We start from the raw sequence: 71,812 nt of genomic DNA, 5'->3' as shown, positions 1-71,812 counted from the left end.
CAAGTGATGAGTTGTTGTGGCTCAATGCAGAAGCACCATGGGATGCTGGTTGTCCTGCTATTGCCCATGTGTTACATCAGGATTTGCCATGTCAGAGGAAAACACACAAAGCCACGGCTCACCTCCACACTCAGCATAGCTGGAACCATGTTCAGTGCTCCTTGGATCTGGACTCTTGCAATTTTGAGAGTAATCCAGGCTCTTCTGGAACCTTTCTGGCACAGAGAAGCACACTTTGCTCTTCTAACTCCTGTATACTAATAGTATAATCATACACATACTATGAAAGCATATGAAAATATATGATTGCAAATATAGCTTGTCATGTCAGCTTTGAGGAACACCCTCAAAGCCCCATAGTTTCTCAAAAGTTTCCTGGGTGAATTAAGTTGGTGCTAGATATGAAGGTGAGCATCTCCTAATAAATATATCTGGATGGCTGTGAATTTGCATGCAAGTTCTCCATTAAAATAATTGTAGATCAGGTTGCTGATATTGCTGCCTTAGTTGCACTGTCATTGGTACTTTCTCAATGTTAGACACTGCACAAAACCACAAAAAGCCTCTGCAGCGAGTTTGACAGTTCTCAGAAGCAAAATACCGTGTTTGCTGGAGGCTATGGGTGAATCTTTCCACAGGTTTCTGTCAATAATGTATTCCAAAATGGTTTTGATTGGCTTGCATTTAATGTCTAGGTCCCTAGACCAGTATATATGGTTTCACAAGAATTTCTGGTTAAGGATTATCCTCGTGAACCTATGGGGTCCTTATATTTGAGCATCGTTCCATCCGTTGATGAAACGGTGATACTTTGCACTGCAGAGATGTGATTTGTGGGGAGATGAGGTCTCATTTGGTATCCACTGGGGCACAGAGGCTCTTGCTGGAGTGGGCCTAATTGCTGAAAAGATCACCAGGGTTTACATTTGGAGCAGCGCCTTGGGAACCGATGGAGATCGGCAGAGCCTTACAGGAAAATCTGCCCAGTGCCTGTTCACATTTGTCTGCCTTTAGCAAAAGCTATCAAGTTAATGCTAATTTAAATTCTCACTTAGGCATCTGTAGGTATAATTGCATAAAGCACTGTGCATTAAATTGATTCCCAATCCATATGTGGATGTAGTCTTCAGAAAGACTACATATGTTAGCCTATTTCAAAAATACTTTGGCCACTGAAGATCCAAAGCTATTGTGCACCCCCTTTTTTGCTTGAAAACATAACAACCTAAATTTACGCTGGGTTAGTTGTACCCTGGTACCAGTTCAGTTCCCACAGCTGTCCCACCAACAGCATTGGGAAGTGGAGCCCTTAATATTTTTATGAACCATTTTGCTGATAGTTCCCAAGCATGTGGATTATACAAGTTGATCACGCTGAGTAAATAAAAGCTCAAAAATTCAACAGAAGCTACTTAAATCTCAGTTGCAATGTGCTGTAATTAATCACTGCTGCTGTGTAATGCCTGGAAGCAGGCAGGAGCCTGAAGGCAAAGCAGGTCAGCCAAAGTCAGCCTGAAAGCTGTATGGAAAACAAAGCCAGAGGGCAATTCTCACCTGTATATACCTTATTCTTATGGCACCGGAGTTGTGTGTAGGGGGGGTTATTTTATTATTTATCTTGACAGTGCTCTTTTAAGGAGAAAATTCCTGTCACTTGGAGCTCCCATGGAAGACCCAGTGTTAGCGTATCCCTTGATGGCACTGGCAGCTCTTCAGTCAGGGAGTGAGGAACCCCATCCTACAACACAGTTGTGTCGCAGCGGGACACCACCTGTCCCCACTGGGCCAGTTTGCAAGGTGGAGATTGTAGTTGTCGTTGGAAACAGCACAACTTCACCCTTGAAATATTATTAATACCTAGTTTTGAGTGTCTCCATAACTTCAGTGGCTTTCTTGGAATTTTATGTTTTCCATTTAAAAGCTTTTTTCCCAGGGTGGGTTCCCCCCTCCCCCCCCCCCCCCAGCAATAGCTGTCTCTGGGTTGTTACTCTGCTGTCGCTCCCTGAGCAGCAACCACAGCAGAACTGGAGCAGCTCAGCCTGTGCACGCAGCTCTCTGTGCTAAGCTATCTTAACACTGTATTAATTTTTTTCTCCTTTGTGTGCACAGGTATAATTGAAACATCTCCTGGGGAAGAAGCTTATTACAAATAAGTTCCTAAATGATGAACTGAAGAAATGCCTGAAATATTCTTTTACTTGATCTAATAATCCCTGCAAATGCATACGAATGCCAGGGTTTTAGCTTGGTATTGGAGCTGAGTCTTGAAGAAGGATCTGTCTACCCACACCTCCTGCTTCAGTTTTGGAACCCAGTGCTGATTTCAAGCAAGTCCACCTAGAGAGCACTAATCATAAATACACCAATTTTCTGTGTGGTTCATGCAAAATTAAGGGCAGGTTTGGCCCAAGACAGGTGCTGAGGTCCCAGTCAGATCCTGCCTGCTGGCCCCAGGGGCATGTCTTTTTGGATTCTCTGGGGACCCCCTCAGCTGGGGCAGGAGATCATGTCACCAGCATCTCCTGCTGGGCTTCACTCCTGTCCCCTCTGTTAACTGATTTGGAGGCTTATCTGGCTTCACTGGCCAAAGATCCTCTGCTGAGACACCTGCTCCTTCAATTTCTTCCAGGTCCTATCAGCTTTCACGGCCTTATGTAATTTTAAATCCCTCCTTTGATATTTGAAACTGTTCCCCTGTGAGGTCTCCTCCTGAACCTTCAGCTCTTCAGAAAGCCCCAAGGGGCCAGTGTTTGCCAAGGGTGAAGCTGTTCTGGGTTTGCAGGTGATGGCTTCTAGCAAATAGCATGGTCAGAGACACACTCTGGTTCTGCCTAACACTTTTGCAGGTGAGGAGTGAATCAGGATATGATAAATCACTAAATCTTCACTTACAAATGCTGTTTGGGATGTAAACATTGTGTGTAAATCCCCCTAAAGAGTATTAGCTTTGTCCATCTATATTTCTTCCCTCTCATCATACCACTCCTGCTCCATAGTATGATCTCTCTCCTGGAGAGCTCAGTCTTGCTTTATTGGACATTTATGCTCACTTCTCCCATATCTTTGGGGATTCTTTTTTAAATTTTGATAGTGAATTATTTCTCCTGTGTGTAAATTATTATTTTTTTTAAATGCAGATGGCAACACGTGGCTCAGCCCTGCGTGGTACAGGCAGAGCAATGCCTGGTGCATGGTGCTGGAGAAGGCCCTCTGCAAGGCTGAAAGGAGTATCCAGTTGCCACAGATGTTTTTTTGATGGGTTTTGGTATTGTGAGGAACTGGAGAGAGAGCAAGTTCCTCATCACAGGCTGGATGTCTTGTTCTTATTAAAAATGTGCTCTTTCAACTCTTTGGTGTATAGTTTTAGATTTATCCTCATGTTCTTTGCTGTTTTCTAATGAAATGTCCCATTTTCCCTCTTTTTCCCCAGTCTTCCCCTGCTGAAATTGTCCCACTGGCATGACAGCTGATAGCTGCAGGTGATGTGATGCAGGTGCTCTTCACCAAGATGCAACTCTGACGTAAGGGTGTTAAAATCAGCAATGTCTTTTTTTCCCTTCTCTGATAACGATGCAAAGCAACACACGGGTGAAGCACATGGCAGAGAGAGGATTTTATCTGCTCACCTAGTTTGATATTTAATACATGAGGCAGAACCTCAAGCACTTGATCACAATGGCAGGGTAAGCCGCAACGGAGCATGTTGACAGCAACACAGTGGCTACATGACAACCAGAATCAATCTGATATATGGAACGGTTTAATACCTCTAACAGTGACACCGCATCTGAGCTGAGCCCCAGCCTGGGCCTCACTTAATCCCCGATCTGTGTGTAAAATGTTTATGTATGGTTTATGGAGGCTTGGGCAGCCGGCGAGGTCACTTTCAATGAGTGTGGGATGGCAGCGGTGCGTTAAAACTTGCTGAGGTGCCTCCCCAGTAATCGATGGGTTGATGAGGGATTCAAAAGAAAAACCATTGCAATGTCTTTGTTAGCCTTAAATACATCAGAAGAGAGGATTGCCTAAGCTGCCTGTTGGTGATCTTTATTCTCTTTTAATAAAAGCAAAATGTTTTCCCTAAATAAATACATGTGCCATAAAGAGGGCTTCAAAGGAAAGGTAAATAACTAGTTAATATTTGACTTTATGTTGCAAATTCATAGATGGAAGGTTCATATACTGCCTTGTTTAATGTCACTCATACCTGATACAGAGCATTAACAAGCCATTTGGTAATCCTTTATCTGCCACCTGCATTAGGAGTGTATTTGATCAAACACCACCCCCAAAAGCAGGAAAGAGAGCAAACGGTTAAACTGTAGGCAGGAAGGGGAAGGCAAAAACTAAGCAGCAAACAATTGGCACCTGGGCTCCATTGAAGACTAAAAGTGGAAAAAAATGGCTTAATTGAAAAATCTGCCTATTGTGTGTGACTGCTAGCCTCCCAGGGAAACAAACCAACCTATTCAAAGGGGAGGGGAAAAAACCAACCAAACCACAAACCAACCAGCAAAGAATTGGAAAATCCTGTGCTGTTGTGCAGACTTGAGGTGTTTAACTCTTCCCAGCCCAGGGCTACATTTTTCATAGCCAAACCACCATCTCCCTTTGTTAAAACGTTCAGTTGGATGAGTAATTTCTTCATTCTTGCTGGCAGCTTCTATCACCAGCTGGAGCTGCTGGGGGCTCCCAGGGCAGCACTGGATGTATGGAAGACCCTGGTGACAGCAGGATGAGCAGAGGGATGGTTACTGATTATTTTTTTTCTGTCTCACAGGAGTCATAAAAATACGGATCTCGGTTTTCCCACTCACTTCGGTGTTGTTTGAGAGGCCTCCACAAGTTGCCTAGAGGTGTTGTAATATATTTCTACTTTAATAATTATTTTCTTTAGAGTTTGCAGACTCCATACAGCAGGTTTCCGCAGCAGAGCAGGCAATGGGAGCTTGGTTTGCTTCCCTGCCGTCAAGCCCAACCTTCATCAGCGATGAATTTCCAAGGACACCCTGAAGACAGTCTGGGAACCCTCATATGTTATTCCTGGACCTAATCCATAGCGAGGATGGCTCACTGCAACATGCCTGGTGCTCTCTGATATGTGGTACATTTCAGGTTTTTAGATTATCAGCTAGGAATGATGCCTTATTTACATGGGGCTTGCCAGAATTGCAGCTTTCATAAGTACTGGATAAGCCAGGCCAGTCCCAGCTGCTTTGGGCAGGCAGCTTCTGTGCAAGAGCTCCTAACAGTGCTGGGTGAGTGCAAGGTGTAACCTCATCAAATTATCATATCTGATTGCATTTTGCAGAGCACATAGATGCTTCGACCCAGTTGTCTGCTGTGTGAAATGCCGTGGTACTGGCATTTCCTCCAGCATTACCTCCAGCTCTAAAGGCTCTGGGCGTCAGCACGCAGAATGCGATTTGCAACAAGATACAAGCCCCGAGTCCCCAAAGAGGTCAGTTCTTCTCATAACACTACAGATGTGCCTTGTGCTGTTTATTCTGTCTCTTAACTTTTCATTTATGCAAGCAGCAGCTCAGCAATCAGATATTTTTATAAAGTTATGCTTGACTATGACTGATTTGCAGGCATTTTAAATGTGATTCTTTGGGGTGTCTCTTTATGCTTAACCTTGCTGTTGAAAAAAGTCTAATGCAGTTGGTGTCAAAGGCTAAGGATGGAGTTAATTTTAGACTACTCATAGTTGAAAACAGGCATTGCCTTACAAATTAAGCACAATGAACATGAGGCAATTGGGTTTGTGTGCTGTAAGGTATCTGTAGCAATGACTTCATTAGGCAGTGAATTTCACTGTCCTTTATTTTCTATAATTCTTTTGAGGTCACAGTATTTTAAAAAATATTTTAATATGCATTTGGGTAGCATGACTTACTGTTTCAGACACTTTTTATGATACAAACTAGAAGAGATTCTTTTGTTTTGCTTTTTTCTCTTTGATTTGTCCTTGGCGCTGCTAAAGCAGTTGTGCTGATTCTGAGGCTTTAGCGCATGAAATGGTGGTGGTGGAAGGTTCCTATTGCACCAGATTTCTCTAGATTTCATCATCTTTGTGATGTTTAGGTATTTGTCTTAATTCTGTTCTGTTAAGCTTGCAAGCAGTGGCGTAATTTCAGAGGATCAGAAATCTCTGTTTGTTCATATGCCCCAAAGGGCTGCTGCCCTCGAGGCACTGAGAAGGGTCCATCCCATGTCGGAGCCCCAACAATATCTCCGCATTTCCAGGGTGCTACTGCTACACCCTTTTTCAACTTGAGATCTCCCATGGTTTCAGCCCGCCCCAGAAACTCGGGAGCTCTTGCTCACAGGCTTGCTCTGTGGAAAACACCTTCATTTTACATTGTATCATTATATTTTAGAGCTTGCTCTGGTACTGCAAAGCTGCAGGATCTCGTGCGTGTTTTACCTACCTTTCTGCTCTAACCAACCCTAAATTATGCTATAAAGGGTAGCAAAGCTCTAACAGCTTCTCCTTTCTCTTCTCCTACTCCAAATGTTCTGCAGCTTGGGGTAACGGATGCAGGTGCCCTGGGGAGTTTCTCCTGCTCTGGTTGATGCCCTGGTGCTTGCCTGGGCTGCTGGAGCTTTCTGTCCTCTGAACAGGCTTCTAAAGGTATCCTGCTTATTAAGATCCCTTTGCCTGGAAATCTCCATGCTCTTGAGGTGCAGGCGTGGGAGCAGGGAATGAGCACAAAGGAAGTGTCTAGACAGAAAAAAGGCTTTTCCATGGAGAGGAGCTTGGCTCACTAGACGGCTGCCCATTTGGACAGCTAGTTACTGGCAGTCCTCTGAAGGACCTTTTTCTCATCTATCTTTAATAGAAAGCCCATACACCAGAAGTTTGACTCACCACATTACAGAGATAAGTCACCTGCAAGTGATTGTAGTGATCTTTGCAGACTAGCCCCAGGCCCTGCTCTAACATTACCATCTTTCATGTTTTTAACAAAAATAATAGTGCCAGTGTGTCAGGAGTTCAACTGGCTGGCTAAAAGCAGCCCGCAGAGCCGTGGTGTATGCCTGCCTTTCTACTGTAAGCTAAGACTTTGAGCAGTGTTGAATTGTGAAAGCACTGCTGGCACAGGCAGCAACACAAGGCGGCCACGGAGCCGAAAGCCCTGCTCTTCTTTCCAGAATGATGGATTTAATGCCTGTGTCACACATCAAGTGGGTTCAAAATCAGGTCTGTAAATCTTTATGCCCGTCACAGAGTTGCTCTGTGGCTGGGAAAGCATGGAAGAAGCCCGGGCGTGGAAGAGCAGGAGCGGTGCGGGCTGCGGTGCTTGGGCGCAGCTGGGAAAGGGCGAGGGCTTCACTGCTTCGCCGTCGCATCTGCCCGCCCTTCGCTTTGCTCTGGCTTGTACCATCAGCCCCTTACCAGCCAAAGTTTTACCTTGACTTTCCAGAAAGGCACCCCATCAGGAGGATGATGTTATTAGAAAGGCTTTTAACTAATTATATTTGAGATTTAAGATTCCACAAGAAAAAAAGGCCATAACTTCACATCTGCTTCGGTGTCAGACACAGCTCGCCCCTGGCACCACTTTATGAAATTGCTCTGTTGATGCTTGCAGGGCACTGCCACCTCCTCGAGGAGGAGTTCGGGGCACGACTGAGCTTGGTGTGGAGACAGTGACAGCGCTGCCAGCACAGCAGCTGATAAATATTTCAGAGGAAACGAGTAGCGGTGACTTTGTGGCAGATTAAACCAGCCAGCGTCCCATGTGCTCCCGTGAATGTTCCTGCATCTGCTTCCTTCACGTGCTGAAAAGGCAGCTCTAATCCGTATTCCTCTCCAAACCAAAACAAATGGGAAAATATATCAATTTGTTATTGGACTTATTTGCATTAAAAGGAACAGATTCTCAGTGAGGATGCGACGGCAGCACACAGCGTGCAGCCTGAACATGTATTATTAATGTCATCTATTTGGCTACAGCTCTAGAAAACAACAAGAGGGGGGAATTAGGTTTGAGTTTACGGGTAAAGCACACCATGGGGATGCTCCAGCCCCAAGAAAATGCACACTCAGGAATTTAAGTTCAAATCTAAATTTAAGTTACTAACATTTTAAAGAGAAGCACGAAGATGTTAGGACATAGAAATGCAAAAATAAGCACCCAAGCCACCTTAACTGCTCTGAAGTAATGTTATGAATGGAAACCTTAATTTGGGATTATTCTCTTTCATTATTTAGTCTCCAACTAAATTGACTTAGTCATGGTTATTTGTCTAATTTGTAACGAAGGAAGAATTAAGGCTGTTGACTTCAGACACGAAACTAAAAGAAAAATTGTTTCCAGCCTCAAATACCTGAAAACAAGCTCACTTTCCAGATTGTGGGCTTACTTGCTATTGCTTATTCCTCTCCCCAACAATGTATTATCCCTTGTGCTCTCTTTCACTTTTACGATACTCTGATGTGCCAGTACTTATTAAAGAAAAAAATGAAAAATTCATATACATAGGATTTGGAGACATAAAATGTTACGGATAATGGTGCAATAGTTGTCTTTTCTTTTTTTCTGCTTTTGGCATTTTTATAACATTTAAAGTTTTAGGGAGCTATTTTGTCTGTAGAGCATACAGTAGATGGTCAGAAGACTTATATTCCCTGCATTGCTTTGCAGAGCCTTTCAGTTTGCTCTTTTGTTCTCTTGGTGTGAAGCAAAGGTCTGTTTGCTCTGCAAGGCCACTGTCTGAAGTATGTCACAGCAAGGTGACCAGCCATAACCCTCTGCAGGCACTGCCAGGTGGCTGCTGCCACGGGCTTTGCAGCAGAATCAGAGCTGAGGGCAAAAGATATTCATTTGGTGGGGCTTAGGAAGCAGACAAGAGTCTGCTGTTGCTCCTCACCTGCTGGCATGGTCCTGGAGCGAGGCAATCAAGCTTCAAAAGCCTTTTTCTTCCCAGTTTCACATTTATAATTCAAGCTGTTTAAGTAGAAAAGCCCCTTGATAGGCAGGGAGAAGATGCAACTGGCTTTTGGACCAATAAGCATCAATAACAGAAGGTGGGTGTTCAAAATTTGCTTGGCACAAAAACATAGGAGCTTCTCCCCACCCTGCAGTTCATCCTGACACTGGAGCCTGTAGGCAGGAATGGAGCTCTCTTCCCCCAGCCCCTAAGAGGTTCATAGCCTGACGTGTTTTGCCTCTCCATTAACCCTAATGGGATTTCCAAGTGCTGCTCCTGAGTCTAAGCGAGCACCTGCATCTCAGTGTCCATGGGCAGGGAAGCTCCAGATCTTCTCCCCATCATGTGAAGAGACATCTCTTCTTCCCTCTTTCTGAATTTGGCTCTTACCAGTGTGACTCAAAGGCACCTCTTCTTCTGTTGGAAGAAAGAATGAACAACTGATGTCTCTTCGCCTGCTCTGTGCCACTCGGGATTGTGCTTTCGTATTGAAGTTGATGAAGTTTGGAGAAAGACTTAGACCTTGGTGTAGGAAAATGGGCTGCCACTGCCTTTGACCTTTCATTGTTCTCCTTGAGGAGCTACAGCTGTGGGAATGAAGAACAAGTACAGCTATAGCATTTCAACAGCTGCTGTTGACAGGGCTAATAAACATGATTTTTAACCGCTTCCTGGGAAAAGTAAAAATGTGTTTCATGCAGGATGTGATGCACAAAATGTGGTTTCCCTGAAAAATCCATGACCATAATATAGAAGTGAAACTTAACAGTGTAATTGTGAGATGGAAGAGTTTTACTCATAGTTTAAGTGACAAACTTCAAAAAAGAATTAAGCAGGGCACTATTACAGTACCTCTCAGCAACTGATCACTAGAATAAAGACCTACAAGAGCAAATTATGATTTCTTTTTTCCTTAGGTATTTAATAACTTCTCAGCAAGAGTATAGCATTTTAATTCTGAAATAAGGAGTCTAGTGTCAGTTCACATCTTCCTCAAGGTACAATCTGCTGGAACTACAGGTTTCATGAGATGCAGCTTTCCTTTTATTTTTTTCTTTTTCTTTTTCTTTTTTTTTTTTTTTTTTTTTTTTTTTAAACCACAAAGTTTCAGGACTTGTGGAAAACAGGCTGAAATTGTGACCCAAATGTTTGCTTGGAAGGCTGAAGCATGTCAGAACAAATAAAAGGCAACTTTGTTATTTCTGTTTAAGTTGCAGCACTTTTGGAGGCTTGTTTTGGCACGATCAATTAGCTTCACTGCGCTTTTTCGCCTTCCGCAGAAGCAGTGGGAGCTTTACAAGTACCATTTTATAATCCTCAGACAACCTACTAATGCTTTCGTTTCCCATCAATTTGTTGCCAGGCACAAAGGAGTTTAATAACAAAATGATTGATAACTCTATTTAAACAGAACATTAGCCTAATGACGTATGAAACTGTAGCAGAGTTGTTAGCTTATGTACAAATGTATTCCTTACAGAGCGACTGAAGTCGCCTTGTCTGGTGTCTGAATCGGTTCGCTAATCTCTCTGCAGATTTCTCCTTTGCATTAATCTTCTGCTGATGAACACTCATTGGGCACATTGCAAGCATTCACTCGATGCCCATGGCTGTTCCCAGTGTCTTGGGAGAGAGTCAGCACTGCGAGAAGACACCTGGATGGCAGGTGACAATGGGATGTCCATGTTAAAGGCTAGGATGAAACAAGCACAGCCCACACCATCAACATAGCCCATGTTGCTTAGTGCTTTCTCTCTCTCAGATGCTCCATCTCAGAGGTCATGAGGCTGCATCTTGTACTCTTCCTGAACACTGCTATTATCTGGATTATTTTGTGATTTTTAGTTTTTTTTTTCCCAGAAAAGGTGAATCTTTAAGCTACCTTATCCAGCAGTTTTCTTCAAATCATCAGCAATTAAAAGCTGAAGGCACAGCACAAACATTTAGAAATCTGGCCAGCAGTGTGCATCCCTGTGACCGCCGTGCATCCCCTGTATGACCCCAGTGTTTCCAGTCAGCTCAGCTCCTGGGGACTGGGATAAACTGGCTTGCTGCACCTGGGTTCTGCTTAAGCCATGCATAGCATATCCATTACACCTAGGATTCAAGTCCTAGGTGTGGGTTTTTTTCCTTCCAAAGGCTCAATCTGCCAAAACCATGGAGGACGAGCAATACATGAAAATAATGATGAGACACTGAATACCAGCACTACAATGATCATGATCTTTTGCAGTATGATGTCTTCAACTTAAGAGCATGACTTAATTAGTGTTGTAGTTGTGTTTTGCATACCTGGGACTAGGTGATACAATGGATAGCTGGCTCTCATAGCTATTACCAGTCAGCAGTTATTGGCATATGTCTTGATCCTCCATGAAGCCTTGGGCTTTTTTCTAGCAGTCCCAGATATGCAGCTATTGCCTGGAAAGCAGCAGAATCTTGGTGCCACCTTTTATCCTTCCCAGAACTTCCACAGCAGCAAGTTTTTTAACAAAGGACTTGGCCAACAGGAGTATGCAATTGCTGCAGATGTTTTAAGGGTTGTCTAAAGGGAACCAGGCTTCGCATTGCATGCATGGGCTCACGTTTGAAGCAACTGGGATGGCAAAGCTTTTGCTGAGCCCTGTGACTGCCATATTTAATGGGAGATGTTTCATGAAAGGCTCCCAGCTGGAATGGAGTTAATGTTTGCATTAACTAGAACTCACCTGACCTCCATTTGAAACCTCTGGTGCTTTTCCATTATTACCCACTTAGAGGAGATCAGGGGTTTTTAGCCAGTGCATTTATAAAGATTAGGCAGGCTACATCACCATTTTAGAAAGGCTTTTCACTGCACATTTATTTTTCTTCATTCCTTCTAATTAGTATTTGGCCAAGGAATGCTCCAGCTCCATTTCTAATGCTGCTTGTCCCTGGGTGACCAGCTAAGAAATACTTCACATGTCATTACGTGGTTATCCTCCGTGTTCGCCCTAAATGTCTCACTTATGGATGAAACAGTCCCTCCTGGTAACTGAACCCCACACATCCTGACAAGTCTGTCAGTCCTGCTCTGCAGAGCATGTGTCCACCCCAGATACCTGATGACAAACGAACTATGATTGATATTCCCTTCATACCCTGCAACAGCAGCCATTAACCCTGCTGGAGTTGTCCTGTTACATAGAAGGATAGAAGGCTACCGGGAGGATGGTTTGCAAGTTTTTTGTACCTAAACCACAGCTATTTATATCCTGAATACTGTAGAGGAATGATGGGAAGTGAATCATCAAAGATGTTTTGATTACATCTATAAGAGGCACTGGAACAGGTCGCACAGAGAAGCTGTGGCTGCCCCATCCCTGGAAGCGTTCAAAACCAGGCTGGATGGGGCTTGAAGCAACCTGGTCTAGTGGCAGGTGTCCCTGCCCATGGCAGGGAGGTTCGAACTAAATGATATTTAAAGTCCCTTCCAACCCAAACCATTCTATGAGTCTATGTTTCAGTCTGGAGCTGATGGCTGCAGGCATGGTTCCTGTGCAGCAGATGCTAGTTGATGACATTCATTACTATTATTTATTACACCCTTTGCAATAAATTACTAAGACCCCACTGTCAGAAGAGATCAATAAAGGCAACTTCAACACATGGTAGGATGCATACGTGTGGAGAAATCTTGAGGAAAGTGAAAGAGATGCACAAAATCGCTAGAGGAGCTTATCCTTCCCCCACCATCTATAAATAGGATCATGCAGGGAGCTTGAGGGTCTTTAATTAAACAGAATGGTTTATAATATCAAAAACATAAGGCTAGAGATGCTGATGCCCTCATCTGGTATTTCCTGCCATTGTCCTGGATCTTGGTTATCTTTAAGCATTAAAATATTTAAGGTACTTCTGACAGAAACAAGGAATGGCAGGTAACTCCTTTCCCATGTGTTCCCAGGTGGGGCATGCCTGTAGCATGCAGATACAGTGGGGAAACTAGCCTGAAATACAGCCTTTTTCAACAAAAAAAAATGCAAGCAAAACACCTGTTTCAGTGGCATTTCTATGTATAAGGAAACATTTCCATTGAATGTGCAGTTTTTTTACTCACAGATTTGCTCCTTTTGTCAGCACACTTACCCATAGCAAATGCTTAATTTGTTTCTTATAAACAGCCACCATTGTTTTCAAGAGGAATGGATGGTTCCTACAGCACAGCCACATGCTGCTTGTTGGAGGCTGGTAGTGACCCGCTGTTTTTAAACAGCTACAGCTATGAGTACTTAACACCTGAAAGTGCACTGACAAGAAACCCAGCTCTCTTCCTTCTCATTTTCTCTAGCAATTTTTGACATACTTATGTGGGTCACCCCAAAACCATGTGGTTGTCCCTTCCCCCCCATCAGTTTTTCTAATGTATGTCTCCGTAGATTAAGAAGCATTGTCTTGAAATCTGTGGTGTGCTCGCGTGGAGGTCACCTGGCAGCAAGCAGAGATGCACATGGGATGATGGGGGGCCAAAACCAAGAGCCCCCTGACTTGGGATGAGAGTTTCCAAACTGCTATCGGTGTTTTTATACCTATTTAGGACATTCCTTGCCCTTTGTTGGATGTTTTCCTGGTTTGTCTCTCTCCAACTATAAAGTTCTGATTACAAATAATAATTTATTGAAGAACCATATATTTTTTATTATTATTTTATTAAAAACAAAGCAAAACAAATACTCATTTCCATGAATGCACATTCTTTACCATGCAGGCTGTTGCAGGTTGATTAGCCCAGTTTCACGCTAAGAAAAGCTGTGCTGGTGGTAACATTCTTCCACCTGCCTGCAGAAAAAAAAAAAAAATCAATTCTCTTTTTTACTTGGAGAATTGAAAATCAATGTTGGTTTTACTGGCTGGAGCTCAGCTATAGCAAAACTTGGGCCAAAACCTCCACAGGTGTAAAGCAGTACAGCTGCTCTGGCTGGAGGGTGCTTGTGCCAGCTGAGCCAGCCAGGTTTTATTGCTTATTTGATCAAATTAAATGATATTTGCATCTCACATTAATTCTGACGAAGAGATTTGCAAGCAGGAGCATTAAGGATTGCAAAGACTCCTGCATACAACCTTTTATTATTAAAAAATAAATCAGGCTTACGTTATCAGTACAGCATCCCCAAGCTATCTAACCCTGCCCCTAACCCTACCCCTAACCCTAAGACCTGTACTGCTCCCCATGAGGTCAAACAGGGCTGAGTGTGTGTGTGGTGTGAGCAGTCATCACCCTAAAAACCAAGAGAGACCCCACTGTTTGCACCAGCGAAGAGCCTACCCCATCGTCTCCAGCAGTTACCAGTCCCGTACAATCTTGGGGGCATATGGCTTACAGGGACCGGGTAGGGTAAGTGATGGGAGACCATCCTTACCAAGGAGGGATGTTGGGAGGCCTGTCCCCTGTGGGTATCAGTCCAGCCAGAGGGGATCCTTATTTATACAGTTTCTCATGCCCCTGCAGAAAACCAGCTCAATTTCTTCCACTAAACCCGGATGAGCAAACTAGATGTTTCATCATATCCTTGAAAAACAAAATTGCAATATATCTGCCTGCAGGTGATGAGTACAATTATATCTACCACCACCACCCCCTTTTTCCCCCCTAAAGAAAAAAGCATCTTTCACTGCAGAAAAATCCGTCCTTCATTTAGTGAAGCCGGCAGCTGTCAGGAGGAGAAAGCCACAGACTGACAGAGGAAAGAAACAGCAAAAGAGCTCCCAGAACATAGTACACAAAAAAAAAAAAAAAAAAAAAAGATGTTGACCTTGCATGGAAGTGTGTATAATCAAAGAATAACCAGCAATATAATGCCCTGGTTATTTCCTAAATGTGAGTACTGTATACACTGCAAGATATCCCATCCTAAGAGCCTGCAGTTATATTTTTCTTGTGATTTTTCTTCCAGAACAGAAAATCTGGTATGTTTAAATGTTGGTCCCCTTACTGCTGAAACGCCTGCTCTTCTGTTTTTTTACCTATCTCCTTGATCACATTATAGTCTGATTTTATCAAATTACTTCAGGGTTGGTAATTTGCAGGGGTACTGGCACAGTTGTGTTAAATTTGTGACCTACGTGAGAAATCACACACTGTATCATTAAAACCTAAATAATTTTTAAAAATATAAAATAATTTCTTCCATTTCCTCTCCTTGAGTTCATGTAGTCTTTGAATTTTTCTTCCACTTTAATATTCCTTCTGTCTATAATCCAGTTCACTTCCAGACCCTGCTGTTCAGCTGTTACTGAAACATCGTCTTCAAAAACACCAAGTGGGGAAATGTTGATTTGTTTTGATCTCAGGGGAAATAATGTAACTTGGTGACAAGCCCACCAACTGCAACTCTTAATACACAGCCAGACAACTTGCAAAGAAATCACCTTGCTGTTAGGCTGCATACACATATTTAATTGCATTTAATTCTTGAATGCTTATACAACTCATTTCAGCTTTATGAATAATGGGGTTTTTTTGGTTCACTGGCTGAACCAAAGGGGACCAGAGGGAAAAAAAAAATCCCTAAGCTGTTTGGTTTCATTTTCAGGTTCTTTAATCCTCTTTGCTATGTGGCCTTTTAAAACTCTTTCTGTAGTTTTTGTTATGAAATCAACAGAAAAAATGTAGTTTCAAAATGAAAAGCTGAAACAAAATGAAAAAAAAAAAGTTTCATGCAGGTATTTCCTAAAGATAATTTGAAGAGGGGGAAAAAAAGGTTAAAATACAGCATGTGGGCACACCTCCAGTTAGGCTTTTGGGTAACTACTGCCCAAACCTGCACTGTTTCAGCCATGAATACGCATTTTGCCAGGCAGAACAGGGGCAGGCACAAATCCCAGCCAATGCACACTGAAACAACGGGGGGTTTTGCCTCATAATCTCATTGTGCTTGTCACACTGGTATTCTTACAAATGCTGAATTTTTGGACTCTGTCACTTCTCAGGGTACTAATGTGACCCTGCTGGGAGAAGCTTTCCTATGAGCAATTATTTATTCACAGAACAAGACTATTCTTCCCAGTCGTGACTCCTACAAACACATAGGGTTTGACTGGGACTGATGTGCACTTCACCAGTTTACTAGGTTACCTGCTGGCCAGCCAGCTTTCCTCACGCACAGTATTAATTTAGAACAAAAGCATTTCAGAGAAAGAAACCTATTAGAACAGCAATGCTATGCCCACCTCACACTGGGGTGGTTACCCCTCTTCCCACCGAGACCCAGCAGGCTGGTGGCACCATCATCCGCCATGCACTGGATGGTGCTATGATGGGACCATCACATCCAAAGCATTTGCCATCCAGTGGCTTCCCGAATCAGGTCAACGCATCCTCTGCCATCAGGGAATAAATCATGGATGGATTTGTTGCTGGCATTCTTTCTGCATTTGGGGAACTGTAGTCACTATCCTGCAGTATATTTAGTTCCCATCTGAAACTTCTTCTAGAATACCTATTGAGCTTCAAAGTTAAGTCACTAACCTAGACATCTCCAATGCCAGTTGATGTTGAGGGCTGAATGCCTCCTGCTTCCATTCCACCTGCAGTTGAAATGGTGGCACTTCAATAAAACAGTCCTGAAATACCCCATGGTGCCAGGCTCTTCCCTGTACCTTACTGTCCTCATGCTATTCCTACTGTAGGCAACCACCCACCCTCCGGTGAGGGGCTGTGGGCTGTCAGGGAGGAAATGCAGGAGCAGAGGTGAGAGAAGGGGACGAGGAGAGGAGAGGGAGAAGGAGAAGAGGAGGAGAGGAGACGAGGGGGGAGGAGAGGAGAGAAGAAATCCAGCATGGAGGATTTCAAGGGCTGTGGTACAAAGATGTGATCTGTCAGCCAGGTTCAGGGACCTTGAAGCAGCTTGCTACAAAATGAGACTAAAAATAAATAAACCCTGGATTTTAATTAACGTGTTATTTCATTCATGCACAAAATTAAAAACCCATCCATCCTCAATCACCGTCATCTTTTTTCTTTTTCTTTTTTCTTTTTTTAATTAGGAGGCTTTGCTATACTAATTGTTACATTTGTCCATTTCCATCAAATCAAATCAAACTAATGACAGCCAGATGGTCACGGCTCTCAAGATGCTTCACTCAGGGCTAATCCATGCCCTCTGCTGTGTAGAGGCAAGGAGCAGAGAGAGCCTGTCCCCTTCTTCTAGGCACTGAAAGGACAGGATTAAAAAATACATACTTAGTCAGTGGGAGGCAAAGCTGGTGAGTATCGCTGTGACCAGCTCTCCCCATGGAGCTGAGGTTGGATTATCCACCCCATTCATACACTGTCATCAAAACACATGCACAAAAGGGATGGACGGGGAAGACTAAGCTAATGTCTCTGGAGCAGAAACAGGGCGTTTGATCTCTTCAGTCACTCTGAAGGATGCAAAGATTCATACACACCCCCTGCCCACATGCTCCCAGCGTGCTGTGTAGATGCTGCTTGCATCTTTTTGCACACCGTCTACCTCCTGCTTGGTCCATAACCCATGCACAAAAAAATTATCAAGGGCAAGATTTGTACCCACGTCTTTTGCTCCACAATAACAGACTCGAGATGTTGTTTCCGGCAGCTCCTGATCATACATGCATATTAATAATTACAGCAGTTTATTTAAGAAGCGGTGGGTCAAACCTGTTATGATCACTTGAACGATACTTGAAAATTATTACAGGGTACACCCACTGTAAGTTAGGGTAATTAAGGCTGCTGTTATTAACACTCTGCCCTTCCATACTGCAGGTTTAAATTCTTCGAACATTTTTACATCCTACTCCTTATTCTGCCTTGGGGTTTTGTAGTAAAATTCAATAACCATTTTCCTTTCTAATTTTTCTATTAAAAACACCTTATTTCACCATCAGAGCTCAGAAGCGAGTTAAGCCTCTGTGCAAAGTTGCCTGGTGTTAGCGCTTCCTCATGCTGGGGGCTGATGGCCTAGCCAGAAACTGGGGGAGTGCGTGCCGCTCTTCCATCACATCCCACAAGCAGCTGCTTGCAGGGACCGTCCCAGTTCATACGAGTCTCTCTGAGGACTTTGGGGCAGTCTTTAATACTGCAGGTTTGGGGAGGCTTGACTAGTTGAGCAATGGAACAGACTATTCAGAGTCATCTATTGGCTTGTTAATGTTTGCTGGTATTTTTTTCCTAACTTCACACTGGTAGATACAGCAGGCACACGCATGCAGAAGGTATAGTGCTCATCCTATACCTTGCCCTATGCAAAGCCAAGAGTCCTGGCTGAGGAATGCTTGCCTCCCTAGTGCATGGGGCAGAGCCTCCTGGCATTCCACCAACACAGTTTACTGGGATGGGGGCACCCATGTATTGGGCAGGACTCTGCTCGCAGCTGCATCATTGCACCCATGTCCAGCCTGGTGCCAGCACACGGGCATGCAGAGCCAAAAACCCAGGCAACACCTCCCTGATGGAGGAGGTTTTTTAATTCTTTGTGTTCCCAAGGTCAGGAGAAAAACCACTGGTCTGCCACAGCCATCGTCACTGCCAGCTGCAGCCCATCTTTAACAGGAAAGCCTCAGCTTTCCACCTTTCCCTTTTCTGGTGGACAACCCTGTTAGGAAGAAAAAAAAACATGACCACGAACTGTGGTTCCTCCCTTTCGACTGCAAAATAAAACATGGCTCATTTTTTTGTTTATATATTTACTGACGCAAGCAGAAGCTTGTTCACCCAGCATTCAGGCAATACTGTCTCTCTGTAATTTGAACAGTAGCGCCAAAGTTTCAAGTTAAGGACAGCTTTCCTCTATACCTTTCAGTATCTGGGGACATTAAAGTTCTCTCTGAGATAACTCTTGAGCTCTGCCTCCAAAAGGCAATGCTGAAGAGCGGCTTTTTGGGGTTTTGGATCCTTTGGATTGCATCAAATGCCTTATTCGGGAGTGTTTCAGAAGAGCAGATACTCCTGCAGATACCACAGGGGCTTCAGCTCCTTCTTAAGCTATGTCTAAAGACAGCAGGAATCAACCTTCAGGCTGTTTAAAAGCATGTATTGCTAGCAAGCTTGTGATGGGATTTTCTCTGCATTTGGTCTAGGCTGACCACCTCAGTTAGCAGCCAGCGCTAGGAAGGCTCCTGCCATGCTTTTTTCCATATCTTAAACTGGCTTACAAATCATGGTGGCCAACACTTTCACATCCAGACACCAAAACAAGTAGCACTGCACTCACAAAACATAGAGGCAGCCCCTGGAGCTGCTACTGGTATCACTGGCCCTCCTGAAGCAAGCAAGGAAGGGTTACAAGGCACCTGGGACTGTTGGGCCTGGGGCCTAATGATGATGTGATCCAGCTATAAAAGGTTGCAGGAGGAGCGCAAGCTCTTGAAATGGAGATTAGGAGCTGGGTGTTGGTGTAGCCTTGATCTATCAGATGTGTGCATCTGGAGGAAAGGAGGTGTGAGAACTGACTGTGCTGCTGAAAGTAAGTGATTTGGGGATTTTTCTGGGGGGAGGGGAGAGCTGAGGTCCAGCACCTGTGTGATGGAGAGGTGCTGGTGTATATGGAGAGAGAAGCTGGATGGTCCTTGATAGGAGATGTTGGTTCTCAGACACAAATCAAAGATTCTTCTGCTAATATGTTTCCCTCCCTTGTGATGGGCACTGGTATCCACTTGTCCATGCATTTTTATTTTGGAAAGGTTAACAGCCATTTGGTTAAGCCTGAAGGGGTTTCTGCCCCAGTTCTTGGCAGGAGGGCAGAACTGGGAGAGATGAGGAAAAATGTTTGTGCCAGTACACTAGACTTAGAAATAACAAGCTTCTAGTGGTGGTTTCATAGCCTGTATGACCTGACCTTATGGCTCAAGGGGCAGAAAGAATTCAACACCATCTGGTATTAGTTACATAATACTTAACCCAAAAGTTGGGGTTGGCTGCCTCAGTGAGCTACAGCTGTGTGGCAGATGACATGTTTAGCTTTGGGAGACATCCAGTGCCTGAATAAACCCAGGGGATGTGGTAACCCCTTGAGGACCCTTGGGATGGTGCTGAGCTGGACCCCTGGCTCTGCTTCACACAAACCTCCTGTGGTCTTGGGATGCTGATGCATCTCCCTCTGGCTGGTCCCAGCTTGGGTGCCCAGTTCTGAGCCTGTATAGCCACAAAACACCTGGGTGTTTAACCATGTGTCGTGAGGATCTTGTCCTGCCTGTCAAAAGCTTGCAGCAGCTGCCCAGGCTAATTTTACAAGTCAGGTGTTTGTCTCTGACAGGCAACTCTTCATATCTTTATGGCTAGACATTATTATATTGTTCTTTCATTTGACAACTGCTCCAGTAATGGCTTCCATTTGCAGTAAATCTCTTGCACTGTCTTTTTCCCCCCTATTAAACATAAGATGATAACCTTTGCGGGAGGCTGTGCATAGAAATTCAGCGAAGCTTTAAGAGGTTGGGGAGGAGGGGAGATGTGGAAGGGAAAATGTGGTCAGCACTAGCAAAATGCCTGGTGGGAAGATGCTTTTGGAGAAACTAATTATACCCTGGAGCACTTGGAAGAACCTACCCAGCATGCAAGTTGAACTGGAAAATTAATATTTAAATGGCTTTTCAAGTTAGTAAGTCTTTGGGAAAGTGCTGCTCAATACCTGGAAAATATGCCTGTGATGTGAGAACAGATAAGTCTGCATGTGACTCATATCTGGCTTTATTTTACCACCGCCACAGAGCAGAACCTATCCCAATTAAATGCCTTTGCAGACACCAACTAAAATACTCTGATCAGCTCTCCCCAACACGTGGCCAGTTCAGCTTTACCATCCCCAGTAGCACAGCCCTTGGTTTGTAATAGGCAATGCTGGAGCTGGCCCAGAAACCTGGGCTGGGAGCAGGCAAGACCCCAAAGCCCTCTCTGAAGCTGCTGTTGGGCTATGGCTCCTCTTCCTTATGAGCTTTTTTACACATTTTATACCTATATAGTCACCCTGGAGGGTGAGTGACAGCAATCAACACTCAGCAGAAGCTTTGCCCTTTTTGTTGCCTGTTGCAAGATGGTTTTGGTGTCCCAGTAGAGAATCATAGAATCACTTAGGTTGGGAAAAGACCTTTGAGATCATGAAGTCCAGCTGTTAACCCAGGACTCCAAGCCCACCACTAAACAGCATCCCTAAGCACCACAACTATGTGTTTTTTTTAAACACCTCCAGGGACAGTGACTCCACCACCTGCCTGGGCAGCCTAATGCTTCTAATGCTTGACCACCCTTTCAGTGAAGAAATCTTTCCTAAAAAAATATCGGCTGTAACTGCAGCTCTGGCCAGGTCTGGCTTATCTGGAGGCTTGTTTGCTCTGGAGTTGAGCTGAGACTTGTCAGTAAACGGCAGTGCTATGTGACTAAACACATCCCCAAGAAACACAGCGAGCTACACGGAGGTCTGTTTAACTCAGACCGGTAACAGCATGTCTGTATGCTTCAAAGCAGGTAACAAATACTGGGTGTGCAATTGCAGGAGCAAGAGGAGAGACTGTAGCTCTGAACATCAGCGCTTTGGTGCCAAGAAGCAGTGCTGTGAGCATGTGTTTGAGCTGGACCATGCACACAAGGTATAACCTGTCATCCCGTGTTTGTAGGTCCCTACGAGTGAAGAGAGCTGAGGGTGGGGTGGGACTGGTGCTCCAGTACTGTGTACAGCCTCCTGTGCTACTGGCTGTAATGGAGCAGCTTCAGCTGGGTATGCAAAGCCTGCTGCAGGGTGGTGGTGGTGGTGATGGCTTCAGTTTAATCTGGTGTTGATAATTGTATTAAATCAGAGTGTGGAGCTCTTTGGGGGATCCTAGATAGTCATGGGCCAAGCCCCTGTGCACAGCTGAACAAGCTCAGCTGGAAATGCAGGAAAGCTGCAAGGAGCCAAAAAAAAAAAAAAAAAAGCAAAGCAAATGTTATTTAGTGGTGGCCCTAATTTGGGCAGCCCCTGTTGCCTCTCAATCAGGAGTGCACATGTGGAGAATATCGCAGGACTTGATCTTCTAACCCCTGGATGTGCTGGGGTTATGGCCAGAAAATGTTTTCCCCCTGTGGGATTTCAAATTCAGGTTGCAAAATAACCTCCTCTAAATTGGAGGAAAGGGATTCTCCTCACTGCTTGCCCACCCAAATTAGCCCAGCTGCAAAAGAGCTTTTTACCTTCAGATGGAAATTACAGTGGTTATCTACAGTGTGTTTAAGTTTACTTCAGACAAGAATATCTTGTTGGCTTCCCAAGTCCCAATTAAATCATCATTTAAACACTATAATTTAAGGCATGTACTCTGCTGGTAAAATCCGTAGGAGCTATATAAAGTGTGCGTGCTTGTATACAGTCATTATTATTGCTATTTAGTTTCTTATCTATTTTAATAGTTAAAACATTAAAATGGGAAAAGCAAAGTACTGATTATCCACAGATATGCCTAATTTCACATTGTGAAGGTATCTGCTAAAGTAACATATATATATAATATAGATAAATGAATGTTCATGGGAGACTGAAGCTGTAACACCACAGTGATTCCAGAAATAATTGTTTCTTCAGGGGAAATAAAAAAAACAACCCACCCTAAAGCTTCAAATAAAGCCTTTTGCTACGCTTTTAAAAATAAATGATAGCAATGCATTTTAATTTCCCACGTGGTTAGATACACAGGGTACATTATGAGAAATCCCTTATTTATGAAGCTCCTGATAAACTGGGCGCTGATCCTGGAAATACCTCTATTCCTGTCGATTATTTCTTTAGCAGCTCAAAAATAAAAAGTATTTTGCGCTTTTTTTTTGAACCTGGCAACCTTAGGAGCAGTGGACAGGAACAGCTCATGCAAGGAAGGATGTGTGGCATTAATTTCTTATTTACGATTGGGTTTATTTGGAGAAAAAAAAACCCTAAAAATTGTGAGAGGGAAGTGTGGTTCATCCCTCAGGCTGCCTGTTGCTCGCCCTGGGATAAGACACAGACGCTATGGCCAGAGATGTTGCCGTAGGGTTTATTTTTATTTTCTTTCTTTGCTTAGAGGTGGAGGGAGAGCAGATGAACAAAAGCAATGTTTTATGTGGGAAAATGATAGTCGTTGTAACTGCAAGTCAAAAAAGCTGTTGTCTATAGGGAACAGTGCGCTCTTTCCTTCACAGAAATCGCTTTTTCTGAGGTGCCGCCTCAGGCAGGTTGGATGTTACCCGCCAAGCACGTGCTTCTATTTCAGGCATTAATGCGATTTTTAATTTAAAAAAAAGGCGCTGGTAGTGTGTCCCCTGCCAAAGCCCCACTTCTGGTGGTGAAAACTGAACCCTTTGCTGCGGGCGGGCGCCGGCTGCACCCCGGCACCTGCGTGGGCCGCGGGGCCAGGCCCTGACCGGCCTCCCCGGGGCGAGGGCCCGCGCTGCCCGCCCGCACGGCGCGGCCCCGCTCCTGAGGGGCAGCCAACGCCGCGCGGCGGCCGGGACAGCGCGGGCCCCGCCGCCCCTCAGGTGCGGGCCCGGGCCGAGGCCGCGGCGCGGCGGGATCAGCCCACGCGCGTGCCCGCCGCCCCGCCCGCCCGGGCTGCGCGCTCGCGCCCGCGGGGAAAGCAGCGCGGGGCCGTGCGCGTGCGCGCGGGGCGAGCGGGCGCGTCGTGCGAGGCGGGGCTGCGCGTGCCGATGCGAGGGGCCGCGCCGCCCCGGGAGCGGGGGCGCCCTCAGGTCAGTGCGGGGCGCGGGCGGGGCCGCGGGCGCGCGGCGGCCGGTACCGGGCGCTCGGGGCGGGCGCGGCGCTGAGGCGGCGGCGGGTGGCCCCGCTGGGCCCCAGGCGTTGCGGGGCCGGGGCCGTCCTGCGGCGGGTGAGGGAGCTGCCGCGGCGCCGGGCGAAGGGGCGCGTTGGGGCGGCGGGCGGGCCGGGCTGGGGCGGCGGCAGCGGGGGAGCCGCGGGCGGGCGGCCCTTGGTCCCTGGCCGTCCTGCGGGGACGCCTGCCCGAGGGACGGGGCGGAGCGGCCGCACCTGAGCGCCGGCACCGCCGGGCGCTGCCGCCGCCAAACTTGGGAAGAGCGAGGCGGGGGAGCGGTCCCCCCGCGGCCGGCCTGGCTGCCGCCGCCCCGGCGCCCGGCACAAAGAGCCCTTCGGGGAACGGGCTTTGCCGGCTACAAGTCATCCGTTGTGCCCGCGGCCGTTTGGCGTGTTGCGGCCGTGCACCCCGCGCCTGTGCAGCTGCCTTTTGTGCCGGAGCGGGGCGGCGGGAGGCGCCGGGCGGGGCGGGGGCACCGGGCGCGGACCCGGCTGTGCTGAGCCCCGGGCCGGGGCTGCGTGGGGCAGCGCTGGCGCTGGGCGAAAATCAGACCTGGGTAGACCTGAAAGTTGGGCTTTGGTGTGAGTTTTTGTTTTTCTGCTTAAAGCAGTGCTTCTTTTAAAGAAGTACTTTAATTATCGATTCAATAAACTTCCTAGAGGAACAATTAATAATTGTACGCGGTTTGACGTAAATACCAACTGCCCTTCCCCGTGTTCCTGGGCGAACTTCCTCGTGTATCTGAAGGCTGAGTAGTTAAGGGCCCACACCTTTACCGTTTACTTTTTCCCTGTTTGTTTCGAGGAAGTCCACCTGTAGCAACCTTCAGGTTTATCAGTCCATTTTCCTATACTGTTTCCTGAGTGGTCACGCATTTAAACCCAGGAGGGACTAGCGGGTTGTTCTCACTTAAAATGAAAAAAAGCTGGAATTGAAGTTACGGTATTTATATGTTCCTGAAATGATGGTTACTAACATACCTAATTAAACCAGACTGACCGTGTCTCATCTGAGGAGTGCTGGTGCGGGTTTTCTGCATTGTTGTTAGTCTTTGTTTTCAGTGTCTAATCTGTCAGACTTCAATTGGTGTCCTGGGCTTTTTGAATGTTTTTTCTAGAGAGAGGTGATGTTGGGTTATAGGTATACAATATTATGTTAGAGCTACTTTAAGTTTTCTGCTAGTTAGGCTCAAAATAACTTTCATTGATGGGAAAGTACCGGTCTCACAGTTTCCTACAGAAAGTATGTGCAGTGTGTCACAACGCGTAGTATTTTGGGTTTATTGGGTAATTTAACTTTCCAAATAAAATCTCTTAGAGCCTTATTAATTTGAATAAATTCTGCAGGATTGACAAAGTTGAATGTAGAGTGCAGGGTTTGATGGGGTTTTGGGGTTTTTTTGTTTTGTTTTTAAATCCCCCATGGTAAGTACACTGTGCAGCTAACTGCACAATAACTTTCCTTGTGTTTCCCCTCCAGTGATCCTCAGCTCTGCCCTGAAGGAAGCACCCTTCAGAATCAGTATGCAATTTCTTTAGGCCACCCTTTAAAGCTGAGAAAAAAAGATGGAAGTTGCAACAGTAGTTTTGATTATTTGGACACTTGCTTGTTAGAGCTTCTGAGCAAATTTTTTTTTTTTTTTGCAGTTACCAAACAGTTGTTATGCTTATGATGAAAGTATCAGTGCTAGCTCAATTAAAACAGAGGTCAGATAATGATAGGCTGTGTGTTATGTTGTCAGAAGAAATTTAGGTCTTCATCTGTTGGGTGAACTTGCGCAATTGATGCTAGTTTTGCAGCAGAATGTAGTTCAGCCCCATGCATTGGTTTTCTTTGATAAGAGTTCTCCTATATAGCACTCTCTACTAACTACTTGAACCTTGCTGGCCTTGTTGGCGAGTGTTTAGGTACCTCAGCTGGCGTGGAAGCCCTATTTTGTGAAGCACTATACAAATAAGTGATAAGCAACAGTTTCAAAGAGCTGATAGATAAAGCAAAAGAAGGAAATAAGAGATGGGAATCTTGGAAAGAAAAGATTAAAAGCTTTGTGTGGTGGAAGTTGTCTTCAATTCTGTTTTCTGCCATGAAGTTGGATTCCAGTCCTGTGCCTTAATTACATAACCACGTTATATGTATGTATGTCAGAAAACAGAGAGGGGTGGGAAAGCTTAAGTAAAAGGTCACTTAATTCAGATTTGCAAACTTGCTCTTTTCTGAGCCTGGTTTGTCTGTTTTCTGATCCTGCTGCCCTGTCTGAGTTGATAACTCGGAAAGCTAAAAGAAGCAAGTGAGTCTGAAAGTGCTTGCATTTTAAAACACTGGTGAACTGTGAATGTCTGCTGGCTGTCCTGGGTAAGTAGGGTGTAGAATTGCAGAAAACAGATTTGGGAGGCATCTTGAGACATCACCTTGTCCAGCCCTGTTACCTGTATCCTGAGATTATCTGATATCCTGAATAAATATTTCACTAGAGGGTCACGTACCACTTTAGTACAGGGCTGAGTGACTTGTTGATGACACCCTCCTGTGAACAGGGTATTTGTGTACCAGGTTACATTCTGTATCCACCCTAGCTGCAGGTTCTCCTCTTCACATCCATCCAAAGCAATTTAAAAGAGTAATTTTCTTCAAAAAACTACGTTCTCTGGAAATACAGCTTTGCTGCCTCTGTGTTTGCTCAAAGTTTGCTTGGTTGCAAGGGTTTTCTGAGAGTTGGAAAAGAAAGCAACTCTTCAGTCAGGTTGCGTGTTTGCTTGTGCCTGATAGGTGTGAGATTTTGTATGTAGGCTTGCCATAGTTGATAGAACACAACCCCTTTGAAATACATAATATGCCACATGCTATGTAACAGCATGTCACCTTGTGTGTTATTTACAATGGAAATGTGTGCAGTGGCTTACACTATCCCTTTGTTGCAGTGTTTTGCCTGCCTTTGGTGTCCTAAGCATACAGTTCAACTCAGAGATGAAAGAAATCTCTGTCCTGTTTGACAGCTTGCTCAGTTTCTGTCAAGGAATGTAGCTCAAAGGAATACTATGTGATGGTAGGGTAATAATATACACATAAACATGTAGAAAGTGCAGCTAGGTGCATTCGATTTCATAGTGCAATTTGATTTTTGTTTTGGTGATGCTCTCCTGTCAGACCAAGGTGATACTACTCTGTCTACCAAGAAGAAGTGAGGGTTTTCATACTATACAAAACTTTGTAATACAGAAAGCTAATGCGTATGTATGTTTACCTTGCACAGCCCCTTAATTATGCTCCGATGTTTATTCACTTGCTCCTTCCTTGATTTCTTCTTTTCTACTGCAGTTCTGACATGTCATGGGGTCTCTGAAACAGTTATTGTGAAGGAGAACAGGCATTTAGGATATCCTAACATCACTAGACAAATACATCTTGATGCTTAAAAATATATTCTGAAACCAGAATTTGAGTAGTATGTGTATGTTAGTCTTGAAAAGTCATTACTGTAAAGTAGCTGCCATTCACTTGTAAAGAGGAAGAGAAACAGATCGAAATTCTAAAGTGTAATATCTGATAGGCAAGTGTCACTGAAATATTTGCTGCAAAGGAAAGTAGATCTGATTTTCTAAAACAGTTGATAAGATGAAAATTTGACATCTTTATACCCCTGTGGAACCGCCTTTCAAACAGAGGCTGCCTGTGCTGTGAGAGTCTGGAAACAAAGTTAAGGGCAAGTAACAAGATCCACGGCTTCTGATGTGTGGCAAAGGCAGATTAATTCAGTGCAGTTTAATGCATATAACGTTTGGTTCCGTTCCTTGAACTATTTGGATGCAGCTCAGGTTAGCATTCATCAGTCTCTCATATCTAAAAACTGGGGTTATTAAACAGTTGTCAAAACACTGCAAGAGTTGTTACTCATGGGTTTTGATTCTCACTTCTGAGAAGTGAGCCACCGTGTTTGACAAAGCGTTTCTTATCGAATGCTTGGTTTGCCAATGTACTGACCTGTTTCTCTTTCAGTAACTGAAGTAATCTTCTTCAGCTAAAATGCAGTGGGAATAAGAAGCTGTACCAGTTGTTCCCCATTTTTAATACTGACTGGTTCCATGTATGTTTTTCCGCTGTAAACACATATGCTGAGTTGCTGATGGGCTCTGGGTTTTTAAGCCACATGTTCCCTAAACTTCACTAGGTGTAAAACTACGGATTGGCATGATGTAGTTTTCCCATGACTGACCCTAATGACATTGACATTACAAACAGCTAACCAAGCTTTTCAAAAGTCCCTTCTGTTTTTCGCAGCCTTGTTGGAAGGTGCTGTAGCTTGGCAGTCCCAGGAGTTTGCAGGCCCCAGAACAAGTATATTGTGGGTCACAGCAATATCCTTGCCCCTTTTTTTGTCCCCAGGGTCCTTCAATGCTGTGGTTTGACGTGGTGAATGTAGGTTATGTGCACATGAAAAATGTAGTCCTTGAACAATTATATGCCAATATAATCAACTAATGCAGTCCCCTTGTGGATACTCATGGAGTAGTTACTCTTATAGTGCCATCAGTTCTCACAAGTGATGGCTTGCTGAGGAAGTGTCTTTTATCTGCGTTAGCATTGGCTTTTTGCAGACCTATTGTGTGTAGGGGGACAAGGACGTTTGGGAACCACTGATGTAAAGGAGCAGGCCCAGTCACCTTACAATCTGCCCTTTATAGACCCTATATTAATTTAGCTATTCAATTTAAAAGGAATAGTTTCTGAGCTGAGTTAAAATTTGTATAAAGGTTTGTCTATATAGGCAAGATCTGTCTGTAAGATAGGAAGTTCTGCCTGTAGTCATCCGATCCTGATCTCTCCCTTGAAATAGGCAGCATGTGAGTACTAATTGTAGTGGTGGTTTTTCTGAAGTGCACTAAGATCACTAGCTTCTTTCTCACAGGGCACTGAATGATCATTAAATGCTAATGACTTTTGATTACTGTTGACCTTGGTCAATTTAGAATTAGTGACCTAGAGATGAAAACCACTGTATCTCATTACCAATTTCCTGAGCTATCTGATCTTTCCTTTGTAAGTCAGTTTTGGTAAGAGGTGGAGTAGAGTCAAAGTTGACCTCTGTCTTAGGAAAAGGGTTGAATGCTTTCGGCTTTGCAATATCATCTTTAGAAATAAATAAAAAAAGCAAGACCTTATTTTTTAACCCCACAGGCTGTCAAGAGCAAGACTCAACATGAAGTGAAATGAACAAGCTAGGGTAGTAGTGATGGGGAAGAAATGCATAATTTGTCAGTTTAAAATTTGTAGAAAAAATTTTATCTCCTGTAACCTTGAATTGCATTCTCATTTTGCAGTTGCAGGTTTTCTCATCTCAGCTCATTTATAATTCTTGGTTTTACTTTGAACTATCAAGTAGCAAATTAATGTTTATTGAATAAATTGCAAATTCTGCTCTGGGATATTTTCTACCTGCAGTTCCTGAACTATGATATTGGGCAATATGTCTCAGCAGGCTGGTAAAATCATATATTTTGTGTTATAGTGAAGCATTTCACATTATTTCTTTCCATGTGCTCAGAACAGAAGGTTTGGGTGATAATTCACTGTAACTGGATCAAATATGTTCACTGTAGGTTGTGTAAATATAAACCTTTCTTAATGCAGTTATGGTTTATATGGACTGTCATTCATGCAGCAAGCATAGTATTGAAATCATAACGAAAAACAAAGAATTCTAAACTTTTTTTTTCTTTCTTACTTTAATACACTAGCTGTATTTGTTTTGACCCAGCTGGGAACAGAACCTTTAGAAACAAAACTCCAACAGCCTAGAGAAGTTTTTTTGTGATACATTGTGTTTGGGGTTAAAATGCGGACTTCAAGCAGCCAAGCAAGAAGGAAATAGGAAAAAACTGACAGTGGGAGACGTTGCACTTCGTGTAGGAATAGCGTGGTGGAGAGCCAATTGAAATCCACACAGAAGGAAAGTGGATGTTTATTCGCAAGTAAACATAAGGCTAAATGTTATTCTTAAATATGATGTTTTGTTTTGATTACTTTGTCTCAAAAAAGATATTGCTGTAAAAAAAACCAAAAACCAACCAAAAAAACCCCAAAATGAAAATGATTGCAGATACAAAAAGGACATATTAAAAAGATTAAGGCTGCTTTGGTAGGGATACCAAAAAGAAGTGCCATGCAGAGACGCAGCGTATATGCTGGCAAATAATAAAATAATGAAAGAGTAAAATGTATCTGAATAATCATTCTTTAAGCTTCTAATTTGTGTAAGTTTGTATTTACCTGTTGACTGGGCTGTTCAGGGCTTTCTGCTTTTGTTTTAAAGAGTTAAGGGCATTTAGGAAAAAAAAAGCAAAAACTATCTCAGTGGATATTATTATGCAAAGTGTTTAAATCCTCATACTTTAAAAACTTAAGCAGTTGAGAAGAGGATTTGCCAACAACTAAGTTGCTAGTGTAGTGTAAGACCTATAGCAAAATACAGTTCAGCTATTTTGGGCTTTGGTTGAAAGCTTCTAGTGTTGGTTCAAAATGCAGTTCTACTTTGATGCTGTTCTGCTCTTACCCAGCTCTTGGCTATTCTGGGAAATAAATGCTCTCTATTTTTTTACCCTGTATACTGGTTTCTCTGAGAGTCTTTACAATTTTGCCCATCCTTCTTCCTGCTTTTTGTTGTCCCCTTCCCCGCACCGCTCCCCCCCCAGTAGAAGACCTTACTTAGTAAGACTTCAGGCCCAAGTTGTCCATGCAACAGACAGAAGTGGATGCAATCTTGATTACTTTCAGTGCTGCCAATCAGAAACTTAGGAGAGAGGAGGTTGGAAGATTTTGTCAACTGTAATGCATTTTTTATTTGAGGAAAGCAAGAGTAGAGCTGTCAGTCCCCTTTCCAAATGAGCGTTTTTACAAACCAGAAGGGTTGGAATGGTCATTGGGAAGGATTCTTCCCAATGACTAAACAATTCATAGATAGGTAAACAGAACTAGGCTCCTCAGGTGTGTGGGTTGGGGTTCTTGAGTGTTTTGTTTTGTTTATTTGTTCTTTGAACTTTTTTTAAATTTTTAAATGAGTGCCTAAAGTCAACTTAAATGCAATGGAAATTAGCAGTGGACAGGTAGAGCTGTTGAACAAGTAGCGTTGTGTGTTTATTTTGGTTAATTATGATACATGTTATGAAATTTGTTTCCATGTAAGAGGAATTTCAGAATCTAAACAAAGAATGTTAATAATACATAGGCATAATATCTGTCAAGTGAGAGGCTTCGCAACTTTACAAAACAAAATACATGTATTTTCTCATTGCCTGCTTGGAATTCATGCCTTTATTCAGTATCTGGTTGTAATAGAACACTGGAGATTTTGATGAAAGCTGGGTTTTTATATAATTGTCCAGTTCATGTTACTGCATGAAGAATGGACCTGTAAAGAAGAGATACAGAAACCCACAACTTATTAGAAGAAGAAGAAAAAAAGTAAATAGGAAAACATGGTTATACTTGCTATTGCAGCAGGAGAGACTGATGTAATATGAGGAAGAGTATGCTCATCAACCCCGAGAAATCATTTCATTTCCAATTGGAAGTTACCTTTACAAAGGCATAATTATAGTAGTAACATAGTATTAAACGTTGTACCAAGAGTTGGTACAACTCTTGTTCCAACCCTCATAATAGCGTCAAGGTATATTACTGTCTTAAGGGATAAATCAAACTGATTGCAGGTATATTGCACACATTTGGATTTCAACAGCAAAATTGATGCTTCATTTTTTCACAATACTTAGCCAGGAGCTGATTTCCAAGGGCCTGTAACTTACTCCTAGAAATTTAAAAGGGGCATGTAACTTGATGTATGGTATCTAGCCTCAGAATATAGTCCTTTGCTTAATTCTTCATCTTTGGCATTTTAGATTTTTGTTAGGCCAGTGTTCAGATTTGAGCGTGGAATTTCCTATACCCTTTAAGTTAAAATATTTCTGGTTTGACTGCTTTGCTTATCAAATAAAGATTAATGTGCCTTTGAAGAACTGTATTTCCCTTTTCTAAGTTGTATATATCAAGTTTGGTTCTGCTAATGTATAATTAATGAAGAAAAATGAGAATTGCCAAAGAAGGTGAGGAACACGTAATAAGCTTTCAGAAATGGATTGATCTTTGGGTGAGAGAAGGTTGATTTCCTTGATCCTTTTCCTGAGACAGACTGATTTGAACTTGGGGTTTTCACTAGTCTTTCAGCGGGGGGGCAGTTCATAGGTTGCTTTTCCTGACTGCTAACTCATTGATTTGTAAGTTCATTAACAGTGTGTGTACGGTAAGAGAAGAAAACCATAGGATAATAAATGGAAGTGGTTGCCTAAATGGAGTGAGTGCAACTAGCACTAATTCTTTGGGTGATTTTTTTCCATTTCACATGCATCTAATGAGACAGTTTCTGAGCAATGGAAGGTGTTATAAAGCTGTAATAGGTTTGTAGTTTTTCGTAGGAACTTTTGGAGTCTGTTTTGGAATGGGCACTATTTTCCAGTTACAGCAGAGTAGATTTTGTGGATGGCCTAAGAACAAGCAATATGGCAATTAGGCTTTTTATTTACTGGGGTGGACTTTTAGCCTGTCACGTAGATACTTGTCTACTGGGGTGTGTGTGTCTGTCTGGCTGCTGGAGCTGGATTCAGGCAGAACATGCTTCAGCTGTAGCTTCTCCCTCCCTTCCTTTCGCAGGAAAGCACATCATGCTATACGTGCATTGTGTTCTACACAAGTCAGAGGTATGGTGGACTTCTACAGGTTCATGTTTACAATCTGTCTTTCCCACAGTGAGTTGACCAGCCAGTCTGTTTGTCATTCTCTTTCTCTTCTGTATCCTCCCAGTGACCTTATCTGGGGTGCATGTGTGTAATCTTTGGATTTGTACTGGTCAAGCGGTTTGAAAAAATGTGCGAGGACCTTGATTTTTATGTGTTTTGGTAGTCTATAAAATAGATTTATGGGATGAAAATCAAATCTCTCATATGAATCTCCAAACCCTTGTTATCTTTTACCTTCTGCCAACTGCAGTGCTGAGAACCAGATTTTCTGAAGGGTGCATGGTTTTTCTTTATCTTTAAGAGGTTTTTTAAAACTTCTTCCTTTTTAAATGTCTGCCCTGTGCAGTGACAAAAGGGTTATTTTTGTAACTAGGAGGGCTGGAAAATTATATAAAGAGGGGAAAAAAACATGAAAACTCAACAAACTCAAATTTTGTGCTGAGAATACCTCCTGTGTCTGTTAGAAACTCTCAGCTGTGAGCAGTTAACAAACATTGTATCTGTGAGATGAGTTTCTTCTCCTTTACCCGTTCTTTTACCTCTCTGCAGTTCAGTATGGCTGAGGTTGTTAGCTTCCCTTCCAAAACAATCTGCTGCAGATAAAAACTAAAAAAAAAAAAAATGGGGGAAGGTGGTGGAGAAGAGAAAGAAGAGCTTGCTAGATTTTTTTTTTTAAATTACATAACCCTGCCTCTCACTGTATTTAGGAGTGTATCTCTGCCTTTCAGCCACAGTAGGTGTAACATACCATCTTTTAAATTACTGGTGAAGGAGATTTTGCACTAAGATGTTGGGTCGTGCAGTGTAGCATTGAGGCATGGACACATTTTCTTCTTTTTCCCCCTTCTGTGAGTAGTGACTTCAGAGAGGACAGACGTGTGTCTGGAAATGGTATCATCCCAAACCACTGCAGCAAAGTCTCTAGATGGCCAACTGCCAGGGTGTTTAGTTGGTGCTTAATATGGACTGTCTCCCAAGGAGACCAGATAATTTTTTAAATTACCTGCACAGTTTCAGGTTTAAAGACGTTCTGAGATTGTGTTACAAAGCCATAACTGTGATTCAAGCACTTGTGATGCTGTTTCAATAAATAGCCTGAGTAATATTTCTGTGCTTCAGGTTCAAGTCAGTGGCAGATTTCTGTCAGGGATTTCAGCAAGGTCAGCCTTTTCTCCACCATTCCTTGATCACTTTAATTTCACTGTTGTACTTTTGTCCAGCAAAACTAATTAAGACTAAAAAGATCTAAATCTGCTTTGAAAGCAGGGGATGTTTTTCTTTAAAACTTGAAAATAATTATGAAATTGTGTTTAATTATATCCCCATTATTTGAAGGTGTGTAATGTTGATACCTAATATCTTACATTTTTTATTTCCCTGCTTTTGTTTCTAAGTGGCTATACTTGCATGGGTTTTTTAATACTTTTGACCTACCGTTAAGGAAATCTGATCTAAATTTAAGTTCTAAGTAAACTAATGCCTGAAAACTAGTCATCTTTCCTATTTAAATGGTTTGGTTGGCATAGTTTATATCCTGTTTATTTCAGGAAGTATTTGTGAATAAAATCAGTGTGTTTGCATCTCAAGGAGTGATTTCTGCCTGAGACTGTTGTAAATCATTCAGACTTTTTCATTTAATGCTTTGAAATATTGATTAAGTATATTCACTCTGATTGCTTTAATCTGATTGCACATCTAGAAGTTTTCTTCTGATGTGGTGCTACCATGTCTGGTGTAAGCTGGCTTAATTAGCACTGCTTAGTGATTTGGAACCCCTGTCAAAGGCTATTACATTATCTAGAAACACAAGGAGTTAAAGCTAAAGCTGTGACCTCATCTCTATTCATGTTACACTGGAGTAGAAGCCGAGCTGAAAGGGATTGTTTAACTGCATCGCTGTCTTTGCTGCTGCTAGTTGATTGCTTTAATTTGTTTCTGGTATCTACAGTGTGCTTTTGCTGAACAACTGTTACGGTAGGGATTTGTGGGAATACTCGAGGCAGATGAAGTCATGCGAATACCGACTGCGTGTGGAAATAGCTCCCACGGAAATATTTAGGCTCAAATACGTCTTTCTACTCGATTGCAACTTTTTATTGCTTCCCCGGTGAAAATTCAAGCAGCATCAAGGAGAGCTAAAACACACATGCTTCTGGCCAGTCGTGTGCTTACGCAACTGTGCATGCCATTTATTACTTTATTACTTAGCTCTGCGTATGGAATGAGGAGTGTGACTGCTGTCGCTTTAATGTCAGAGCGGCGTACGTTACAATAGGTGTCACTGTGCGGCTGAGTCCAATCGTTATCGGTGACTTCAGCTATTGGCTCCGAACGCCGGCTGACTCCATCTGCAGGGCTGCAATACCTACTCAGTTCCCTTCCCTTCAACGCACAAGTTCAGCTTGCGGAGCAGGCGAGCAGGGCTACCGAGCGCATCTTGCTAGCCCCCTTCAGAAAGCCGGTGCTGCAGCCACACACGTACCCTCTTCGCAGGCTGCAGTGCTTTCTGGCAATTCCTTATCGGGAAATCGGGAAAGAAATAAAACTGGCAGGAATGATGGGGATGTTTTTAACGATTCAAGTACTGGATCAAACTTAAAGCCAGTTTCTTACTCGGTGCACTGGAAAGGTCACCTTGCCTTGCTGGAAAAGAAGCAAACTCTGAGCTCTGCTGCTCTGTTAACAGCTTCCACGTGCATTTCTTAATGTTCCTAGCGAGTTAGGCTATCTAGCTTTACAGACAAGTATACTCATGGTAGATGAGAAAGGAAAGAACATGAAATGTCTCACCTTCTTCTTGATGCTTCCAGAGACGGTCAAGAACAGGTCCAAGAAGAGCTCTAAGAAGGGGAATAACAGCAGCAGTAGCAACAGCAAATTGCCTCCAGTTTGCTATGAAATCATTACCTTGAAGACCAAAAAGAAGAAGAAGATGGCTGCTGATATTTTTCCCCGAAAGAAACCAGCCAACACTAATACAACTGCTGTCCAGCAGTACCACCAGCAAAATCTCAATAACAACAACACTATTCCGGCACCTAATTGGCAAGGACTTTATCCAACCATCAGAGAGAGGTAGGTTCAGGGCAGTTTATTTTTGCTGTTTGAATGAGTGATGAAAAGTAGCAAAGTGTTTGTAGTGCATATGTTTAGTTTTTAATTTATTTATTGAAGGAAACACAGTTCTCTCTTTTTTTCTTAAACTCCCACCTCCCCGCCCCCCTTCCCTGTGGAACAAGTGTTATGGTAATGGAAATTTTAGTATCTTTTTCCAGACAGTGCAGCTGTTTGTCTTGAGTAAATAAAATTGTTGCTGGAAGCTGTAGCATGCTCGTAAAGATTTGCTTTTGGACCTTAGTGAGGATTTTCAGTGATACATACTCTCGACTTTAATTTCTACTTCTTGAAAACTTCTCATAAGTTTGGGGTTTCTTTTATTGCACACGCACACACCCTTAGTTTATGCTCTGGTATATTCGTGTGATGATTTGTAAAGTAGCTTAAAACAAAGCGTGACACGCTTCTCTTTACTAACATGCAACTTTAAGTTGTTAAGAAATTAGATTTCTTGGGTGTGGGGCAAGCAGAGAGTTCCTAGGCGCCGTAAATTAACACATTACCTCTGTTTGTAGAAATGCAGTGATGTTCAACAATGACTTGATGGCGGATGTTCATTTTGTGGTCGGGCCACCAGGTGGGACCCAGCGGCTGCCAGGACACAAAGTAAGCAACAGCTGCATTATCAGCTGGGGTGGGGATAGCCAGAGAGCGAACATGGTTATACCAGGACGTAGCATGGGAGACTTGGCTCTTCTGGGACAGGCATAATTCTGTATTTTAAAAGGCTACATGCAGTGGAATAGTCTGTCCCTTGCTTTTCTTTGTGTTTTCAGTTAAACAGTACACTTGTGCTAAGGCAATTGTAAAGTTAGGAATACTGCTTTGTGCTGTTGATTAATATTACTCTTGAGATTTTCTAGAAATAGTTAACTTCTGTGATGGATATGAACATTTTCCAGTAGCTAATGCATGTATGCCCATGAGAGTAAAATGCAGGGAAAATGTGTAAGTCTGTTCTTAACTTTGACTTCATTTCTTACTGAAGTGTGTCTATAGAGTCTGTCAGTGAAGCCCACTCTCCCACATTGTTTTTGTTGGCAGTGCTTTCAGTTTGAAGCATGAAATAAGATTTCCCTTTCTCAACAGTATGTCCTGGCTGTTGGGAGCTCTGTATTCCACGCGATGTTTTACGGAGAGCTTGCTGAGGACAAAGATGAAATCCGTATACCAGATGTTGAGCCTGCTGCTTTTCTCGCAATGCTGAAGTAAGCATCATTCATCTGCTGGATATGTTTTCCTTTCTGATGTATACATACACTGGTAATGTCGTAGTTAAAGTATTAAACTTCTGTATAAACAGAAAGAAAGCAGTTGCTTAAAATATTCCTCTTTTTGTGTTTCAAGTATTTTAAACTTTTACCTCATTTTGCTCTCCCCCTCTACTTCCTGGGCACGCATATGTTAGACTAATGTAGGCAGTTATAAATAATGACTTTGACAGGGGATCTTTGGGTACATTGTATACTGTAATGCCTATTGATCTGATTTGTCACTACAAGTTACACAAAGGAATGGAGTTACTAAAAAGAATTGTCAGCTGTAACAAAAAAACCCTGTTCTTCTTTGCAAGCATAGTAAAAAGTTAAAAACACGCACACAAAACCCCCCAAACCCAGCATTGCTGCATTTGTATATTGGTATCGTTCCAGCTCTTTTATAAACTTGCAATATGCAGGTCTTGTGTTAGAAAAACAACCCTAAGTCATTGAATACAGCCTCTGAAAATGAAATTTCTCCTCATCTATCATATGGATGCATTTGGAAAGTGATAAAAAGGCTGATTACATGGATAGGGTTTTTTTATCCTAACGGAGGAAAACCAGTCAGTTTACATGATCATTACTTTTCTTCTTGCAAACTGTGTAAGAAATGCTAGCTTTTCCTGAAGGAGCATAATGAAGCAGCTCTGCTGCTGAATTGTCCTTGAATGTATCCATAAGCTCTGATTATTAGAGAAATGCCCTATTATGGAAATGCTATGGCTTTGAGGGTTTTTTCCCTTCAGCGTTAGTAACTGCTGTTGCTTTCTGATAATATACATTAGTACCTGATAGTGAACCTTTTAATATGCTGCAGATTTTCTTACATGTAATGGTGTAATCACTAGCTAGCAATTTATTGTATTTCATAGATTGTTTTGACTAGCTTGTGACGACAGAATGAATTCCTTCTTTCTTTTACATTACAGTGGCACTGTAGATGAACATTCAAAGTTGTATGTAGAGTTTTTATAGGTTATCATGAACATCAGAAATGTTCTGTGCAAATATCAGTAACTGCCAGGAGAAGCTGTAGTCACACAGATGTTCTATAGACCTGGAATGTAAAGTTAAGATAAGACATTATGTAGGCATTGTGGATCCTTGCTTTGGGGCTTTATGGTTTTGTGTTTTCTGCAGAGCTCAGACTTGTGCTTTACTTTCACGCAGAATTTTACAAGGCATAAATACAAGATACTTGGATTCCCCTGGCTGCCCTTTCTTTTTGAACAGCAAATCTATTTCACTGTGGCTAAACATGTTTTGCCATATAAAAACTGAATGCTTTCTTAATTTATCATTAAGAAATGTGTTCTGAGAGCAAACCTAGAAAAGAGAGTATTAATACTGGCATCTAGGTCTTGGCATATTGTTTAGCCCATGGCAATTTAGGAGACTATCTTTGAGAGCATGGCCAGGACCATGGGATTCTTCACCTTCTCAGCTTTTATGTAAAGAATCAAAAGACCACAAACTTTTTTTGTGTGGATCTTGAGCTAACCTTGCCAGTGCTAACTTCCACTGGTGCAATGGGCTTGAACGTGCAAAGTGCTCCTGTGTCTGCGAACACCGGGACTGCAGCCATGACAGTGCAGGGAAGGGAAAGGGATGTTGCTCAGCAGTGCAGCATTCCCCTTATCGCAGGATCCAGTGCATGTGCTGCACTGGGTGGAGCATGGGGGGAGCCACGGTCCCCTTCACTCCTCTCCCAGTAGGAAATCATCCCCATGAGTGTTGCTTGCAGCTGGTGAGCAGTGGATGGCAGAAGGTTCATGATGCTGTTGCTTCAGAAGGAAAAGACTTTACCTATCCCAAAGCAGCTCCTTTTCATATCCCTTCGTACACTACTTTCTGCAGTCAGGACGGACGCATCAAAGCTTTGTCAGAAAATAGATTGAGTTTGGTTTTGTAGTTTCTTGCGGTTGGTTTTTTTGTTTGGTTGGGGTTTTTTGGGGTTTTTTTGGGGGGGAGGGAGCGGTGCGTTTGGTTTTTAGAAGAGGGTGGTAGGGTTGTTTTTGGTTTTCCCCTGGACAGTGAATTCTTACAGCTAAATATTTCTTATCTTTTGCTATGTAATGGGCATTCTGGCAACAAACATCAGACAAGGTATTGCCAGGTGTAACACAGAAAAGAATACCTTGAATGGTAGATACTAATTACTCTCTCGGTAAAATTGCTTTGGCTGTTATCTACAGTTTTAAAAATAGGGTTAAATTAATAGCCTAGCTGACACACTGAATTGGTATCTTTAATGTATTGTATCTTATCTTAATCTCAACAGTTCAAGTCAGAACTCTGGTCTCATCCCAGGATGAATGTTTTACCAAACATCAAACCCTCTGGTCTAGCAGAATTCTCTGTTCAAGAACAGGGTGAAACTGGAATATCAGTAATTGCAGACCAGAGTTGAAGTGCATTGGCAGAGTGAGAAGTGTGGAATATTGCTGGCAGCCGATCTGTGCTGTGTCTGTTGTAAATCAGTGATATTAGTTCTTCACTTTCATGAATATTAAACTAGCGACTTTTGTACTATTTCAATTTAAAACAGATGTCATCATTCTCTGCTGTACTAGCAGGCAAATAGAAGTAATCGAAGGGAGAAAAGAGTTGGAGAGCAATGAACAGAATCATAAAAACGAATGAATTGATACATTGAAAATTTTTTGGACAGTAAAGGAGCTAAGCCTGTAACCAGTGATACATAGATCTGCTTTTTGTTGTTATAAATAGACCAGCTGAAACAAAGTAATAAAGGTAAAAAAAAAAAAAAAAAAAAGGTTTGGGGTCTGTGTAAGTGTTCTTTTTCTCTGTAACCTCCTAGATTTTATTATATTGCTTGAGCAGTATCTGCTCAGGACATCTTTTTAAAGTGTGATTTGGAAGATAGTACCATACACCTGCAAAATACAAATAAACATATTTTGAACTATAATCAGACCAGTCTAGGTACTAATTCCACTTTACAAGCACATCTGTTCTGCAAAAAATTCATTGTGTTGGGAAACCTGCTAACTAGAATTTTTTAATTAGTACAGGGTCACATACAACTTCATCTTTACTGGAGGAAGATACTTTTATCAACCATAACCATCAAGACTTGCTTATCCCTATGAAGAGTAAAATTGCATTTGGCATGGTTTTAGCACATTGCATTCACCAGCTGCAAATGGGGCCCTGAAGCATGAGATATTAAAAAGAACAAACTGTACAATGCTTCATTTCTCTGAGCAGTGAATCCCAGCAGTTTTGTCACATAAACAGAATTTCACCTTCATCTCTTCCACCGCACCAGCATAGCAGTAAAGCTTTTTTCCTCCTTATGCAATGAGACTGAGAAAAAACACCGTGCTAGTGAAGCTAGAATGCTGTAAGCATTAAGAAACCTGAGAATTAAATTGTGCTTTTAACTTTTTCTATATGCTTCATCAGCCTGTTAAAAAGCGGGGGGGACGGGACGGGACGTGATGATGACACACCAAAAAAGTCACACCCCCCTAAAAAAACACACCCCAGTAGTTACGAAAATGGATAGCACCTGATATACTTTGAAAGAATTTGTCCTCTTAGACTAAGTTATTCCCAATAAACTTGTTTTCATTCCTGTATTTGTATATACGTGTCAAATCACCATTCACCTTCACGGAGTATCCAGTCCAAGTGCTCTTTGTAAGACATGTTCCAGACTGTTCTGTTAGCCCTTGAGGAGCTACTGCCTGGGGCAGGTAGCCTCTCATTAGCCAAAGCATGTATGGAGGGAATGCAGAGCTGGAGGGGCCATAGTTGTAAATGTAACCTTTCTCTGCATAGTGTGTACCCCAAATGCAAAGTTTTGCTTGGATTTAAGCCTGTTCTCTTCCGTGGTCTTACATGAGTAATGAATTTAGTTTATGCTTTTCATTCTGGATTTAATCAATGTTCCCCAAAAGCAGTGCTTAGTTTTAATGTAGAGCCATTTAAATATTCTTTGTTTATAATTTTCAGATGTAGTTAACAAATCACGTTTTTGCGTTAAGCAGCAATGTTGCATGCATGTGTTTTATTTCAGATACATATATTGCGATGAAATTGATTTGGCTGCAGATACCGTACTGGCCACTCTTTATGCTGCCAAGAAGTATATCGTCCCTCATCTTGCCCGCGCCTGCGTCAACTTTCTAGAGACAAGCCTAAGCGCAAAGAATGCCTGTGTGCTGCTTTCCCAGAGCTGCTTATTTGAGGAACCTGACCTGACCCAGCGCTGTTGGGAAGTGATTGATGCCCAAGCTGAGCTAGCTTTGAAGTCTGAGGGATTCTGTGACATTGATTTTCAGACACTTGAAAGCATTCTCCGAAGGGAGACTCTGAATGCCAAAGAAATTGTTGTTTTCGAAGCAGCTCTGAACTGGGCCGAAGTGGAATGTCAGCGACAAGAGCTAACAGCTACCATAGAGAACAAGCGCAAAGTCCTCGGGAAGGCTCTGTACTTGATACGCATCCCTACCATGGCACTCGACGACTTCGCAAATGGTGCTGCTCAGTCTGGGATTCTGACTCTGAACGAAACCAATGATATCTTCCTCTGGTATACGGCTGCCAAAAAGCCAGAGTTACAGTTTGTAAGCAAGCCCCGGAAAGGGCTCGTTCCTCAGCGATGCCACCGTTTCCAGTCCTGTGCTTACCGCAGCAACCAGTGGCGCTACAGGGGCCGCTGTGACAGCATCCAGTTTGCTGTTGATAAGAGAGTGTTTATTGCTGGCTTTGGGCTGTACGGCTCCAGCTGTGGATCAGCAGAGTACAGTGCCAAGATTGAACTCAAACGACAAGGAGTTATCTTAGGCCAGAACTTGAGTAAATATTTCTCAGATGGTTCTAGTAACACTTTTCCTGTGTGGTTTGAATATCCGGTGCAGATTGAGCCCGACACCTTCTACACAGCTAGTGTGATTCTGGATGGTAACGAACTCAGCTATTTTGGACAAGAAGGAATGACAGAAGTTCAGTGTGGGAAGGTGACTGTTCAGTTTCAGTGCTCTTCGGACAGTACAAATGGCACTGGGGTACAGGGAGGGCAAATTCCTGAACTCATATTTTATGCTTGAATAGAAGTGTGTGGAGATGAAGCATTTTGCTATGAAGAACCTGTCTGGCTCAGGCCTACTGCCGCTTAGCTTTTTATCTACAGATATGTGACCAGTACAGGTAATATGTAACTAAATGCTGTGGGCAAGTTACTGGCTTGCTGTACTTGTAGCATCGTTGGTGATAAAGTTTAAGTGTAATGTTTAAACTGGAAGCTCTTAGGAACAAGCAAGTTTTACAGGCTTTGTTAAAGGGGTGCCTGTTTGCTGGTGGTGCTGACCCTTTCTTTGATGCACCTGTGAATCACCAGAGGATGTCCCCTCTTCTTGTCTGATGCTGTCTTCATTTTCTCCATTTCTTGCTTTCTGCTTGTAGTTATTTGGGGAGGTAGGGGTAGAAAACGAAGAGCCTTATTTTATAGCTGTGTCTTCTGTGTGTTCTTCAGACTTAAGAGATTACAGTAAACTGAGCTGCTTTTGATAATGGGGGCTGAAAGAAGTGTTTCAGATGTAAGCAGAAAAAGCATGGGTTTAAGCCTTCATCCTGTGAGATTCTCCTGTGGCCAGCTGTTGGGGATAGCTACAGGGGAAGATGGAGAGAAGGAAGCAGCTTTCAGGAAGCTATACAGTGTGCTGACCATGTCCCCAGTGCGTGGACATGTTCACAGTGAGGAGGGGATATGGGCTTGGCAGGTTACCCTCAGAGGTCTATTTCCTAGGAATCCCACCATGAAGGCAAGAAAGTACTTGCACGTGTTCCATTTGTATACACAGCTCTTGAAACTCTACTCCCGTGACCTAGTTTTTGCTACATTGAAGTTCATTTGCTATTTAAATGGCTTTTCTTTGAACCCTTGCTAAATAAGTGGGAATTAGTACCTGTCATCCAATGCAGGATATTTTTTCGTTTGTTTTGGGTGGGTTTTTTTTTTTCTTCCTCCTAAACATGGTAGAGGCAGATTATAGAGGAGCAAAGGAACGTACCAATCCTGACTTGGGCTTTTTCCTGTAATACGAGATTTCTTCTTTTATTACCATACATTATCAGTGGAAGTTTAGACAAAGGCACAAGATTCCCAACTGTGGTCATATTACACTTGGTGTATATCATCAGATGATAATGAGGAGGAGGAAGTCTTCTCTAATGTATTAATGTTGGATCTCTTGAACTGCTTATGATTACACATCACTCAGAGGATTTTGTGGTACAGACCTTTTCCTTGTCTAATTTTTTTTCCCAAACTTCCTGTTATATGTCAGTATCATTTTTGGAAAACCGTTAGGGATCATAACTCCTTTTATCAGGGAAGGAAACCAGTATAAGAAAGAAATACAGGTACTATTTGAACATAAGAAAATCCTTCACTATTGCATTGGGACAGTTGCTTCTCAGAGACACACTACCTATTGTAAAGCATCTTATTCTTATTCCACCTGTGAAGTGGGTTCTGTTTGTTGCATATGTTTTACGGAAATGAGAGGACCAAATGATTCTTTAGGCAGACTGAAGATTAATGTTACGGTATATCAGCACATTAATGTAGCACAACCCTGAATTCACTTGTCAGTTTTGTAATAAAAATGTTTTTGCCATATGATTTCTTACCAGTTTAATACTATTACTCTAAGTGTTTCTTGACGGTTGGAATCTTGGCATCTGGCCATTGTAAAGTGCCAATACATCTTTACAGTGTCCAAAGTACCATCTGAAGTAAGTAAAACTGGAGTGTAGACATCAAACAGTATATGGCCAAAACCCAGATCTCTCTAGGTAATAAAAGGAGAGCCGGGTAAAAGACTGCCCCTGCAAGATCAATGCTTTTCACCCATCTTAGTGTTTAACATTCTGTATACATACATACATACGTGTGTGTGTGTAAGCAGTGTTCTGTCTGAAATGTAAATACCCTCAAAATATGTAGAAATATGTTTTGATTTTTTTCTAACAGATATACATAATCCAACTGTTAGTGAAATCTAAGCAGAATGCTCCATGGAAAACTCCCAAAGAGTGATTTAAAGAACCTGCAGTTAATTATATTTAGATCTCCAGCCTAAAATAGACAAGAGTATAAATTGTATGGACTGGAGGAAGAGTTGCTGAAGAGACTGCAAAAAGGAATCTAAGATGGTGATGAGGTAATGGTCATCTACTTTTAGACAGCTGAGCAGCAGTTCTATTTATTTAAATACATTTGAAAGCAGAGAAAGATGCTAATCAGCTGATTAAGTTTTCTTACAGCAAGCAGTTGATGTAGATGTAATTACTCTTGAGTGATGATCAGATTGACAAGTTGCTTGCAGTAGCAAGCTGCATTCTGAGTTGTTTGGAAAAAAATTAGGTGTGTCAGCTGGTGGGACAGATCATTACTGCATTGGTATAACTAGACTTGGGTTCTCACTTTATTTTTTTATTTTTATTTATCTGCAAATAATGATGAGGTATCTACTACATTCAGTGGCTAGAAAGGAAGTTAGGAGATCATAATACTGTGTAGTTGTAATATGTAGAAAATGAGCTGTTACTTAATTATTGTTTTTATTTGCTACTTTTATGAAATCTTCTTGACGAGGTAGGATGAAAGCAACCTAATTCCTCTGAGTCCATTCCACGCTTTACAAGCTGGTGCATGTAAAGTTTTTCAGTATGGATGAACAAACGTAAGCACCCCAAAACACATTTTGATGCTGACAGTGCGACTTCAGTCTCAGCACAGCTTGATGCTAACTGGTATTGGTGTGTGAGAAGGTGGCAAGGATCAGTCACCTTAGGACATCAGGGCACTTAAATAGGTGTCTAAATGTCGACTTGGTTGGTTTAGCAGTAGCATCCAAGCTGGAATACATTGATTGAAGTTTTGCAAGCATCAGCCATATCAACCTGGAATGTAAGCATAATGTCAATAGAGATCCGTTCATAGATTCTGTCTTAAACTGTACCCGGCCATCCTTGCTACTTGTATTTTGATTTTCCTGGTGGGGAGAATATGTGATAAGAGAGTATAATGTAATATACTTTCTGCATATCTAAAATAGTATTTAAGTAAACATTTTAATTTCTACATACATATTGCACTGAACTGGTTTGGGATTTTTTTTTTTTAATTTGTTGTGACAAACAGCTAACTTCAGGTCCCAGCACCCATTTGTGCTGGAGCAGTGTTTGACCTTAGCAGGCTTACAGCATTATTTATAAAGGACAGATATATATAAATATGAAGTACCTCATGTTGAATGTTATTGTACTGTATCTTTAATGTCACAGTGCAGATCTTGTTGGACTCATGAATGTGTATAATCACATTAAACATACAAATAAAAATGGTTCTTAAATGGTTGTTTCCTGCAGTATCTTTGAAGCATGAGCCTTTGCTTAGTTATCTCTTTCAGTGACGTCTATTGTGGTACAGATGTGCACAGATAGTTGTTGAGCTTATGTATTCAGAGATCTTTTGATCCATGAAGAAGTAAAAGTCTAAGGATAAAACAAGAACAATGAAAATGTTAATCAGTTACATTGTAAAAAGGTTGACGATTAAGCTAATGAGCTAGAGTGAATGAATTCATTTATGTGCTTTATGAAAGACCTTGTCTACTAGTATTAATATTTTAATGTTCTATTAATATTATTAAGCATGTGGAGATGAAGGAGGAGGGCCTCGTGTTAATTCTGAAAGACAGTTGACACAGGAAAGGCCATGGTTTTCAGTCTCTGATCTATCAGAATAAAGGACATGGTTAGTGCCAAGAGGTTGTTCTCTGCTGAAAAGTTAAATATGTAATATTATCCAGAATTCTGACTATTTTCTTACTCAACAGTTTTCTTCCAGTAGATTTGAAACGTCATTTTAAATACTTCTGTGGTCAGTGAAGCTGAAGCCCCACTTCTGTCATGCCTATCTCCGAGACCTTTCAGATATTACTAGCTAATAAATACTCCACACTGTGATACAAAGACATGGAAAATTGAGGAAGTGTTCCCCAGTAAAGACAGTGCCTTAAGACTTCATCCAAAATACTGATTAAAGCATGTTTACAGGCATCAAACTTGTCACTTTTGGTAAGTTGTTTTTCTAGAATTCTTACTGCAATACTTGGTACCACACTGCTACTTTTTTAATCCAAATTCTTTTCCATGTCCAGTGCTTCTCATTAGTTTGGAACTGGCTTCATACAGGAACTGCCCTATGCCTTGCTCTGTACTAGTGATACCAGCTCTTAAATGTGCAGTAGGTGTCAGTGTGATTTGGTGCAGGAAGGGATGTTCATCTCTGTTTCTGGCTGAAGTCTGTCAGAAGTACCAGGACACTTGCTTTGGAAATGGTTGATAACAACATAAGTAGAGCTGTGTCAGTCCCTTGCACTGTGTTCAGTGATGGCAGAGAAGCATGTGTGTGTTCACACCAGATAAAAAAAGGAGTTTGAAGTGGAAAGAAAAACGTGATAGGATGTTTCTAGGTTTGGGAGGAAGAAGACGCCAAGAGCTGAATTCAGTTGTTCATCTCACAGGTAAAACTCTGCTTGATGGAGGACTCGGTTCCCACTTAGTTGGAAATTCCTCCAGAGCTGACAGCCACTGCCTGTCATGAAAGCAGGGTCCCATCTAAAACACTTCTGAGTGCTCGACTCTCAGGAGCAGGAACCCAAGATTTCTTAGCCTGTAGTAGGCAAGCCTATTTATCCTACAGTCCAGGACAACCCTGTATCTCCTTAAGGAAGCTGACTGGTACTGCTGTAAACAGGAGGGTCTTTTTGGACCTCCTAAGCTCCGTACTCAGTGGAAGCTGAGATCCTGGAACAAGAGTGAGATGGGATCTTCAGCTCACCAGCAGTATTTGGCCACTGTGAAAAAGCAGCGGCTTTTAAGCCAGCCTATTCTACCATGCTTGCAAGCAATCAGTGGGAGCAGGAATACCTGATGATTTCCTGAAGGCAATGAAAGGAGCTGCTTTCTCACATGGCAGTATGACCATAATCAAAATAAAATTTAAAAAAGCTTTTTGGCATGCTGCTCCATTTGCAGAAGTCTGATTTTATTTTCTTCCCAAGAATTCCCCATAAAGTGAGGCCCTAGCCCGATTGAAATCTGTAGGAGTTGCCCTAGTGACCTTAATAAACCAAAGATTTTCATTTGCAGTGTTCAATTTGTGTGATTATTTCCAAAACAAAACATAAAACTGCCCAAGAAAGGGAAATTAATTTTGAAATCCTACTGTAATCTGATTATCTAAAATATAGGTAGAAACCTTTCTATTAAATCTTACAAAACTCCTGCTCATCAGATTTTATGTGCCTGCCCCCGAGGTTTTCTACTAGTATGCTTTATCTTCAGCCATGAATCTAAAGGCAGAGCAGTAAATCTGTATAAGGCTTTATGTAGATTTTTACAGTCTGTATGGAATTCATAGCAAATAAGATGCATAGTATGGATAAAGTATTTTTAAGATTAGAAAGTGTGTGTAAATTGCCCATAGTATGTTCAGCATGAAGGAAAAACAAAACCAGCTATTCTGCTTGAAGGCCCTTTTGAAAGAGCTTCTTGAAATCTGCAAGCTTGTTGATAGCATCAGAAATGTATTTATATTAAGCCTCTAATTGCAGCATTTTAAAGTTAGCTTTCTAATTGTTTTCTATACACAAAGATAATATAGTTGGCCTTCAGGGATCCTCCATCCTGGTCCAATGGGGTTTACATTTGAACAGATCCTAGCAGATGCAATTTTCTAGACCTAATTTTAAAGCTTTACAGTCGCATTAAGTGCTACTTGGGGAGCATCAGCATTTCAAGAATAGCTGTGGCTGGTTTTAGCCTAACAACAGACAAGGGCTTACATGGGAAGATGCCTTCAGTGGTGATGCTGTGGTTAAGTACAGAGGAAAAGTTTCCATTTCCCTGAGGGGGAAACACCTTGTGCAGCCTTATGCTGACAGCAATCAGATGCTGAACATCATGTCTAATAATTCAGCAGCCATGTGGAATTGGAAGGCATAAAATGCAATGAGGGACCACTGCATGAAGGCAGCAGTGGAAGCTTCTGGATGCAAGGCTGTTGTAAAGAAGCTGATTTCATGAGCCAAAGAACTGGGATCCTGTATCATAATGGTCTCAGTGACAGAATGTTATAGCTGAGCCACTGAATGGCACATGATTGTGATTTTTCACAGCTGTGAATCCCATTTTGCAGTGTATTATTCTGGAAGAGTCTCCAGCTCTCCTTTGCCCTGAGCTGCCTATTCCTGCTCTGTGCCACAGGCTTCCATGTGATTGAAGCCCATCGATGCCCTGTGTGCTGAGACTGAGGGGGCTGGGAGGGCCTGGTGGAAAGGAGTGGCTGAGTGATAGTGGGACATCCCGGCGAGCTGAACACTGACGTAGCATGGCAGGAGAGGGCAGGGTAAATCTTCTCTGTGTGTGCATGTGAGTGCATGTTTTTCAGTGTTTCCTAGCACCACTTTCTCCAGGCAATTGCTGGTTTTGTTTAAAAGGGAAGATGAGCATTGGTTTGCTTTATTGTAGGGTGTGAGAATTGTGATTCTGCAAAGGCTAATTCATGCTTCTGTATTTACAAAGTCGACAGTCCCAGTGGGCTCAGGAGAGGTGGTGGGGGACAGGACTCACACCTACCTTAAAAGCATACATGGAAACATCTGCTTTCTTCTCTAATGCCTTTTCTTAGGAAGTTGTGATGTAATAAAATCATAGAGAGCTGGAGCTTGGCATTGTCTGGCTTGTTTCTCTAGTAGGACTTCTTATGAACTAAATAACCAAGGAACAGTATTTAGCTTAGAAATACTAAATCCTGCAGAACTTCCAGAACATGGGGGTAACAAAATATAAAGACACATCCAGCTGTTGAGGCAGTTGTCTTTTAGTTGCACTCTTAAACTAAGGTGTGACATGTTTGTGCTTTTTCTTATTGATGAGGGCATGCTAGTAGTAGTACTGGCATCAGACACCATTAGTGCTTAGGGAGAAGCGATGCTGAGGGAAAGAAATGAAGGTCAGAGATGTAGGATACAGAGGAAAAGCATATAATCAGAAATACCAACTCTCATAAGGCACAGACAATAGACAGTAAACTGGCTTCAGGAGAACTCTTCAGGCATCGTTGGAGCCAAATCAACCAGCATAAGGTAAGAATACAGTCAAGACAACTATTTAAATGATTTTTAAAAGTTGCTTACGCTTAAGACTTTCCTAGAAACTCCAAAGGGTTAGGTTGTTTTACTACCTTAGAATAAAGCCCATACATGTTTTTGCCTTTGTCCTCCATACTTCATATAGTAATTTCTTTACAATATATGCTACATAAGCTGGTTTTCCTCCCCTCTGCCAGGGCATGAGCAGGGTGGCTAAACTGGCTTAGGAAAATGATTTTCAAATATAACCTGTAACTGCCATATCAAGCAATCTCCTTTACCCATCTGCACACAGTCTTTGTTGGCTCGTAATAAGATGGCAAGGAGCAGGAGTCCCGAGACAGAGTTGGGAGTAGAAGCTTTCCCTGCACCCCCACTGTTGTTTCCAAGGTTGGCAGTAGCAGGGTGCTATGTTCTCTTCTCAGATATACTGATGTGATGTGAATTGGGCATGGGCTCAACCTGATGCCTTTCTGGTGAATTAGCTGGGGCACGCAGGATGGCCTTGGCAAGTTCTGTGATTTCTGTGTCCCTTTTCTGCCAGCTGTGGGGGGATGGGGGTGGATGATCCCAGATCTGGCATAAAGCCTGCTAATATTTCAAACAAATATGAACTGACAGAGTGAGTTCACACTGGGTCAGCATTTCACAGCATTTCTGAGCTGGTATTAGGAGTTATAAAAATTACTGAAGTGCAACATGAGATACTTAAAAGGTTCTACCAGCTTATGGCAGCCACTTTTGTTCCCATTTTACAAGCAGAACTCCCCAACAAGGCAGTCACTGTGATCATGGGTATCACTAGCTCTGGGGTACTGGGAAAAGGCAGAGGCTTAAATCTGAAAACTACAGCTTTAAAGGCGAGTTGTGGAATGGTCACTAAAATCAGCTGAAAGATACTGTGGTGTTCTGATTCCTTCCTAGCATTTTGCTGTAATGCAGTCTGCACTGGCAGGCTTGTCGCTGTTTGAAGGTGTATTTTGATGTAATGAAATATGACTCCCAATGTTAGCAGGGCTGAGAGCAAACACCTACTGTTTCCCACCTAGGAAAGCTGGCATTCAGAGGGAGAGTTTCTTTTCAGCACTGCCAAAAAAAGTGAAATTAATTGAACTAAAGCTTGGAACAAAATGTGAGTGTGACTTGATCTGGGAGTCAGGCTTATAGAATGAAATTTAAAAATATGCAACACAGGAAAGAACTAGCACGTTGGGTTACAGTAGGACTGATGAATTAGTAAGGATAGTCTATCCGTAATTTCAATGAGCTCAGACAGGCAGGTAAGGAGAGAGGACGATGTGTATAGAAAGAGCAAAACCAGCATAGTCAGAGTGAGATCAGGACCTTTCAAAAAAAAAAAAGTCAGCCAAGTTAAGGGCAAAGAAGCCTCCTATCCTTGGTTTCTGCCATTTGTCATGCTGCTCAAGTGATTGTGTAGATGATGTGCTTTTGCTGAGCTCCTGTTAGGACACCATAGTTAGAGAAATGCATTACCCCCGAAGGCCAGAATGAGGTCTTTCAAAGGTCATTATCAGAACTGGTTTCTCATCAATACACTACTTGATTGGAGGAAAAGACTCAAAATTGCAGAGCTTTGATTGCTGAGGGGGAAGCTTTTAACTGCTTCCTGCTGTTCTGTCATTTTGTGCTAACCCCAAATGGCCCCGTTAAATTGATGTTCTGTTTCCCATTCACTGGCCACAAATCACTCTTCTCCTGTTAATATAGGAAACATTTGCACATGATAGGAATTAGAGTGGCTAAACAGTAAATCTTAAAGCCAGTAAAGAGCTCAAAAGCATTTACCTAATGATCAAGGTGTTGATGTTTCCCCCCAGCACTTCATAATATTCAGCTGTGAACTGTTATTAAAAAAAATACAGAACCTCCTGTTTGCCTTAAGAGTATCTTTGCACAGATACTGTTCCCAGACAATGCAATGTGAGTCAGTCTGATTTCTGTGTGACAGCTAATTTCTTGCAGCTAATCAGAAGATAAAACAAAGGCTAGGAGTGATGCAGCTGTTCAGGCAATGGGGTGTCATTGCTGGCACTGTGTGTCAGTGTTGCTGCTGTGGATTAGGTCAGCAATGAAAGCACAACAGCTCCGTTTTCTCAGGACAGCAATCCTGTTAGAGAGTGCCTAGAGCCTGGAAGCTCTTTGGGCTGAAGAAAAGCTGGCGGCTGAGCCCCAGAAAGGTTTTTCTTCACTTTGATGGATGTCTGAACTTACACAACCTTACAGATTCGGTCATACATGCGCTCTTCCAATCAGAATTGAATCGTGCTTCAGGTCCTTCCATTGACAGCGTTTTACTAAAGTCCACCTTTACTGTCAGATTGAAGTAAAAGATGCTGACTGAGCACTGAGTTATATGTGGTCCCTTTTTATACCTGCCCTGCTGCAGAGTTCCCGCAGCAGCAGAGGGAAGTGAAGGTAACTGGACAGTGAATCCTAAAACAAGACTAGGTAGCGCAGGAATGCCCTAATAATGGTCTCAAAGTACTTTGATGTAACTGGAGAGGACAGAGCAAGCAGCATCTGGTAATCTATAGTTTTTGTTGTGAGCAAACAAGAAAAAATATTAACCCTTCTTCTGCTGGCCTTCAAACAATACTGTTCACTCCTGCATATTTCTTTCCCCCACTGCAAAAATGGGAGGATGAAATTGATCACCTCTGCGAAGTGCTTTGATATCTGCTGATAAAACCACTTTATAGGCAGCAGTTATCAGGACAAGCGCAGTAAAGCCCTGCTTTCCTCAGGCAGCTGAGATCGCTGGTACGCTCTGTCACTGAAAGATTTCCAATATCCTTAAATGTCACTAAACTGAGAAAAGTTACATTACTGAAAATCAGGATGAAAGTGGCCTCAGATGTAAATCCTTTCTAAAATCTTTGTAAGCCTTAACTGCTTTAGTTCCAACAGATCTTCCCATAAGATGAACTGCCAACCAAAAGGTAAATATAAATGCAAAATATCCCCAAAGCAAGCACGTTACTGGCTTTTAAAACAATTCCATTTAAATAATGTGAAAATATATTAAAGAAACAGAATCTATTCTGCTTTATGTTTAAAGATGAATTAATGCAAATACCACAGGTTCGTCCTGCGTTACTCCCTTGAGAGGAGTCACTGGGGAAGCAATTTGTTTCTTGCTCGCTAAGACAGGGAGCTTTGAAGTTAGTGAGTAGTCTGTCTGCGAGTAGCCCATTTAATCTTGAGGAAAAGCATCAAATCTAAGTTGGAGTGATTTACTAAGTAACTTAGTAACTGAGAGTTACTAAGTTGGAGTAATTGCATTTAAACAATGCAATGCCTGTGCACTGTTTAAAGCTCTGGCAAGAAGAGGTCTTCAGCATTCCACCAACCAGCAGTATGAGGGACAGTGGAAATGGCACAATGACTTTTAGGAATAAATGTTTTATTGGCTATTAGCAATGGACATGAAGCCCTGAAGACTGAGTGTCATGAGGAGGACCTCTATTATGCCTCTTTTTTTTTTTCTTTTTTTTTTTTTCTCCTTTTGAACTGATGACTACTAGGCTAAGGGTTGTTATCGATTGCTTTTTGGTGGTAGCAGGTGAGGATGATTTCAGTGAGGGCTGGTTGCTGGGAAAGCCACCAAAAGTGTCTATTTTCCTAAAAGGCAGTCTCTATAGTTTTAGGGATGTTCACACACTCCTGCTCACTTGGCTGCACTCATGAAATTGTTTCTGGAGCTGTTCTTTAACTGGATTAGGTAAATGACCTAGAATTAATTTCAGCTTGGAATATTTTACTGATTTCATGTGTAGGATCACCCTGAGATCAGTTTGTTGGTACAGCTGTGTAGGCAATGAGTTGTGACTGGTTAGGTGATGGAAGCAGGTACCTCTCACAGGCACAGGCTATTTCCCTGCACAGAAAATTTTAAAAGCTGTTTTCTGAAACCCAGAGCCATCGAGCTCATAGGAGACTCCACCTTCATCCTGGAACTTTTTTTCAGAAGCCAATTTTTCTACTCTTTAATTATAAATCAGACCCTCAGCTGTCAATCAGCACAGCTCCACTGAGGTGGTATGCATAAGCTCTACACCCTGTCAGCTTCTAGCCTGAAGATACCAGCCTTGGGGTATCAACTGCAAAGAAAATCTCTGCAATGTGGATGGCCTATAAAGCAATTCAGGGAGGTCAGTGCATCTGAAGACAGCTCAAAACAACAGCTAGAGCTAGAGGGAATATACACTGTTTACTACAATTGGATTTGCACTGAAATCTACAGATGCAAAATTCATAGCCAACATGGATTAATTTGCTCCTAATAATTTTTTACAAAACCAGCTTCTTCCCCCTTCCTCTAATGACTTCTGTTTGACAGCTGTGGATTTGCAAAACAAACTGCAGTAGCAGAGTAGACGTTAACGTTTCGAAACAGCACTAAAAAACTGAATTGAATTGCCTTTGAAACTTTAAAGTTGCTGCCAGTTTATACCAAATTAAACTTGACAAAGTTTTATAGACTATACTTGATCTTTGAGCATCTTTCATCACATTATCACCTGTGTGTGAGGGAGAACTCTTAGCCCTATTTTACAGATGGAGAAATGAGGCACAGGACATCTGAGACAGTCCTGGAAATGACTCTGCTACGTAGCACAGTCTTACTCACAAGGAGGCACTCTCCAACCTTTTCATGTTTTTTGGATTAGCTGCAAGATCTCAAATTGGTTTTCCTGGTGTGCCACAGAATTTAGGTCAAGTTCCCACTGGGGACCACGCAGTAAGTGAGATGTGCAATGTTTCTCCTGGTTTGTACCAGCACCTCTACAGGAAAGGAGAGTAGGATGTTGCTGTTTCAGAAGATATCATCCCTGTTCCTCCTCTGAAGGGTGAGCAGAAGGCTGTAGCTGAGTTAATGGCCTCTGCAAAAGCACCATAAAGTCAGTTTATGTAATGACCTGGAATTTATATCTTTGCTCATGAAACAGGAGCTGGTGGCTGTTTTGATGGCTAGCTTGTAGTGTAAATACCATACTGAGCTGGATTCTTTCTTCAGATAGTCCACACATGCTGGTGAAGTCAAGGAGAACTGGGCTGGTATCCAAGGACAGAAGCTGGTTGCTCGTCTACTTAGGCTACATTGAAAGCATTACGCATGAGATGTGAGAAAAATAAATAAGCCTGTTTACCATGTGGAAGAGAGCTGCCTTACAGAGGGTTAGCTGCAAAATGACTAGTTAAAGGCTGCAGTCAATTGCCCCTTCCAAAAATGCAGGCTCACCTGCCTTCCCTTCCCTCATCAACCCAGGAGCGAGCCCCAAGAAGTACCTTAAAAGAACAACTTTGCAGTATGGAGGTCTAGTCCAATGTACTCTTTAAAAGGTCCCTTTTGTCTGAGGAGCTGAAAGAATGGTGATATTTCTGTAAAAAATTACAGTCAGAAAAGAAATGCTGTAAGAATATTCTGTAGCTGAAAAAAACCCAGGATTAAATAGTCTATAATGTTTGCTGGAGAAACCTTAAAACAAATCGGAAGCAAATGAGGTAAAATGATGCTTTACTGGTAGGGATTTTGATCTTTTTTTCTTAAAGCCTGCCTTGCTGTACAAGCTTGTGTAAGCAGCTGGTATAGTAGAGCATCCTGGCTCTAAACTCTGACTTTGGTTTGGCATCTCTGGTACCATTAGCTTTCAGTGCTACTGCAAGGGGACCAGCTGTTCTGGTCCATTCAGTTACTGGTAAGCTAAAAGGAAATTTCACACCTGGCTGTGAAGCTTACAAGGATGGGGACCAGAAAGCAGGGAATTTCAGTTGTTCCATGCTTGTGTGCAGGATGTGAGCAAAAATGAGGGCTGGCTGTTTTTTCAGGCTGATTGCAATGAATCAATGCAGCGGGAGATCACCTGCAAACAGGATTAGGGTTGAGGAGGATACATATCATACAGAATCTTATACTCCAGAAATAGGGTATCAGTTGTGATGTAATTTATAGGGCTGGTTAGCGCTGAAAATGGTCTACAAAACCTTGAAACATGCATGGGATCTAACACAAATTGTCACGAGCAACTGAAGGCTAATTCAGGTTTAGAAATCTGTGCAGAATTAATTTTGTAGCTGCAGTTTAATAGTTAGAGAGCTGTTACATTAATAGTATAAGCCAGGCACTGTGCAGACTGGGTGGGAAAAAAGAGCTCCTATCTCTTGTGCAAAAGGGATCCCTCAAAAAGTGAGGGATTACAGTGGCTGTGAAGGGAAGAAAGGAGAGCAGTACAGGGCCATAGCTGGGTGGAAAGCCTTGTTAGCCAAAGCAGCATCTTCTCTAAGGCCTTCACAGCAGAATTAAAAATGCATCACGTCTAAGACTTTAATAAGTTATTTCCAAATAAGACCTGTGACAGAAAGAGCTCAACAGAACAGGCAGATACTGCTGGCACAAGCGGCTGCAAGCCAGTGTGGGTCTGCACTTCTGCTGGAAATAAATAAAGGAACAGTAGTAAAGGGAAGGTGTAAGTCATGAAACTCCCAGAATTTGTTTAATGTTTCTCAGGATTTAAAGCTAATCACAAGCTAAGTTTACCCTCATGATTCCTCCTCCACCCCATACCTCCAGGATCTTCTAATTTATAGCCTACCAGATTCCTCTGCTTTTTGTGAGCATGATGTATGTGAATGGAGCAGCCTAATATCTCAGTGGCTCTGGAAGCCTGGCAGTGTTTTCACATTGCTTCTCACTCCAATAAATCAAAGCATTCAGAACTATGGACTGCATACCCAATAAAAGTCCTATGGTAGGGAACGATGGCTGTTTATGCATTTTTATGGCTGTGAATCTCCTGGATGGCATTCCTGCTGACTGGAGTGCCTTGCAGCAGTTATATAATTGCAAGTAAAAATTTTACTGGTTCGCCAAATTACTGAACCAGAAGGGTTTGCTTACTAAAGGACTGGAGGGAAGAAACTCAAAGGGAGACATAAAGGCGAGAGGCTGTATAAACTGTTGGGCTGTAATCAGCATTTTGATCATTTTAGAAATTTGTCAAGGGGGAGAGGGGGAAAGTTGTGTGGTGAGAGATGAGTGAATAATTAAAGACTTATAATTTAGTCAATGAATTTTGCTGATTGGGGATTATCTACAAATGGATTTGTGTGTGTGTCACATGTTATTCAACAGCTCTTTTCAGTGAATAATTTTTGAGTTATAGCTTTATCCTAAGGAGTTCATTTGGGTATTTGATAATTAAATACTGAGAAAGAAGCAAGAGTACTAGCACACCAAGAAGTAATCACATAATTGATGCATGTATAGTCTCATCGACTTCTTAAGGTGTGAGATAATGTTTGTTTGATTTGATCTTTCCTCACTGTCTAGTCTCTGAAGAGGTCACTTTAAATCTTGAGAGCAATGAAGTTTGAGGTATTTGGATTGAATTACCCAGTCCTACCATCACTGGATAAACCCAGCATTTGGGGATCTGAATACCTATCTGCCTGGACATGACTTCGTGCAAATCTTGTACAGGCAACAAAGCCTATTTCTTTGACTTATTACTGCTGTTACTCTTACTTCCCTCCTATCCCTTCATTAAACTGCTGTGCTCCTCCTCGATTGCAGTAAAGCTTCTTCAAAAAGGGCAGTTTCTTGTAAAATGTGTGCAATAGAACCTAAGCATCATTCTCAAATTTAAAGATCTTAATAATGATTATTAGTACTAACTTCCAAGGCTCTGAGGAAGATGCTGATATTCTTTAACCTTCCCTCCTTGTGTAACCTTTACACAGATACTTTACCTTGGGCAGATTAATTGTTTAGAAAAGTGCTATTTTCCCTATCTTACAGCTAAAGCCTCTTTGGATGGTAAAAAACACTTGTGGTCATGAAGCAAAAATCTGAGGGACCTGCATCCCCAAATCTGCAATAGTAGTTAGGAGAATGCATGTGCCAAGTGTCTACAGTACCTCCATTCCACAGGTGCAGTATCACAGCAAAATACAGAACACAGTGATCCTCAGATGCTGTTGATAAAGTAAAACTGCAAGTAAAAAAAAAAAAAACCTAAACAAAATAAAAGGTAAGAGTACACATTATTTAGGTGAAAGACTTTACTGGACAAGATGTGGATTTTTAAGCACCAGCTTTGGTGGTGATGGGCCAGTTGCATTTTACTTGTTTAATTTAATTTAATTGAATTTAAAACCAAGAAACCTCTGGACAGCTCCATGGAGCTCAAGCCAGAGCAAAAAATTGTCCTGAATTCAGAGTGTATAGCTTTGCTTTGTTCTATTAATAGTGAAATAGATGGTACATCCATCATTCCTGAAGGTGGAAGTTGAAAATAAAACAGAATTCTGCATTCTAATTCTATATTGCTGTGTAGCTTTTTCCTGCGGAGTTCACACTCTAAGTAGCACAACTGGCCTTTCAGAATAACATGTGCTCTGCTCAGCTTCTGTGCGTGTGCTTGCAGCTCACAAGCAGATTGCTAATGCTCTTTTATTGTTTGTTTCAGTGCTTTCTCTTAGTAGGCAATGCTCATGACAGTTTGATTACTTGGAACTTGAGGTGAAAATGCCCAGCCAAAGAGATCAGTTGAGAGAGAAAAATCAGCAGCACATTAAAATAAGTCAGGCTTTTTGTGAAGAACACAATTGCTTGTTCGCGTGTTGCTGAAATGCAAAGGTACTTTTAATAACTTTTTAAACCTCAGGTTTTTCTAATAATCTTCATAATCCTCACCTAGGATTGCCAGGGAGTAATTTGTGGCTGCAGTGTGTATGACTGAGAAAAGCAAAGCTGCTTGACAGAACATCAAAGGTTTGTGCCACTGAAGTTTTACGCAACCATTGCTAAATCTTTCATGCTTGAAACAATGATGAAAAATGATTGTCAGCTATGAAACCAAAATTTTATCAATCTACCTCAGGCTTGCAGGTTTTTTTCTTCATTTGAAAACATGACCCAGCCTAGCACAGTTCACTTGCTAACCTCAGGTGTTCTGTCAGGATTGAAAAAGAATAGAACCGAGTCAGGAAGGGTGAATGTATTTCATGCTTCACAAATATGTGTTGGGGGTGGGAAGGAGAGAATGCCAAAAAATAGAATGAAGCAGGTCAGTGCCCAAATACCTCATTCTGATTTTCTTTATGTAACACCTGTAACAGACAACATAGCTGCACTCTGAATTTCCAAAGGGAATATTCAATGTAGAGTAGCTGAAATGGAAGTTAAATGTTACTGTAGGCTTTAGTTCCCCAACAATACTGCTGCAGGTAATTTTTCTAGCTGTAAATAAAGTGATCCTTAAAGCTGGACATTGAGAAACAGAAGTTTGGGGGTGGTTTGGCTTGTCATGTCTATCAAAATCTGGTCTTACTGAATATCTTGTTAGCTACTTCCACACCTGCTCTTTCCTCTGTGGAGACCTCTGGGATGTACCAAAGAAAGGGACCAAGTGGAGAGCAAGAAGAAAATATGAGGTTTAAATTACCAACTCTGTTTGCGTCATGTAAAGTATGCATATGTGCGTGTGAGAAACACGTGCTGCTGCAAACAGAGACCAGACAGCGTGCAGAGTGTGCACTCAATTTATGTTGTTGCATGTCCTTGGCAGGATGGGCTGCACTTAGCGGGGTTGCTGGAGGAGTCCTGTGAAAGAGAAGTCTTCAGGCATAGAGGAGGAGAAGACAAATTGATGCCAGCCTGTTAGGACTGAAGCACCCTGACCTGTTGTTCCTGTGCAGAAAAGTTGAATCACTCAGCACGTTGCTGCTGTGTGAGGCTACTTGTATGGTTCATTCTGGGGGCTTGCAAGAAGAAAAAAAAAAAATCCTTTCACCAGTCGTGGCAAGGGGACTTTATCTAGATAACAGCCATTCTGCATTGCAGGTAATTTTTTGCAGTTGTTGGAAAGAAACAGGAGAGACGCAGCCTGGCTACTACACTCCTCAGACATGAGGGAGAGGTCCCATCAGCCTAGTGCCCTCAGTGGTCCCTCTGCAAGGACTCTTTGCCTCCCTGGGCTGTGGGCTTACCAGCCAGAAGCTGATAGGAATCAGATTCTCCCCTCCAAAGCTCTGTTTTCTTCTCACTGATGCATATTTGCTGATCTTCTCTGGTGTTTGCTTAGCCAAGTTGTGTTCTAATATCTTGATTATAATTTGAAGCTGATTAGCATAAATGCACACAGTCAGCCTCAAACATATGGGAACCTTTCAGAGATTATGTTAATTCTGAAGAGATGCTACTCAGCGATTAGTCACAAAGTCTGTGGTATAAATTGATACTTCTCTGCCTCTGCTCTCCTTCCCATTGCTACTGCATATTTTCTGTACCACCTCTGGCAGAGGAGTTGGAGGTCAGACAAAGAAAGAAATGAAATACAGTTTAGCAAGAAAATGTTATAAAGATAAATGGTACCATTCAAATGTGATGCACTTCTAAGTGTGCTGCATAGTAGGAAGTGCTGCATGTTGATGAGCTGTCACCTTACTTGTTTGCAACGCTTTTTCATCTTCCATTGTTTTGCTGTAAAGCCAACGACAAAGATGACATTTAAGCAATTTTATCCTGAAAATCAAAATCCTTGATTTATACAAGACTTGTCCTGTTCTTTGTCTAGATAGGGCAGCCCTGTGCCAGAGCCTTGCAGAATTCTTCTTTGAGAATCATTTCAAGCAGTTAAATAGGTGGGCATTGTCCTCTCAGCGTTAACTTCTCTTTTGGGTGGGGGGAAAAAAAAAGAAGTGTCTGCATTATAAGATAATCTCTTTGCTCAGGAGGTTCCCTCAGTAAGATCTGGGCCTGTGAAGCCCTGCGTCTTTACTGCTCCTTCAGGGACTCCGCATCTTGGATGTTAGGCATGAAAAAATCAGCTTGTTCCTGCAGATAGCATCCTTCAAAGGCAGTCCTTGTGAAGGGGGGGGTGCTCTACGGCATGGGGAGAAGGAAAGGGGTAAAGCAGCGTGATAAAACCAGAAGCCAGCAGCTGGTATTGTTTTACTTGTGCATCTGTATTATAAGATTTTATATGATTAAATTGTTCCACAAGGTAGCCATAACAAAATTATAAAAAGTCTCATCAATGTTCCAGCTGGTAGGTAGCAGAATGTGAGATGCAACTGATGGTTAAATGTACACTCTAATCAGTCATGAAAAATTATGTTTAATTCACTTAGACTTACTTGAAAAAGACTTTAAACTAAGGTCAAAATACCCTCTAATTTTGAAACTTTTTTGGGCCTTATTCTTAAAATCTGAATACTCAAGAGCATTTTACGTTTGGCCTTTCAAGCCAGAACATGGCTGATCCTCATGGCTTAAACCTCTAATTATATAAATGAACTAAAAAAATTACTTCTTCTATAGTGACACTCCTTTTATTTCCACAGCTTTCTTTGGAAAGTGCCATGACTTTAAGTAAGAAGGGGCTCGTTATAAGGTTCTGTTTTAAGTCCCAGAGGATTTTTTTTCTTTAGTAAGCCTTTATGGAAAATGTGATTCTGGTTCTTTTTTTTTTTTTTTTAATCTTCCTTACAAGAAGTCTTATTTTTAGAGATGTCCTACTTCTGTATCACTGAAGGTTGGTGCTTTGGACAGCATAGCCTGCTGAATTTACTCTTAGTGAGAAATAGGTTTTCTCTCTCGGCACCATCTTGTGTATGTTGTGTGTGAATCAACAGTGCCTAAAAGGGGGTACTGTGTTTCAGTGAATAAAAGGTAGGTGTTTTTCAGGGGGGGTTTGGTAGGGGGAAGCGTCCACAGGAATAGTTGTCCTTCAGCATATGTTTACCATGCTGTAAGTTGTTTGTGCTTCTCTCCTGGTGGTTTTTAAGGATCTTACATCCTCCCCTCCCTGAGTACATTGCAACCCTCTGATTGCTGCCCCTCATCCCACAGTTCAGGTCCTGATGTTCACAGTTGCTTTTATGCCAAATATACAAAGGTGGTGGAGCATCCTGGGGAGCACGTGGGGAAGAACTGATCTCCGCCTCATTCTCAATGGATGTAACAAACCATGGAGAAAGTGTGCTTCTCACTGTTGGTCTCCTCTTCATCTGGGTATGGTTTTGCTGCAGTGGAAATCAGGATCAGGGCAGAAAAACATACCTAGAGATTTGAGCCAACTTAATTTTGAGTCAAGATGTTGCTCTAAATATCCTAATATTACCTGGATAACAAGGATAAAATCCCTATAATACTGTGAGTTTCAAGCTGTTCAGCAGTGATGAATTAAAGGAGCAGGAGGAAACTCAACAAACCCAGACCTAAGGAATAAGCACAGGTTTGTCTTGTGGATTTTCTGATTTAAATTTCTGATTTCTGGTTTAAATTCTGTGGGGCTGGGCTGGGCCATCCTGTCTTCAGCTTTCTCTCCTGTCTGCCCCTATCATGGAAACTCCTTACTTTTGGCTGTGCCCACATTCGCAGGTTCTGAGACATAGCAGAAGTGGTTGAGTGGAGGGAGACTGCCAGTGCTGGGAACGCCATGTCCGTGATGTTGGAATTTTGAGTGGGTTACGGTAGAGCGGTTGGCATCTCACACTGAATGTCTATTCACAGTTGGGGCACATTAGCCACTCTACTGGAGTGTGTCAGGAAGAACTCCTACTGATTTATTCTTCACCAAAAATTGTTTTCTTTATAATGCTTTTTATTTTTGGAAAGAGCTACATTTAAAAAAATATTCATGTTTGCAAAGAAAATCATATCTATTTTTCCTTTTCTCCTTTCTTTCAATACTCTTATGCAACAAGTACTTCATTTCCTGTACTAATTAAAATACAAAAGTTGAATAACAGAGTGTGTGCATGGTAAAGTACCTGGTAACACTGTCAATATCCATAGTCATCAAGACAGCCAGACACATTTCATATTTAAAAGTGTATTTCCTCTGTTACTTTCACAGGAATAAACTTCCAGATCTAGTACTTCTCATACCACTGGACAGTACAACATGCCTGAAATGTTTGTGCAGAGCACTTCATAAAAAGAAAAATGAGGTAATCTGTCCTGATCAGGTCTTTTCCTGAACACATTTTAATGTTAAGTCCTTACATGAAACTAGTTTTCTTTCCCTTCCGTTATACTTCTTTTTATCGTTGGCTATTGTAACTGAATGTTATTGCTTCTGCAAAATCAAGTCCTTCAAATCTGAGTCTTTTTCCACAATGACACTGCAGCAGTGAGTTCCACTGAGAGTTTCTCCCTCCAGGTTTTTCTAATCACCAAAAATAACTCCTTTTTGAAAAAGAAAAATCAGTCTTTTGAAACATTTTTTTTTTTTTTCATTTAAGAAAAATGAATAGAAAATTCCAGAATGGACTCTTCCTGTCCTATTTTTCAAATCCACTCACATTTAAGAAAAGGCTTAATCTGGAAGATGTCATACAGAAAGATAAAAGCTTTGAAAAGCTATTAGTGCTTTTTGTAGAAAGTGGTTGTTGTACTTAGAGAACCAAACAAAAACAAATTATCAAAGACAGAGCTTCCTTCTTGGACACCTCATCATCCAAGTTGCCAAACTGGGGTAGGAAGAAAAAGTTTTTCCCCATTACTGTTACATCAAATTCAGAGTTAATGTTCTGCAAAGGAATTACAATAATAAGGAAAACTAGGTCAAAGCAAGGAAATTAAGGAACAAAGGATACAGAAAGACTGGAAGCTTCATATCAGATAGCCCTATGGATTTTCTAATAGAGTATCTTCTCTTTCAGCAGGGCCCATTCCAGCCATGTCAGAAGATTGTTCCAGAAACTTTACAGCAGGACAATTTATAGAAAAATGTGCCTGCACAGAGTTTCTCTCCCTTATTGTACAGAGCTTGTTTTCTGCTGTTCCACCTGTTCTATGAAGCACATACATGTGTGTGCACACATACAAAACCCCCTCTGGGTGTTTTAGTTTGCAACACACTGTGGGTTTTTTTCACGCTCTTTGGAAGCCAGTTAAACAGCTGACCTGTTTGCTACTTTGTGGCATAGATTCCTCAGGCTAATAATACACTGCTGAAATGAACCTTTCCTTCAGTCATGTCTAAATCAGCTGCTTTTCATTTTATTGAGTGCCTTCTAGTTATTGTAGTAGAGGATGACTAGACATGCTCGTGAGACCTTCATGAAATTTTCATATTTGCTTCTATTTCCAAGCCATTTTAAGAAACCTTTTTTTTTATTTTAAATTTTTCACTTAAAGTTTTTCTGTCCTGAGTACTTCAACAACTGATTGAACTTTTATTGAGAGGCAGAGGGGAAGAAAACAAATCTAATTTAACCGAATCAGGGGGAAGCAAGTTCATGTTCTCAAACCAGAGAATTGTCTTCAAGTTCACCCCTAGGGGAAGGTCCATGAGTTTCAGCACTGCAAGTGAATGATTCTGGCCCAGAATGATTTCATCTATCTGAAAGGGAAGTTAAGTGTTTTGTCAATTTTGTCTAAACTGGCAGGTTTTCCTAGAAATAGTGCTCCAGGTTTTCAGAAGCCTGGAGACATTTTTGTCATTTCAACCTTGTTTAGCTTATTATATCCTGCCAGCCATGTGTAGATAAACTGCAATGAGGACTGCTGCCTCCATTATAAGCCCACATCTACTCTATCAACAGGCCTTCAGTATCACAACCATTATAAAAGCCCTAAAATTTGTTCTGCCATTGATGATAGGCAAGTTTCAATTTGTGGTTGCTAGCCTGCAAAAATGATCTACAAATGGCATGTTGCAGGCTGTTATTTTGTATCCTGCAGGATGGTGTTCAAGTCCTCTCTCTTCCTTTCAGTGTGAAGGTCATTCCTCCAGATCAGAAATTGTTATCGCTGTGAGTGACATGGGGAACTATAACAGAAGCTTAATTTAGAATAAAAATACAGGCAGTAGAATAATGTTCCATATCATTTGCTTGCCTATGATTTGACAAAAATGTTAATTTCTCACTGAGCTGGAGATAAGACCAGTTCTTAAGAGAACAGTGTATTTGGGAATATGTTTATTGTTCAAATTGGTGGATTAGTTGTCAAATGATTCTTGCTTTGTTTCAAATAGGAAATATTCTCTTGTTTCCTCCATTGCCTTTTTTAAAGCAGAAAAGTGCTTATGACCACCTTTTTACAGATTTTATTTTCACCAAGCTTTCCCGAGACTGTAACTGTTCAATAGGACAAATCCATGTTTCCTAGTATTGATGAATCTGGCTCTTGGAAAGTGTGCGTTACAATGATTAGCTATCTGATTAAACCAAGAAAAAGAGCTGCCTTGAGAGTTTGAAACAAGTGCCCTTCGGAAGATTTCATTTCATTATCTCCCTAATCAGTGTTTTGTAAGTTCAGTGTACATCCTATGCACATCTTTTAAATCAGTGCAGATTGCATATTGGTTTATATTGTTATCACAAATTAGCAGTGCAATATCGGTTTCTCTGATGTGGGGAACTCTGAACAGGAATCGTTTGCATTTCTATTTGAGCATCCTGGAGACAAATATAACAAAATGAATAGCCTTTTAATTTAATTGGCTTCCAATGTGAGTCTGAGAATAGAAAGCACAATACATTGCACAGTTACTGTAGAAACGGTTGAGGTCAAAAGCTCAGCAGGCAGACCCTACATCAGTCACCACTGCTCTTGTGCAGTAATTTCTTTTAATTTCACTGCATCTCCATCAGACCCCAGGAAGCCAGATAATTCGGCGTTAGTATTCCAAGTGGAAGTACTGGGTCATTTGTCACTGGTCTGATCATGCTATGGAATCCATTTTAAAAAAGCTGCCAAAATGAAAAACTGCATTGTATCAGTGCACTTATATATTAGCCATAAGAATAAGATTGGGAAAAGAGGGGACGGGGTAAGAGAGAGAGAGAGGAACTCTTTCCTTCGTAGAAGAAAAAAAAAAAAACAACAAACCAACCACAAAAAGAAAAAACAAACAGAACAAGGCAAGATGAGGTGGTACAAAATGGATAATAGTCTGCCAATAAACCCTCTTTCAAAAACATTTTCCTATTACAGATTACAGACAGTTAAGATTTATGTGTTATTTAGTGGGGCCAGCCTTGCTGAATGCAGTGAAAGCAAAAAGGGAGATAATATCATGCTAATATTCAAAACTCCTACACCCTTTTCACTGTAAAAATAAAGAGATATAGCTCTTGTAAAACTTCCGCTAGCCTAGGAGCTCATCAATGAACATATAAACTGTTCCACATAGTGCTAAATGGAGAAAAGAGGTTTCTTTAATATTTTTGGATGGGCTAGTGCCAGATCCGTGCTGCTGCTTCAGCTTGAATTCATTCATCTGTCTGCAGAAAAGTTCAGGACTCCTCATCTGTGTCTGATCCCATATGTTTACACTGGTACAAAAAACTGACACAAAGCACTTGCTTATGTAGCAGACTCAACTGTTCAAAGGGAAGTGCACTAACCTCTCATTTAACTTGTGGATTGTTGATTTTTAAAAGCACAAAATTTCATTTTAGGAGGTCTTGCATGAACAGTTGTTGGCATTTTTAAAATTCTCTATTACTACACTAAATTATTACATAGAACTGTATTATTACTTGTTGAAGGAGATGGAGGAGGCAGTACTTTCCAGTTAAAAATATCCCAGAGGTCAGTGTTCTTTCCAAGGAGGTAGAGGACTTAAATCCAGTTTCCCTTTGTGTCTAGAGGAAATTCAGTCCCTTGCCTCCCGCCTGTGAGCCAGGTACCCAGGCTGTGTGCAGGCTCTGGCTCTGTCCTCTTGTGCAAACCCAGCTGCTGTACACTGGGCCAAAAATAGGACACATGTTGGTGTGTGATTTTGTAACCTGGCAGCGAAGATGCTCACTTGGGAAGGACAGGATTCGAAAGCAGTCTGATCATTTTGTCCGCATGGCTCAGCACTAGCAGGGAAGCAGTGCTGTGGGCACAGGCTGAAAGCCAAGTTCCCCAGGTATAGACACAGTTGTTGGGCTGTTTGTAACAAGGTGGTCTGCAAAGAGCAGATCCAGTGGGCCGGGATGAGGCCTCCCCAGTAAAGGGAAAAAGGGGAGTTGGTTGAAAGACACTTTATATGGTCATCTCTGGTGCTGGAATGTCTCAAAAGCAAAAGTGTGAGGAAGAGCTTTAGATAGTGCATGTCATTTAGGTTCCTGTGTGCAAATAATGGGAGTGGCATTTTGCAAGTTTAGACATGGCAGTGAGTTTTCTTTGTGGACAAGGAAAATGGACCAATATCTTCAATCTGTCCCTTGTTGGCCCTATTCATCTGAGGGAGGACCGTGAACTTCCAGGTCAGTTTGCACTCACAGCCTGAGTCAGGAGAATGGCAAGCAGCAGTTTGCAACCCAGCTGCTCCTGATCACATTTAGCAGTGACACGTGAGAGCATAGCCTGGCTGCTCAGGGGTGCTTTGTCTGAGCTAAGCCTTGTGCTGTGGTAAGCCATGTTAATGCTCCATGTAGATGTCCATGGGGAACTAAAGGCATCACAGTTTGATTTAGGTATAGAAGTATTTGACATGTGTGCCTGCATTGAGTGCACAAACCAGTACTAGGTGGTTTTTTGTGCTGTCATGAGGAGGTTGTCCTGAGCAAACGTGCTATTGCAGGTTTTGTGAAAATTTGATGGCTAATGCACCCAGACAAACTCGATGTGGCCTAGATACATAACCTACATTGTTCACTGCAGAAACACTTTGCTTAATTGTGGTCAGGCTGCTGTGAACAGGTACCTGTAAGGTGGGCTCAAGCAGGTTGATTCCTCTGCCTTGAATTTAAACCCTTAATTGGTCTGAATTTATTTATCTCAAGTACCCTCATGTAGACAACCCTCAAGTCAAAGAGATTAGCCTCCAGTTTAACTGTATTGAAAAAACTAATTGGGAAGAAAATGAAAGGAAAATATGAAAAAGTGGATTTTTAAGGGGAAAGCTCCAATGCCTTTGTGAGAAAGAAAGTCACATAAGGTGAATTTGACACAGCTGGGGGGATACTGTGCCTGCAACGTAACATTGCATAGATGGTTTCTGTACCTGCTATGTTTCACCAAATCCAAAACAGGAAATAGTTGTCACTTTAAAACACATTATCACTTCTGATAAAATTGTGTATTTCTCCCTCTTCGATAACTGATGTTCCTCAGATAATGTTTGATCTGGAAGCAAAGTTTCTCTTTTTCTCAATATTCAGCTCTATTGAAAAATACTGGTCTTCTGTTGAAGAAGCCAAGCTTCACATAGGACTGTTTGCCCTAACCTTGACTACTATTTCTAAGTACTCTGCCTTTCAGAGGAAATCCTAGTGTAGTCACCTTTGGATTTCTCTCAAGTGACATAAGGTAACTGAGTGTTGTAGCCTACCTGTAGAGAAGCACTCTCTGTAGAAGCAGATTTTATAATTATACAGAAAAGAGAATTTATTTTTCTGCGATGTAAAATGATTCACACCTGGTCTATCCTCACTCTACAGTATGCTAAATAATGCATGCATTTTCTTAAGGATATTAAGACATGACTGTAAAGAAGTGAAACTGAGAGAGGAGCTCATATAATGCACTACATCAGGGGGGAAAAAAACCACGGGTAAGTATAAACGGAGAAAATGGCTGTCAGCCCTCATGAAAATAACACATTTTCTTCATAATCTCCTGACACAGGGAACAGACAGCTCCAAAAAGCAGCTGTCTTGATACTGGGTTGAAAACAAAAGGAGTCTGAAGAACGGTAGAGCCTGCTAACTATAATCTGTACAATACCTAAGCACTAGTAGGTTATTTCAAAGCATGAAATGCAGCAGAGTGTGTGCATATGTGTGTGTGTGTGTGTTAGGGTGGTGAAGCAGTCAGCAAGGACACTGTAAGTGACACCAGACAGGCCTGGGAGAGTGCCAGTGCTGCAAGGGTTAAGAGCAGGGGGGGGGCATTTCTACCAGAACCTGCTGCAGACTAATGGTTAATTGGCCCAGGTGCAAATCTCACTTCACCTCACCCCTTCCTTTAAGTCGTGGTGGCCCTTTGTCTTGTGATTTCAGACTTCAAAATCCAGTCAAGCTACCTCTGTTGGGAAAAAAGATAAGTATAGGCAGAGGAAAAAATTCCTTCTTCCAAAATCAGCTTTACACTGGAAGACAGCATAGCTACTTTATTGTGGTAAGTCTCAAGGCAATGGGTGTCATGGCAAGAAGTACAATGGGATCTCTTTCAGGCAGTGCAATGTATGCTTCCACGTTCTTTGCTTTTTAAGTTCATACTTACTTTTGCTTTTTCCTCTTCTTAGCATTCCCTTTGCAAATTGCCTCATTCTCTCAGTTATGAAACAGTGGTTTTTAGGATGACTCTGTAGGTTCATGGGCCTTGGGATGATGTGCACCTCTCACTTCCCAGGGAGTAAGGGTTCCTCAGGGTGCTCTTGTCTCTGCAGCAAGTTTAATACAGGCTGACTGGCCTTGCTAGGAGTGGTGTGATGAGTGCTTGATTGCTGAGGGCTGGGTGGCAATGGGAACAGCACAGAGCTGTGATGGCTACATGGAAGTGGGTAGCAGCAGCAGAAGATAGGAGTAGGGCTGAAGGGGTAAGGTGGAGAATGCTTTCATATAGGGCAATACAGGGGTGGCTTTGTCAAGAGTAGCCGTTGGTAGGAGGTTGGATGAATGAATGTACTCAATGCATCTTTTATGAGCAATTCCTTCCAAGTACTAGGTAGCTCTGTAGGCCACTGTTTCACTTTTAGGAAACTCAGCTCTCCTGACAGGTATGTCCCTTTCATGGGGTATTTTCCTTGCCTGGAGCTGTAAAAAATAATGATATCAGCTCATCTGGTAAGAATCTCCAGTCATGCTCTGTTTCACAGCAGGAATGTGAGGGGGTGGACAATGAGAAAAGAAAGCACCTCAGCCTCCAAACACACCATCCTGTAACACCGAGGCTGCCTGTCACAATTCCAACGTAATTATTTGCTAAAAAGGCTGAAGTCTGCCTTCCTGTTTTTGGTACTGTTCCTGGGAGCAGCTGCTGTTTTCCATTGAATGAATGCCTGTGTTCAAATTTGCAAAATATCCCATGTCCTGTATGGCATATATGCATTCCGTAGATTTTATCCTGGAAGGGAGGTGAAGAATCTAACAGGTCTAGTCTGTACTGTAATCAAAGATTTATGAGTAGCCATGCATTTTTAATGCATATAAAGTAATAAGAGCTGTACAGTAAAAGCAGAAATGTGACATTAAATGGTTGCTCTTGCCAATTTTCCACAAGGTATTATCAAAGCACCATTTTAGCAGCAGGGTTGCATGACTGCATCCTCCAATAGGAAGATAATGATTTGATCGGGCTCCAGTAAGGCCACAAGCATCCTGTGCTTGAGGGCCTGCTCAGCTTCTCTCACAGAATTTTAAAAGAAGCTCAGCTGGTCAGACCAAATGACTAATCAGAGATGTTTTGTAACACATCCTTTTATTTCATACCCATAACTGACAACTTCAAAGCCAGTATTTAAAATAAATAAAAAAATAAAGGTGGTGGTGATCAAAGCGGAAAGGAAGCATTAGCACAGGATGGATCTGTCACCCTCTTGCCCCGGGTACTGTTTGGCAGAGAAGAAATCTTCTGCCCTTTCTTTTCATATGTATCTTCTAGTGTATTAATCTTTTTTTTCAGTGTTTTCTTTTTCCTGAGAATCTCACTTTCTTCTTTTGTAGTCAGCTGCCAGAGAGATGTATTTTTTTCTTACTAGCTGCATCAGAATTTCCTACGGTTAGGTGAACTGGTGCTTCAGGGGAATTATTGAATTCAAGTTATTTGGTGGTACTCCTTCCTGCTTCTGCAAGCGTTGCAGGACAGCTAAGACATACATCATTTTATTTTCTGGAACATTTAGGTCACTGATTTGTCTGCTAGCCTGGCAGTGTTTTATTTTCAAATTGTACATGAACAAGTGTAAGGATCTGTGAGCATAATAAAATCAGCGAGAAAAGAGACTAAGGTTCATCACAGGATTTCTTGCAAGTTAATTGTTGGAAGCATTGGCATACAATCTGGCTTGCTTATCAAATTGATTAAAATGGCTAAAGCAAGAGGAAGCATTGTATCTAAATTCAGTTGGATTTGTCTTAAGTAAAAGTTTGTTTAGAGATGTAACAAGAAAAAAGTAAATGCAAACAGCTGGTAACTTGCCCTTCTGTGACCTGCCTAAAATGATCTGTTTGCAGAATCCTGTTAATGGGAAAGGTCTGGTACGTGGTACTTTGCTGAATGCTGCTTGATGCGTCCCTTGTGTTACCTTCTGTGGCCTAAATGAAGTTTTGGTTCAGCAGTTATAATTTGGGGAACAAATATTGATTAACTGGTGTCCAAAACATGCCAGATATATTCTAGTTTTGCACTGATTTCTACTATTGTACTCCTCGCCTTTATGTATTCAGTGATATGTGTTTTGGAGTAGCTGCAGTATCAAAATTGTTAATTTTCTGCCACTCGGCACATGTGCTGGTATGCCCTCCAGCTTTTCCTCTTTGGACCCCTGGCATCCTGCTTTGCTCACGTGTTTCCTGTGGGAGAACTAAGCTTGCCTGCGTGGCCCTGGCTTGTTTCTATTTGGCCTGAGAAGTTAATCTTTGCAATTATTGTCACCAATTCAAGCCCATCCAAGTAGCTGGCTTCGAGAATATTTTAAATACTGCTGCCACTGTTTCAGAGACCCAGATGTACTAGCTTGAAACATTTATGCTATTAAAAGAGCTGTGAGAAATGTTGGATGAGGCTCATGTTGACTTTGCAGCCAAGATTTCACCCTTTCGTTATAAGACTAGCTTTCAAACTTCTGATCAAACCATGGACTAACAGATTTATTTCCCCCACCCCCCAAAATCTAATTTGCAAATACAATCTTCATCCTGAGACTCAGACTGCAATTGATGCTGATTGGAATAGTGTGAGGGAAATCGGTCTGTCTAATTCTTTATTTGGTATCATTGAATGAATGCCAGCATTAGTTAAAATATCCACCAAACACCAGAGTTTTATACCTTAAGTCATTAGTCACTAATTGTTCTTTTCTATTTCCCTGAGGGTAGAAAAGACTTCAGTCAGAGAAGAAACAATGGCATGATCAATCACAGACTTCTTGAATTGCAAATAAGAATCAGCAACCAGCTCAGTAAACATGTTCCCACAAACCTCTAATGCTGGTCTTTTGAGCTTTTCATTCTCATATGACTCTTCACACGCGGAAATCTTTCTTAATTTTTTTGGGGTGGTAGGGGTTTATAATGCCAGTAACAAAATGTAAGAATGTGTGAAATTGTATGTAATTTGTCCCCAGTAAAATGGTGCTTTCTGACTTGCAGAGACTCTTGCAACGGAGATGCTCTACCTTCGTATCAGCACAATACCCATCATGTCAGAGCCAAGGTGACATGTCTCTGACAGAAGCCCTAACATAAAGTCTCTTTACACCTGAATACAAGCAGTTATTATCTTTTATATTATGATAAGAAACCAGTAGTGGTCTAAGAAATGGTGCTAAGCTGCTGGTAGAGTTAAGTACTTGGTGTTTTTACAACTATCTTCTAAGTATGTGCTATGCAGCTGGGTATTCTCTCACCTCGTGTACTGGCGAATGCCAGTGCAGCTCAACTGGGATCTTAATGCTTTAGTGTCATCGAGGCCTCTGTGACACAGCTGTCATGTTGGGAGTTGCCAGAAGGGACTGCCTTTGCTGCAGAGATGCTGCTAGGAATATCTGCAGCTACCCGTGGCCTTCTATTCCATTACAGGGAATTCTTAGATGTTCCAGGCACAGAACAACAAACAATG

The 71,812-nt window shown here is 42.0% G+C and overlaps 1 protein-coding gene across 3 annotated transcripts; it reads left to right on the top strand.

Moving 5' to 3' along the window:
• The first annotated feature begins 23,520 nt into the window (after positions 1-23,520).
• On the top strand, positions 23,521-45,257 carry BTBD3 (BTB domain containing 3). 3 transcript variants are annotated; one of them, XM_056357545.1, is made up of 5 exons: positions 23,521-23,617; positions 35,294-35,558; positions 36,116-36,206; positions 36,690-36,808; positions 40,908-45,257. In XM_056357545.1, exons 2-5 carry the CDS (start codon positions 35,416-35,418, stop codon positions 41,938-41,940), a joined length of 1,386 nt encoding a protein of 461 aa, XP_056213520.1. In that variant the 5' UTR covers positions 23,521-23,617; positions 35,294-35,415; the 3' UTR covers positions 41,941-45,257. The 3 variants fall into 3 exon arrangements, with proteins under 3 accessions (XP_056213520.1, XP_056213521.1, XP_056213517.1); XM_056357546.1 differs by lacking the exon at positions 23,521-23,617 and adding an exon at positions 23,643-23,754; XM_056357542.1 differs by lacking the exon at positions 23,521-23,617 and having other exon boundaries at positions 33,118-35,558.
• The last annotated feature ends 26,555 nt before the right edge of the window (positions 45,258-71,812 follow it).

This window comes from Falco biarmicus, chromosome 12 (assembly GCF_023638135.1).
Source record: "Falco biarmicus isolate bFalBia1 chromosome 12, bFalBia1.pri, whole genome shotgun sequence".
Taxonomy (NCBI): Eukaryota; Metazoa; Chordata; class Aves; order Falconiformes; family Falconidae; genus Falco; species Falco biarmicus.
Note: the sequence above shows the minus strand (reverse complement) of the source record. Positions and strands in the feature narration are given on the sequence as shown.

Coding starts and splice junctions, on each gene's coding strand:
- BTBD3 (XM_056357542.1), top strand. CDS start 35,236: ATGGTAGATGAGAAAGGAAAGAACATGAAATGTCTCACCTTCTTCTTG. Junction 36,207..36,689: donor AGCGGCTGCCAGGACACAAA/GTAAGCAACAGC, acceptor CTTTCTCAACAG/TATGTCCTGGCTGTTGGGAG. Junction 36,809..40,907: donor GCTTTTCTCGCAATGCTGAA/GTAAGCATCATT, acceptor GTTTTATTTCAG/ATACATATATTGCGATGAAA.